We start from the raw sequence: 56,533 nt of genomic DNA, 5'->3' as shown, positions 1-56,533 counted from the left end.
AGAATCCTTCAAATAGAAAAGATACACTTACTGTAGCAGTTTAGCACAGATCCATACAGCTTTAGGTAACACCATCTGTGAAACTATACTTTCGCTACACTTCCAGGTTACGCTTACACACTAGATAGCAAATTAGCACAGGTGGACGACTGTCTTCCGTCTGTTTTCAGTAAAAAAGCGCTGTAACATGGAGATATGGCTGTGTAGGAACACTAACCCTATAAAGGTGTGTATTAATTTAACCTTTTGTTTTTTGAAAATTATTTCTCGCTGACATGAAAGATGCGTTCCTTATGTTTCCAAAACCGTACCGCAAGCGATGCGTGTTAACGTTCAAAATTAGCATTGAGCTCTTAACAAAACTCCCCCGTCCAGAAGATACCTTCATTCATAGACGCTAAAGGTAGTTAGCTAGCCCCATCCCTCCGGTGTTTACCAAAAAAAGTGGTGGGGTGGCTTTTTTATTGTTGTTTGAATCCCAGATTGCCCCTTTGAATAAAGGTAAAAAATAAATATTCAATTTCTCACTAAATTCAATTCTGTTGTACCTATTATGGTAGAGGCATTGTTTATTAAAGTGTGAAATAAGTAACCCACTGGGCACACACTGGTTGAATCAATGTTGTTGCAATGTAATTTGTCAGCAACGTGGAATCAATGTGGAAAATACATGGGATTTGAAAAAAGTAATCAACCACCGTTGTGAACATTGAAATTAGGATAAAACTTCAAATTAAATTGATTGACTTAACCTTACTTAGCAGGTTGTTACATACATTTTTTATTTTATTTTTTATTTCACCTTTATTTAACTAGGCAAGTCAGTTAAGAACAAATTCTTATTTATAATGATGGCCTACCAAAAGGCAAAAGACCTCCTGTGGGGACAGAGGCTGGGATTAAAAAAATTAAAATAACATAAATATAGGACAAAACACACATCACGACAAGAGACAACACAACACCACATAAAGAGAGACCTAAGACAACAACATAGCAAGGCAGCAACACATAACACAGCATGGTAGCAACACAACATGGTAGCAGCACAAAACATGGTACAAACATTATTGGGCACAGACAACAGCACAAAGGGCAAGAAGGTAGAGACAACAATACATCACGCTAAACAGCCACAACTGTCAGTAAGAGTGTCCATGATTGAGTCTTTGAATGAAGAGATTGAGATAAAACTGTCCAGTTTGAGTGTTTGTTGCAGCTCGTTCCACTCGCTAGCTGTAGCGAACTGAAAAGAGGAGCGACCCAGGGATGTGTGTGCTTTGGGGACCTTTAACCTCTCTTGGGTAGGGGGCAGTATTTTCACGGCCGGATAAAAAACGTACCCGATTTAATCTGGTTATTACTCCTGCCCAGAAACTAGAATATGCATATAATTGTTTGTTAACAGAACTCATATGGCAGGCCAAAACCTGAGAAGATTCTATACAGGAAGTGCCCTCTCTGACCATTTCTTGGCCTTCTATAGCCTCTTTATCGAAAACAGAGGATCTCTGCTGTAACGTGACATTTTCTAAGGCTCCCATAGGCTCTCAGAAGGCGCCAGAACGGGGAATGATGACTCTGCAGTCCCTGGGCGGAAAACAGTAGGGGTTTTGGATAGTGGTCGATCTGAGAACAATGACACGTGCTCGCACGTGAAGACACCATTTTCTTCTTTCAGTCTTTGAAAGAAAACAACTTCTCCCGGTCGGAATATTATCGCTATTTTACGAGAAAAATCGCATAAAAAATGATTTTAAACAGCGTTTGACATGCTTCGAAGTACGGTAATGGAATATTTTGAAATTTTATGTCACGACATGCGTCCGCGCGTTGCCGTTCGGATAGGGACCTGAACGCACGGACAAAACAGAGGATATTTGAACATAACTATGGATTATTTTGAACCAAAACAACATTTGTGGTTGAAGTAGAAGTCCTGGGAGTGCATTCTGACGAAGAACAGCAAAGGTAATCCAATTTTTCTTATAGTAATTCTGAGTTTAGTGAACGGCAAACTTGGTGGGTGTCAAATTAGCTGGCCCGTGATGGCGAGCTATCTACTCAGAATATTGCAAAATGTGCTTTTGCCGAAAAGCTATTTTAAAATCTGACACCGCGATTGCATAAAGGAGTTCTGTATCTATAATTCTTAAAATAATTGTTATGTTTTTTGTGAACGTTTATCGTGAGTAATTTAGTAAATTCACCGGAAGTTTTCGGTATGTTTGCTAGTTCTGAACGTCACATGCTAATGTAAAAAGCTGGTTTTTGATATAAATATGAACTTGATTGAACAAAACATGCATGTAATCCAGGCACTTGTCATCTCCCGTCTGGATTACTGCAACTCGCTGTTGGTTGGGCTCCCTGCCTGTGCCATTAAACCCCTACAACTCATCCAGAACACCGCAGCCCGTCTGGTGTTCAACCTTCCCAAGTTCTCTCACGTCACCCCGCTCCTCCGCTCTCTCCACTGGCTTCCAGTTGAAGCTCGCATCCGCTACAAGACCATGGTGCTTGCCTACGGAGCTGTGAGGGGAACGGCACCTCCGTACCTTCATGCTCTGATCAGGCCCTACACCCAAACAAGGGCACTGCATTCATCCACCTCTGACCTGCTCGCCTCCCTACCTCTGAGGAAGCACAGTTCCCGCTCAGCCCAGTCAAAACTGTTCGCTGCTCTGGCACCCCAATGGTGGAACAAGCTCCCTCACGACGCCAGGACAGCGGAGTCGATCACCACCTTCCGGAGACACCTGAAACCCCACCTCTTTAAGGAATACCTGGGATAGGATAAAGTAATCCTTCTAACCCCCCCTTAAAAGATTTAGATGCACTATTGTAAAGTGGTTGTTCCACTGGATATTATAAGGTGAATGCACCAATTTGTAAGTCGCTCTGGATAAGAGCGTCTGCTAAATGACTTAAATGTAAATGTAATGTATTGTATAACATAATGTCCTAGGAGTGTCATCTGATGAAGATCATCAAAGGTTAGTGCTGCATTTAGCTGTGGTTTTGGTTTTTGTGACATTATATGCTAGCTTGAAAAATGGGTGTGTGATTATTTCTGGCTGGGTACTCTCCTGACATAATCTAATGTTTTGCTTTCGTTGTAAAGCCTTTTTGAAATCGGACAATGTGGTTAGATTAACGAGAGTCTTGTCTTTAAAATGGTGTAAAATAGTCATATGTTTGAGAAATTGAAGTTATAGCATTTTTAAGGTTTTTGAATTTCGCGCCACTCGATTCCACTGGCTGTTGACTAGGTGGGACGATTTCGTCCCACATACCCGAGAGAGGTTAACAGAATGTGACTGGCAGAACGGGTGTTATGTGGTGGATGAGGGCTGCAGTAGATATCTCAGATAGGGTGGAGTGAGGCCTAAGAGGGTTTTATAAATAAGCATCAACCAGTGGGTCTTGCGACAGGTATACAGAGATGACCAGTTTACAGAGGAGTATAGAGTGCAGTGTTGTGTCCTATAAGGAGCATTGGTGGCAAATCTGATGGCCGAATGGTAAAGAACCTCCAGCAGGTGAGGGTGCTCTCGAGCGGCTAATCTATAAATGCTGTCTCTGTAATCTAGAATAGGTAGGATGGTCATCTGAATCAGGGTTAGTTTGGCAGCTGCGGTGAAAGAGGAGCGATTAGGATAGAGGAAACCAAGTCTAGATTTAACTTTAGCCTGCAGATTTGATATGTGCTGAGAGAAGGACAGTGTACTGTCTAGCCATACTCCCAAGTACTTGTATGAGGGGACTACCTCAAGCTCTAAACCCTCAGAGGTAGTAATCACACCTGTGGGGAGAGGGGCATTCTTCTTACCAAACCACATTACCTTTGTTTTGGAGGTGTTCAGAACAAGGTTAAGGGTAGAGAAAGCTTGTTGGACACTAAGAAAGCTTTGTTGTAGAGCGTTTAACAGAAAATCTGTGGAGGGGCCAGCTGAGTATAAGACTGTATCATCTGCATATAAATGGATGAGAGAGCTTCCTACTGCTTGAGCTATGTTGTTGATGTAAATTGAGAAGAGTGTGGGGCCTTGGATTGAGCCTTGGGGTACTCCCTTGGTGACAGGCAGTGGCTGAGATAGCAGATTTTCTGACTTTATACACTGCACTCTTTGAGAGAGGTAGTTAGCAAACCAGGCCAAAGACCTCTCAGAGACACCAATATTCCTTAGCCGGCCCACAAGAATGGAATGGTCTACCGTATCAAAAGCTTTGGCCAAGTCTATAAAGATAGCACCACTACATTGCTTAGAATCAAGGATTACCTTTAGTGACACATCCATAACCTGAACGAAAACCAGATTGCATACCAGAGAGAATACTATAGACATCAAGAAAGCTAGTCAGTTGATTATTGACAAATTCTTCCAATGCTTTTGATGAACAGGGCAAAATAGAAATAGGCCTATAACAGTTAGGATCAGCTTGATCTCCCCCTTTAAATAAAGGATGAACCGTGGCTGCCTTCCAAGCAATAGGAACCTCCCCAGAAAGGAGAGACAGGCTTGGCGATGATAGGGGCAGCAACCTTAAAGAAGGGTCTAAACCATCTGACCCAGATGTTTTTTTGGGGTCAAGTTGCAGGAGCTCCTCAAGCACCTCAGACTCGGTGACTGCTTGCAGGGAGAAACTTTGTAGCGGGGCAGGGGAAAAAGAGGGAGAAGCATTGGGGATAGTCGCATTAGAAGGGGTGGGAGATGAGGAAATGTTGGACGTGCAAGGAGGCATGGCTGAGTCAAATAGGAATCCTGACTTAACCTGTTGGGGATAGGGGCAGTATTTGCACAGCCAGATAAAAAATGTACCCGATTTAATCTGGTTACAACTCCTGTCCAGTAACTAGAATATGCATATAATTAGAAGATTTGGATAGAAAACACCCTAAAGTTTCTTAAACTGTTTGAATGGTGTCTGTGAGTATAACAGAACTCATATGGCAGGCCAAAACCTGAAGATTCCATGCAGGAAGTGGAAATCTGATTTGTGGAATCACCTTCAACACTTTGCCTATGAAACACACCGTGAGTTAGGATTCATTTAGCACTTCCTAAGGCTTCCACTAGATGTCAACAGTCTTTACAAAGTGGTTTGAGTCTTCTCCGGTAGAAACTGACCGAAAGAGTGGCTTAGAAAGTTGGTCACAGGGGGAGGGCCATTACTACTATGACGCGGGCGCCCATGGGTACCCTCTCATTCCGAAACGTTTAGTAAGACAATGCAATCGTCCGCCTTGAATATTATTGAAGCTCTGTTTGAAAAAGGCCCTAAAGATTTATGTTATACAACGTTTGAACAAACGTAAATATATATTTTTTGCACATTCGTGACGACAAGTCCAGCGCGCCTCGTACATTATGAGTAGCCTTCGGAACGCGCTAACAAGAAGGAGCTATTGGGACATAAATTATTAACTTTTTCGAACAAAACTACATTTGTTGTGGACCTGGGATTCCTGGAAGTGCCTTCTGATGAAGATAATCAGAAGGCACTTATGGATGAGCGATGGCCGAACGGATGAGCGATGGCCGAACGACATAGGCAAGATGCAGTAGATGGTATAGAGTACAGTATATACATATGAGATGAGTAGTGTATGTAAGCATTATATAAAGTGGTATAGTTTAAAGTGACTAGTGATACATTTATTACATCCAATCTTTAATTATTAAAGTGGCTAGAGTGAGTCTGTAACGCCTGTCGCTGGAAGGAGAAGTGGACCAAGGTGCAGCGTGGTAAGTGTTCATGATGCTTTATTTCACAACACACTCAAACAAAATAACAAACGGAGAAAACACGAAAAGCGCACAGTTCTGTCAGGCTCAGGTGCTAAACAGAAAACAACCTCCCACAAACAGGTGGAAAACAGGCTGCCTAAGTATGATTCCCAATCAGAGACAACAATAGACAGCTGCCTCTGATTGGGAACCACACTCAAAAACAAAGAAACAAAAAACATAGACTTCCCCACCCAAGTCACACCCTGACCTAACCAAACATAGAGAATAATAAGGATCTCTACGGTCAGGGCGTGACAGAGTCAGTATGTTGGCAGCAACCACTCAATGTTAGTGATGGCTGTTTAACAGTCTGATGGCCTTGAGATAGAAGCTGTTTTTCAGTCTCTCGGTCCCAGATTTGATGCACCTGTACTGACCTCGCCTTCTGGATGATAGCGGGGTGAACAGGCAGTGGCTCGGGTGGTTGTTGTCCTTGATCTTTTTAGCCTTCCTGTGACATCGGGTGGTGTAGGTGTCCTGGAGAGCAGGTAGTTTGCCCCCGATGATGCGTTGTGCAGATCTCACTAACCTCTGGAGAGCCTTACGGTTGTGGGCCATACCATACGGTGATACAACCCGACAGGATGCTCTCGATTGTGCATCTGTAAAAGTTTGTGAGTGATTTTGGTGACAAGCCGAATTTCTTGAGCCTCCTGAGGTTGAAGAGGCGCTGTTGCGCCTTCTTCACCACACTGTCTGTGTGGGGGGACCATTTCAGTTTGTCCATGATGTGTAAGCCGAGGAACTTAAAACTTTCCACCTTCTCCACTACTGTCCCGTCGATGTGGATAGGGGGGTGCTCCCTCTGCTGTTTCCTGAAGTCCACGATCATCTCCTTTGTTTTGTTGACGTTGAGTGTGAGGTTATTTTCCTGACACCACACTCCGAGGGCCCTCACCTCCTCTCTGTAGGTCGTCTCGTCGTTGTTGGTAATCAAGCCTACCACTGTAGTGTCGTCTGCAAACTTGATGATTGAGTTGGAGGCGTGCATGGCCACGCAGTCATGGGTGAACAGGGAGTACAGGAGATGTTGTTTCCTACCCTCACCACCTGGGGGCGGCCCGTCAGGAAGTCCAGGACCCAGTTACACAGGGCGGGGTCGAGACCCAGGGTCTCGAGCTTAATGACGAGTTTGGAGGGTACTATGGTGTTAAATGCTGAGCTGTAGTCGATGAACAGCATTCTTACATAGGCATTCCTCTTGTCCAGATGGGTTAGGGCAGTGTGCAGTGTGATTGCTTCGTCTGTGGACCTATTGGGGCGGTAAGCAAATTGGAGGGGGTCTAAGGTGTCAGGTAGGGTGGAGGTGATATGATCCTTGACTAGTCTCTCAAAGCACTTCATGATGACGGAGGTGAGTGCTACGGGGCGATAGTCATTTAGCTCAGTTACCTTAGCTTTCTTGGGAACTGGAACAATGGTGGCCCCCTGAAGCATGTGGGAACAGCAGACTGGGATAAGGATAGATTGAATATGTCCGTAAACACATCAGCCAGCTGGTCTGCACATGCTCTGAATTTCGCATGCTCTGAATTTCGTTTGATCAGGTAGGCTATAAGATATAATGTACGAATAGGGACAAGAATGACATTCTTACCCTGTCTCCAACTCATTGTCGACACTTGGCGTGTCACTGTAGTAGCTCATCGTGAAAACGATGGCAATTAAATCACCTGTGCGATTCTCCACCTGTCAGGCTACGGAGTCGACTCAACATTCTAAAAGCACCAACCGAAATCCTACACACACGCGGAAATGAGGAAGTTCTAAGCAGACACACCACAACAAAAATGTAAAACTGTAGGCCTACTGTAGTAATGTCTGTGCCATAGTCATGTGCCTACTGTGATCTCAACGGGTCCACAGTTTGTAGGATTAAACTGTTCTTTATCCACATTTTAAAAATAAGATGGAGGGAGGTAGAGGGGATGGAGCTAGCAGGGTTGACTCAGGCCCCATTTACCCTTGTTTAGAATATTAGGCTAATGAAGTAGTTTCTGTCTTATAATAACCCTAATTATTGTACACAAATTAACATCAGACGTTTAACGACACTAAACTCAAATAATTAACATGACACAGAACACATGAGTTGCTAATGTATTTATACCAATATCTGATACAGTACACACATTTGGAATTAAGTTGATATAAAATAATGATTTCTAATCATTGCTCTGAAACTTTTCCAATTGGACTATATTCAAATCAGCTGTTGTACAGGATTTGATATGCAGGATTGTACTGTAAAAATCTATATATATTTTTTTTTACATCAGTCTAATGTTACCACATAAAATACTGAGGATGATCTGTCTAAAAAAGACCTAACCAGGTCAGAATTGCATGTGGTAGAGAAAAACGTCACTTCTCAGAAGTAGATATGAATGCCAATGCCTTATCCAGGCAAACTCAAGAGAACATTTGTAAAGCCTACTTCCAGTGGTGGAAAAAGTACCCAATTGTCATACTTAATGATACCTTGATAGAAAATGACTCAAGTAAAAGTGAAAGTCACCTAGTAAAATTCTACTTGAGTAAAAGTCTAAAAGTATTTGGTTTTAAGTATACTTAAGTATTAAAAGTAAATGTAATTGCTAAAATATACTTAAGTATCAAAAGTATAAATCATTTCAAATTCCTTATATTAAGCAAACCACAATGTGTTTTTTAATTTACAGATACCCAGGGGCACACTCAAACACTCAGACATAATTTACAAACAAAGCATTTGTGTTTAGTGAGTCCACCAGATCAAATGCAGTAGGGATGACCAGGAATGTTCTCTTGATAAGTGTGTGAATTGGACAATTTTCCTGTCCTGCTAAGCATTCAAAATGTAATGATTATTTTGGGTGTCAGGGAAAAGGTATGGAGTAAAAAGTACATTGTTTTATTTAGGAATGTAGTAAAGTAAAAGTTGTCAAAAATATAAATAGTAAAAATATCCCCAAAAAACAACTTAAGTAGTACTTTAAAGTATTTTTACTGAAGTACTTTACACCACTGCCTACTTCACATATAGAGGGCCATACCTGAATCCTCCTCCTGCACTTAGGCCTACTAAGTTGCACTTTTGGTTGTCTTGCTTTAGAAGCCCCATGCCCTCAATCAATTCCCACATTTCATTTTCATTTTGTCAGTGTGTAACTGTACATAGCATTTTGGTTCTTGTCTTGTAACTAAACATGTGCTGCCACTTTGGTCAGGACTTTCTCAAAAAGAGATTGCATCTCAACAAGGAAATACATGTTAAATAAATATATCCCATGTTTTAGTGGACTGCTTTACTCAACTACAGGTCAGAGGGAAACAGTGGTGAGAAAGGTCAGGTCCATGCCAAATCCATTTCAACTCCAGTCAAATGAATTCAAGTGTGATTCAGGAGGAAAAGGCCACTTTACAGCATTTTGATTTGGTCTAGCTCTTCAAATGCATAATTTACAATGTTATTTTGAAGTGTTTGTTGAAGAAACGCCAACGTCGAAGAGTTGTGCCTAAACAAAAAAAGGAGTCATAGCTTGATGTGAACTTTAAAAATAAGTGTAGGCAGCTCAAGGATTGTAAACACATTCCAAACATGAACCACTCCTGCATACAATTCCACCCTTCTCAACAAAGCAGCGCTTTGATAACTAATAATGATAACTAATAGCATTCTGTTCTCTACATGCTCAGTGCACACTGAAGAGGGCCAGAGTGGACCACACCTAGCAGTGTTCGGGTGTAGTGCACTATGAAGGGGCCTCTTCACCATGGACACTGGATTGTGTCAAAGTTCTACCGTACAGCAGACACGTTTATGAATATCTAGGTGTCCACATCACCAATCTTTTCTCAAGGGACCATGACTCCATGTTAATGCCACTCTAGGCACATGAGAAACATCCATCTCTTTGCCCTGGATAGCCAGCTAGCTTTGAAGGGTGTTAGGGTTGAACCCTGTAGCCACCATGTAAATAATGAATAGCACAGACTTGGAACCTCTAACCCTTGCAATTTGACTGGTAAACTCATGGGTACTCTAGCAATGCCTGCCTGGTATTGTGATGAAAGAATTTCCATGTTAATGTATAATGTTCATTCAAATGATGTTAACTGATGTGGCTCATGCAATGGAATGTATTTTTTGTAATGTCAGTTGAGTTAATTCAACAAATCACAGCACAGATTGATGGGTACATTTCCAGCTTCTACTTCCTGCTTTTACTTCCTTCTTTGCTCCTATGAGTACACTCACAATGGCCACATGTCCACCAATTATGCCATCAATGACTTGAATGGGAACTATTCTTTTCTTTCTATTTCTATGGTAGCCATCTCCTGTAGCCTCTGAGGTCAGGAGAACACAGAGCCAGTGGCAGCTCTGCATTCCTTCAGCTCTTTAGGGAGTATAAAGTCAGGGATCTTGATGTCCAAGTCTTCCACGTTGATGACGAGGCCCCTGGCTTTACTCTGGGCCTGGGTCTGGTTCCAGCGCTGCATCCTCCTACAGTAGTTGTCTGGGTTGAGCTGGTCCATCAGAGCAGCCTTCAGTGTGTCAGTGGGGGAGATGCTGTTGCACAATGCATGGAACAGGAATCTGAAAGAGTGACAGTGAGTGAAGGTAGAAAAGGTTTAAAAAACGATTTACAAAAAATATGTTTTTTTATGACGTGGGTCTCAAATCGAGCAGTGATTCTGTCTGAAAAATGTTGGCACTACTGTTGGTATGTATACCTTGGTAGCAGTGCCAGCACGGTGGTGAGGCCACACACTCCATAGAAGAGTGGTTGGGACATCTGGAGCTTGTCCACACCAAGGGGATTGGTGGGGGGACTACATGTCACACACACCACACTGAAGACCAGGGTGAAAGAGAAGTAGAAGAGAGCACTACCCACCAGAACTAACACATGTAGCCATGTCTGTAACACAGGAACATAGCACAGATCAACATAGGAATATAAATAGAGTACATAACATGGAACAGGAATATTCAGACACGATCCCAGGTGCACTTATTCACAACTTGAACCCATGAGTTGCCCCTTCAAAATGTGAAGGCATTGAGACCTAGTCAAAAGTGATAAATACAGTGCATTCGGAAAATGTATTCAGACTCCTTTGACTTTTTCCACATGTTACGTTACTGCCTTATTCTAAAAATTATTAAATCTTTTTTCCCCCTCCTCAATCTACACACATTACTCCATAATCACAAAGTGAAAACAGGTTTTAGGAAATGTTTGCAAATGTATAAAAACAAACAATTACAGCCTCAAGTCTTTTTGGGTATGACGCTACAAGCTTGGCATACCTGTATTCGGGGAGTTTCTCCTATTCTTCTCTGCAGATCCTCTCAAGCTCTGTCGGGTTGGAAGGGGAGCGTCGCTGCACAGCTATTTTCAGGTCTCTCCAGAGATGTTCGATCAGGTTCAAGTCCGGGCTCTGGCTGGGCCACTCAAGGACATTTAGAGACTTGTCCCGAAGCCACTCCTGCGTTGTCTTGGCTGTGTGTTTAGGGTCATTGTCCTGTTGGAAGATGAGGTCCTGAGCGCTCTGGAGTAGATTTTCATCAAGGATCTCTCTGTACTTTCCTTCGTTCATCTTTCCCTCAATCCTGACTAGGCTCCAAGTCCCTGTCGCTGAAAAACATCCCCATAGCATGCTGCCACCACCATGCTTCACGGTAGGGTTGGTACCAGGTTTCCTCCAGACGTGACTCTTGGCATTCAGGCCAAAGAGTTCAATCTTGGTTTCATCAGACCAGAGAATCTTGTTTCTCATGGTCTGAGACTCCAAGCAGGCTGTCATGTGCCTTTTACTAGGAGTGGCTTCCGTCTGACCACTCTACCATAAAGGCCTGATTGGTGGAGTACTGCAAAGATCGTTGTCCTTCTGGAAGGTTCTACCATCTCCACAGAGGAACTCTGAAGCTCTGTCAGAGTGACCATCAGGTTCTTGGTCACCTCCCTGACCAAGGCCCTTCTCCCCCAATTGCGCAGTTTGGCCGGGCAGCCAGCTCAAGGAAGAGTCTTGGTGGTTCCAAACTTCTTCCATTTAAGAATGACAGAGGCCATGGTGTTCTTGGGGACCTTCAATGCTGCAGAACTGTTTTGGTACCCTTCCTCAGATCTGTGTCTCGACACAATCCTGTCTCAGAGCTCTACGGACAATTCCTTCGACCTCATGGCTTGGTTTTTGCTCTGACATGCACTGTTGACTATGGGACCTTATATAGACAGGTTTGTGCCTTTCCAAATCGTTTCCAATCAATTGAATTCACCACAGGTGGACTCCAATCAAGTTGTAGAAACATCTCAAGGATGATCAATGGGAACAGGATGCACCTGAGCTCGAGTCTTATAGCAAAGGGTCTGAATACTTATGTAAATAAGGTAATTTAAACATTTTTTGCAAAAAATTCTAAAAACCTGTTTTTGCTTTGTCATTATGTGGTGTTGTGTGTAGATTGATGAGGGAAATTTAAAAAGTAATTTTTTTTTTTTTTTAGAATAAGGCTGTAACGTAACAAAATGTGGTAAAAGTCAAGAGGTCTGTATACTTTCTGAATGCACTTTACGTAGCATACTGTAGGCTCCACTACATTTGTTCAGAACAATTAACTTGAAAGCTAAAGAATGTTGCTCTCAAAAAGTATCAAAAGAAAGGTGAAAATCGAAGTTTCAGGGAAGAATGGACAAAGAGATGTGTTGATCTTACAATATTTTCCCAATGCCAAGCCAGTGTGTCTTATTTGCAATGAAAATGAATTATTTGTAAACAGTGACAATCTCAGACTTCATTATGAATTTAAGCATGGAACTTTCAAAGTGGCATTCCCACCCCCCAAAATAATTGTATCCATATTAGAATAAGGCTGTAACGTAATAAAATGTGTAAAAAAATCAACCTATGGGTGTGTCAGGTAAGGTGTGATTCTCACCAGTGTGCGGCTCTCGATGACCTGGTGTAGTAGGATGATGAGGAGGGCCGAGGCGTTGATGGGAGACCCAAAGGAGAGCATGTCTGCATCTGACCCTGCATATGCCTGACCAAAAATAAGGAAATCCTGTCATGCCTTCAAAGGCGGGGTATGGCATGATGCCCCATTCAACTGAAACTACTCCCAGACTAGAGAGAACAACACCACCTCACTGACCCCTTCTCAGGGTATATGTATCAAAACACAATAGATCAATGGCAATAACACGATTTGTGGAAATCTACTCACAAAGTAAGGAATGAAGAAACAGACAAGGCTTTGGTAAAGAGCGTCCAGCATCGTCAGCCAGAAGGTAGAAGGGAGGTAGGCCTGGAAAGATACACACATTGATATGTTTTATTTATGTATGTGTTAGTGCTGGGCTACAACAAAAATATACCCAAGGACCAGAGTTGGAAATAACTGTCCTAATACAACCAGATTCCTCCTTAACACACCTTGGAATTCTGTCCGGATTTGTAGAGCTCCGGAAACTTAATGAGGGTTTCTGCAGACACGTCTTTGTCCAGGATCCCGTAGAGAAGGGGAGGGGCGGAGGTGAAGAGGAGGTTGAAGAAGATGAGCACCCAGGAGTTGGTCATGACGCTCCCCGAGAAACCACAGAAGAACTGGTACCAGAACAGCAGATTCACATACATCTACACACACAGGAAGAGAGAGGGACGAAGGGAGGGAGGAAGAGAAAATAAAGACAGAGATAGTGAGTGTGTGTGTGCCTGGGGTGAGTGAGAGATGTTCTTACCACATTCTTGTAGAAGAAGTAGAGAATCATGTTGGCCAGGCGTGTGTAGCACCAGTGGCCATGGACCAACAGCAGCTTGCGGAGGTGTTTAAACCTGGAGATGGCAAAGTCACTGGACATCACAGCCTGCATGCCCTCCTGGCCAGATATCCCAATGCCAACATCTGCTACCTGGATCATACTGACATCGTTGGCTCCATCACCTGGACAAAAAGGACGCCCCAGACTTAAGAAATCTAGATTGGAAGCACTAAGACAGGGCTATTCCTACTGCCTTATAAATGTGCATAAATGTTTATATATCCTGGACTTCTCATTTATTTAATTGTTACCGACTTCCACTGACCTATGGCGAGGGTCATGACTCGGAGCTGGTCCCGTACTAGTTGTACCACATGGCTCTTCTGAAGTGGGGTGGAGCGGCAGCAGACCACGGCCCTGCAGCGCCGGCTCAGCTCCAGGAAGTCCCCTTTCAGGTCCTCCTGCAGGGCGAAGTCCAGCGTGCGCCCATCCACCACCAGGGTGAAGCCTGACATGCCCTCAGCTGCCTCGCCACACTCCACCTCCGCCCGCAGCTCCAGCAACAAGGCCTTGCAGGCCTCCTGAAGAGAGAGACAAGACAGGATGAGGAAGATTGACAGCAGGATGACAGGAACGCATTTTGAAGGACAAATAATTTAGAATAACAGGATAACATTCACCTTGCTACCACAGTTAGCAGTCAGCAGTTGGTCTGTGGACCTGAGCAGTTTGCAGGCACAGGCGATATTTATGGCAGTCTCTTGTTTGTCCCCTGTGAGGACCCATACTTTGACCCCTGCTCTCTGTAGTGCCTCAATGGTCTCTGGCACCTCTTCCTGCAATCTATCCACAATCCCTGTTGCCCCTGGCGACAGAAACAGTAACACTACATTCAGCCATTGCAATTGGTTGTTGCTAGCCCCTAACCAAGTTTAGGGGTGACCCCATTTAGTCAACTGGTCGATTGTTTGGTCGATAGGCTGTTAGTCGAGCGGTAGCAAACAATATCTATATACAGTACCAGTCAAAAGTTTGTACACACCTACTCATTCCAGGGTTTTTCTTTATTTGTACTATTTTCTACATTGTAGAATAATAGTGAAGACATCAAAACATTCCATCACCCTCCTCCTTGGCCATATAGCCCTTACACAGCCTGGAGGTGTGTTTTGGGTCATTGTCCTGTTGAAAAACAAATTATAGTCCCACTAAGCGCAAACCAGATGGGATGGCATATTGCTGCAGAATGCTGTGGTAGCCATGCTGGTTAAGTGTGCCTTGAATTCTAAAGAAATCACTGACAGTGTCACCAGCAAGACACCCCCACACCTCCTCCATGTTTCACGGTGGGAACCACACATGTGGAGATCATCCATTCACCTACTCTGCGTCTCACAAAGACACGGCGGATGGAACCAAAAATCTCAAATTTGTATTCATCAGACCAAAGGATAGATTTCCACCAGTCTAATGTCCATTGGCTCATGTTTCTTGCCCCAAGCAAGTCTCTTATTATTGGTGTCCTTTAGTAGTGGTTTCTTTGCAGCAATTCGACCATGAAGGCCTGATTCACGCAGTCTCCTCTGAACAGTTGAAGCTGCTTGAGAGAATGCCAAGAGTGTGCAAAGCTGTCATCAAGGCAAAGGGTGGCTACTTTGAAGAATCTCAAATATAAAATATATTTTGATTTGTTTAACACTTTTTTGGTTCCTACATGATTCCATGTGTTATTTCATAGTTTATGTCTTCACTATTATTCTACAATTTAGAAAATAGTCAAAATAAAGACAAACCCTTGAATGAGTAGGTGTGTCCAAATTTTTGACTAATAAATAAAGGCATTAAACTGTTTTTCGTTAGAACAGCCTCTCTGGTATTATTCAGAATTTACTTAGTGCTGTTTACGCTGTTCCAAATTGTCCAAAAAATGATTTGTAAAATAACAATAACTTTCCTTTTTCTTGATCTCCTTCTTATTGTAATTATTACTATTATGATCATAAGTAATGTCATTATCATTAGTAGGCTTAGTATAGCAGCCTCGTATAACCACCATTGAGCTGTAGGCCTAAGAGCGCATCCGGTTAAGCATTAACACCATAACTTACTTAGACCTATATTTCAATACTTATATAGGCTACTGCATCAATCAATCATTCATTAGTTTGTGTATGTCATCACACAGCATACCAGTCATTCATGATTTGAAATGGAATCAAGCATTTTTGTTTTAAAATAAAATAAAGCGAGCCTTGAAGAATTAGCTTAAACAATAAATAAACCGTTCCATATCGGAAATTGCATTCATAAATAAATGCAACTGTTTTTAGGGGAAAAAAACTATTTCATCAATTTTAGAATAAGGCTGTAACTTAACAAAATGTGGAAAAAGTCAAGGGGTCTGAATACTTTCCGAATGCACTGTAACCAAGTTGCTCCTTCAATTCACCACCACAGTTTATAAACAAGTGTAGGAGCAACACTTTTGACTATGAAAGTTACAGGCTGTGCCTTTAATTGATTTGTACCCTATGACTAATACTTTAGCAAGAAATAAAATAAATCATCCTTATTCTCCTAATGGTGTAAGAAAACATGTCTGTGGAGTTTTACCCAGTAGGGTGAGGTTGGTTTCCAGTCTCTGTGCAGACTCCAGTAGAAGCTCCTCTCTGTTCTCTATACTGGTCTCAGCAAATGCATGACGCTTCAACCAAATTTCATACTCCTCCTCCTCCAACACCTGTTAGCACAATGCACCAGTAAGTCACCAGTCTGAAAAATAATTTATTCTACTGAGGACAATCAACTATTCTAAGTTATCAAGTCTTTTCTCCATAGACACAAATGTGAACTAATGTGGTATTTAAGGTCAAAGCTAAAAAGTTTAACCACTGTAGATGTCTGTACCTTCTTAGCGATGCAGAGGGTGCGAAGGCCTTCCCTGGCGTAGTTGTCTAGGTGTTTCTGGGTTTGTTCTCTGATGTGACCCTGTCTCCCGTCTGACTGCTCAGCACCTTTAGGTGACTCTGCCAGGTCCATGATGACCGAGTCGGCTCCCTTGGTGTAGACCACCACCTGGTTGGTGAGCGGGTGGCGGACCACCACAGACATCCTCTTGCGGGTGGAGTCGAAGGGCAGGATGTGGAGCAGGCGCACAGCCAGGCTGCCCATCCCTGGCAGCTCCACCAGAAGGCGCTCGAGTGAGCGTCCCTGCAGGGTGCAGCGGTAGGCCCTGGCCGCGTGGACCAGAGCCGCCTCGTCAGGGCTCTCCGCCTCATAGATCAGTTCATCTGCCCCAGGTTCACAGGGAGGGCCTTCGGCTCCGTTTGAGTTCTCCAGCCCACTCCAGGCCCCTGGGTTGAGGTGTAACATCTTGTCCTCTTCATCTTTCCAAGAGCCATGCTCTCCCTCCTCCTCCTCATACCCTTGGTCCCCATCCCCTCCAGGGACCCCATCCAGCCCTGGTTTGATACTTAGGATGGAGGCCTCAAGGTTAGGCTCCCCGTCTGGCTCTGTACCCAGCTTGGTGGGGGTAGGGGAGGGGCTGGGGGTGAAGGAGGCTGCTTTGCCTCTGGAAAAGAGCCTGCGTGTGAAGCTGCGAGGGCTCTCTGTAGTGTGGGGAGGAGAGAGTGTGGAGAAGCGGGGGAGGCCAAAACGCTGGAATAGCATCTTGATGTCCTCCAGGGATTTAAGGGGGGTACGGGAGACCTCAGGCACCTGGACCTGGGAATGTAATTGACAACATCAGTTGAAATGGAATTGGCACTAACCCTGGTCAAACATATATACACTGCTCAAAAAAAGAAAGGGAACACTAAAATAACACATCCTAGATCTGAATGAATGAAATAATCTTATTAAATACTTTTTTCTTTACATAGTTGAATGTGCTGACAACAAAATCACACAAAAATAATCAATGGAAATCCAATTTATCAACCCATGGAGGTCTGGATTTGGAGTCACACTCAAAATTAAAGTGGAAAACCACACTACAGGCTGATCCAACTTTGATGTAATGTCATTAAAACAAGTCAAAATGAGGCTCCGTAGTGTGTGTGGCCTCCACGTGCCTGTATGACCTCCCTACAACGCCTGGGCATGCTCCTGATGAGGTGGCGGATGGTCTCCTGAGGGATCTCCTCCCAGACCTGGACTAAAGCATCCGCCAACTCCTGGACAGTCTGTGGTGCAACGTGGCGTTGGTGGATGGAGCGAGACATGATGTCCCAGATGTGCTCAATTGGATTCAGGTCTGGGGAACGGGCGGGCCAGTCCATAGCATCAATGCCTTCCTCTTGCAGGAACTGCTGACACACTACAGCCACATGAGGTCTAGCATTGTCTTGCATTAGGAGGAACCCAGGGCCAACCACACCAGCATATGGGCTCACAAGGGGTCTGAGGATCTCATCTCGGTACCTAATGGCAGTCAGGCTACCTCTGGCGAGCACATGGAGGGCTGTGCGGCCCTCCAAAGAAATGCCACCCCACACCATGACTGACCCACCGCCAAACCGGTCATGCTGGAGGATGTTGCAGGCAGCAGAACGTTCTCCACGGCGTCTCCAGACTCTGTCACGTCTGTCACATGTGCTCAGTGTGAACCTGCTTTCATCTGTGAAGAGCACAGGGCGCCAGTGGCGAATTTGCCAATCTTGGTGTTCTCTGGCAAATGCCAAACGTCCTGCGCGGTGTTGGGCCGTAAGCACAACCCCCACCTGTGGACGTCGGGCCCTCATACCACCCTCATGGAGTCTGTTTCTGACCGTTTGAGCAGACACATGCACATTTGTGGCCTGCTGGAGGTCATTTTGCAGGGCTCTGGCAGTGCTCCTCCTGCTCCTCCTTGCACAAAGGCGGAGGTAGCGGTCCTGCTGCTGGGTTGTTGCCCTCCTACGGCCTCCTCCACGTCTCCTGATGTACTGGCCTGTCTCCTGGTAGCGCCTCCATGCTCTGGACACTACGCTAACAGACACAGCAAACCTTCTGGCCACAGCTCGCATTGATGTGCCATCCTGGATGAGCTGCACTACCTGAGCCACTTGTGTGGGTTGTAGACTCCGTCTCATGCTACCACTAGAGTGAAAGCACTGCCAGCATTCAAAAGTGACCAAAACATCAGCCAGGAAGCATAGGAACTGAGAAGTGGTCTGTGGTCACCACCTGCAGAACCACCACTCCTTTATTGGGGGTGTCTTGCTAATTGCCTATATTTTCCACCTGTTGTCTATTCCATTTGCACAACAGCATGTGAAATGTATTTATTGTCAATCAGTGTTGCTTCCTAAGTGGACAGTTTGATTTCACAGAAGTGTGATTGACTTGGAGTTACATTGTGTTGTTTAAGTGTTCCCTTTATTTTTTTGAGCAGTGTATTTTTGTTACATTTAGCATGTGCTTTCCCCCTTTGAGGACTACACATGGATAGATGTTTGGAATTAAAACATCGCGAACACAGGGTTTGTACAGAAAGTGGCATGTCAAATTCAAGGACTTTTGTCACGGATCCCCCCGGTACTGATGCTCATTCTGTTCACCAGTTCCAGAGGTCTACGTCACTGGCTTTCTAGGCTTCACTGAACGGGATTCATTATCATCAACGGTTTACAAGCCTCTTGGACCTAGACTTGGCGCTCCGGTACTGCTTGCCATGCGGTAGCAGAGAGAACAGTCTATGACTAGGGTGGCTGGAGTCTTTGACAATTTTTAGGGCCTTCCTCTGACACCGCCTGGTAGAGGTCCTGGATGGCAGGAAGCTTGGCCCCAGTGATGTACTGGGCCGTTCGCACTACAATCTGTAGTGCCTTGTGGTCGAAGGCCAAGCAGTTGCCATACCAGGCAGTGATGCAACCAGTCAGGATGCTCTCGATGGTGCAGCTGTAGAATTTTGAGGATCTGAGGACCCATGTCAAATCCTATTCCTATTATGCAATTGTTTCTAGTCACCACTAGATGGCAGTATATCACCACAACCTCAAAAATAAATAAACAAACTTAGTATATTTATCACTACCTTACAAGTTCTACTCAATAATAAGTGTTTTACTACTTACATGAGTGTAAGTCAGTAGTGATGACGTTGTAATTTGAGTAGAGATGAGCAGAGCTTTGGGACATGCCTACTGGTGAACACACATTTCCTATTGCAGCTTAATGACTGTATTGTATTTTTATTGGGCATTTGGGAATCTACTACTTAATAGTTTGAGGACAGACGCTGGGAGATGAGAAGTAAGTACAGGGAGTGAATATTTAATAAATAACGGACATGAAACAAAACAAGGACAGCGTCTGGACAAAACAACATTAATGCAGACACGGGAAAGAAACTGAGGAAGTGACAGATATAGGGGAGGCAATAAATTAGGTAGAGTCCAGGTGAGTCCCATGAAGCGCGTAACGATGGTGACAGGTGTGCATAATAATGGGCCGCCGAGAGGGAAAGCGAGAGCAGGCGTGACATAGTTACAAAAAAGCGTCTTGCTTCTGACAGGCAGCTTTAACGTCACCGGTCGCGAGAAGGGCGGGTGGGCTGTGTGAAGAAAGTGGCATGTGAACAGCCACCAGAACGGCAAAAGTACAGCTGCCACTTGATGAAGCGTAATATCGCGAGCGCTCCTTGAACAAGGCTAAAAAGCTCTGGAGAGAAAAAGTCAATGTAGAACTGGCGCCAGAGCAGGATGCAGCTTTGTGTCTTTCCCCCTTCAGGGCCGATTCACCCATGCTAGCAATGTCAAAGTCTGACACATTTTTTGCACATTACACGTGGGTTGGTTGGGTCCAGTGATGTAGTGATAAAAAAAAAAGAGAAAAAAAAGGGGAAAACTATACTGAACAAAAATATAAAACGCAACATGTGAAGTGTTGGTCCCATGTTTAATGAGCTGAAATTCAAGATCTCAGACATTTTCCATACACACATTGAATCTACATTTGCCCGGCATTTTAACTATCTATGTGACGTTTGGCGTGCCTAATCAGTCAGTTCTGTACCTGCCTGGCTGAGTGGCAGTGTGGGTGGAATGAGCGATCTCACCTGGAAACCAGAGTGCGAAACATGTGAGGAAATAAAACTCGGCAGTCTGCCTGGAAATGAATTCGTAAGACCAATACATTTTTCAAATATTTTTCATATTATCATTTTCTCTTTTCATTTGAATTCAAGTACCAGCTGAGAACATGTCTGATTTGCAGTATTGCAGTACTTGAATTTCAGAGTGCCAAATTCAAGTACTTTAATTAAGCACCGTGTGCGAACCCTGCAAACATCTACCTCCTTCTTTTATTAAGTTGAGGCTGTTACGTACCACATGGCGGGGCTGGTTGGGAGAAGACACCACTACCGTGTTGCAGATGGCCAGAGCCATGAAGAAGTCAACGATGTAGGTGAGCTCCATACTGGCGTCCCTCAGAAGGAAGAGCGGAGAGGACAGACAGTTCAGCTTCTGAACCAGGAAAGGGTCTGGGACTATATCCTTCTCCTTGAGGGAAGACCGGAAAATTGGAATTAGACATTTCATATCATGCCGTCAGTTGTGTGTGATTCAATGAATCAACTAATCACCAAGTCTTGATTAGAAGTGTCTTAGTGCTTGGCTAGAACAAAAACGTGCATCTCCTGAGGGGTCTTATTGCGAATGGATTAAGAAACACTGGGTGTATGAGTTTCACCATGGGGCTACTGAAGGCGCTGTGTCGGGGCAGGGTGGGGCTGGGTGACTCCTCCCCCTCAGAGTGGCCTGTCAGTGTGTGCAGGGACACAGAGCTGCGGTTGCAGCTGAGTGACTTGCAGCTCAGGGACTTGGCGCTGGCACGTGACTTGAGCGTGTGGGAGCAACCCATCGCCTCATCCTCCTCGTACACTTCAAGCCTCCGCGCTGCCAGAAAGGCAGACAGGGAGGGACAAAAGAAATAGTTAAATACATTGTACAAAATCCTTAGTGTCATGGTATCATGGGAGGCAGGTAGCCTTGCGGTTAGAGCCACTCCCGAGGGTGTTTCAGGTCAAACATAAGCACCCACAAAAAATATTATTATTTTCAAACATTCACAATGCTATATCACTGATGAGTAGGGTTGCAAAGTTACCGTTAATTTACCGAAGTTACCGGAATCTTCAGTAATTTTGGTAATTGACAGAAAATCTATGGCAATTTATCGTAACTTTGGTCATTTATACTTGAATAACAATTTTGTTTTATTATAAAAATAGAGTATTCATTTATTATATCTGTGTCCATATTGTCCATGAGTTTAGTAGATATGGTTCAAGAGAAAATAGCCTATGGTCTAATTAATGAAATAATTATCTAATCAATGAAGTTTGTAAAATAAATATAAAGGATATTTCATGCTGAAACCCTCATATTAAAACACCAATGGTATTCACTAAGTTGATGGTTTACATTTAGCATAATGTTTTACAGCTTTCTCATATTTTATTTCAAAATGTACAGTACCAGTCAAAAGTTTGGACACACCTACTCATTCCAGGGATTTTCTTTATTTTTACTATTTAGCATCACAGGGCTATGTACTGAGAATATTGCAAAATGTGCTTTCACCGAAAAGCCATTTTAAAATCGGACATAGCGAGTGCATAGAGGAGTTCTGTATCTATAATTCTTAAAATAATTGTTATGTTTTTTGTGAACGTTTATCGTGAGTAATTTAGTAAATTCACCGGCAGTGTTCGGTGGGAATGCTAGTCACATGCTAATGTAAAAAGCTGGTTTTTGATATAAATATGAACTTGATTGAACAAAACATGCATGTATTGTATAACATAATGTCCTAGGGTTGTCATCTGATGAAGATCATCAAAGGTTAGTGCTGCATTTAGCTGTGGTTTGGGTTTATGTGACATTATATGCTAGCTTGAAAAATGGGTGTCTGATTATTTCTGGCTGGGTACTCTGCTGACATAATCTAATGTTTTGCTTTCGTTGTAAAGCCTTTTTGAAATCGGACAGTGTGGTTAGATTAACGAGAGTCTTGTCTTTAAAATGGTGTAAAATAGTCATATGTTTGAAAAATTGAAGTTTTTGGATTTTTGAGGCATTTGAATATCGCGCCACGGGATTACACTGGCTGTTGAGTAGGTGGGACGCTTGCGGTTAAACAAATCAAAATATATTTTATATTTGAGATTCTTCAAAGTAGCCACCCTTTGCCTTGATAACAGCTTTGCATACTCTTGGCATTCTCTCAACCAGCTTCATGAGGTAGTCACCTGGAATGCATTTCAATTAACAGGTGTGCCTTGTTAACAGGTAATTTGTGGAATTTCTTTCCTTCTTAATGCGTTTGAGCCAATCAGTTGTGTTGTGACAAGGTAGGGGTGGTATACAGAAGATAGTCCTATTTGGTAAAAGTCCACATCCATATTATGGCAAGAACAGCTCAAATAAGCAGAGCGAAACGACAGTCCATCATTACTTTAAGACATGAAGGTCAGTCAATACGGAAAATTTCAAGAACTTTTAAAGTTTGTTCAAGTGTAGTCGCAAAAACCATCAAGCGCTATAATGAAACTGGCTCTCATAAAGGACCACCACAGGAAAGGAAGAACCAGAGTTACCTCTGCTGCAGAGGATACGTTCATTAGAGTTACCAGCCTCAGAAATTGCAGCCCAAATAAATGCTTCACAGAGTTCAAGTAATATACACATTTCAACATCAACTGTTCAGAGGAGACTGCGTGAATCAGGCCTTCATGGTCGAACTGCTGCAAAGAAACCACTACTGAAGGACACCAATAAGAGATTTGCTTGGGCCAAGAAACACGAGCAATGGACATTAGACCGGTGGAAATCTGTCCTTTGGTCTGAGGAGTCCAAATATGACATTTTTGGTTCCAACTGCCGTGTCTTTGTGAGACGCAGAGTAGGTGAGCGGATGATCTCCATACGTGTGGTTCCCACCGTGAAGCACGGAGGAGGAGGTATGATGGTGCTTTGCTGGGGACACTATCAGTGATTTATTTAGAATTCAAGCCACACTTAATCAGTATGGCTACCGAAGCATTCTGCAGCGATACGCCATCCCATCTGGTTTGCGCTTAGTGGGACTATCATTTGTTTTTCAACAAGACAATGACGCAAAACATTAGGATGTGTGAGGGCTATTTGACCAAGAAGGTGTGATGGAGTGCTGCATCAGATGACCTGACCTCCACAATCACCCTACCTCAACCCAATTTAGATGGTTTAGGATGCGTTGGATGGCAGAGTGAAGGAAAAGCAGCTAACAAGTGCTCAGCATATGTGGGAACTGACTGTTGGAAAAGCATTCCAGGTGAAGCTGGTTGAGAGAATGCCAAGAGTGTCTAAAGCTGTCATCATGGCAAAGGGTGGCTACTTTGAAGAATATAAAATATATTTTGATTTGTTTAACACTTTTTTGGTTACTACGTGAATCCATGTGTTATTTCATAGTTGTGATGTCTTCGCTATTATTCTACAATGTAGAAAATAGTCAAAATAAAGACAAACCCTTGAATGAGTAGGTGTGTCCAAACTTTTGACTGGTACTGTATATAAAGAAAATCATATTTTAGAGGGCCAGAGATGATTACATACACCTGTGATAATCTGAATTACCCAAAGGGGCCACTAGATGTCTAAAATCCCTGAAAGATACAAAAATTTGGATATTTTACTGGTAAACTTTGAACGTTTCCAGTAATATACCCTCCCCTTGCAACCCTAATCATGAGTACCCCTGATGGAAAATGTTGTGTTGTGTAGAAAAATGTACTTTGACTTCTCACCATTTTCCTCGTGGGGGTACTCCACCCCAGCAATGGTGCAGCGCCGGAACACCATCTTGTTCTCTGTCAGCGTGCCAGTCTTGTCTGAGAACACATACTGAATCTGACCCAGGTCCTCTGTGATGTTCAGGGCCCGACACTGGATCCTGGAGTCCATATACTCATTATAGAAGTCCACGTCGTTCTGGATGAAGAAGATTTGACACAGTTTGACGATCTCGATGGACACATACAGGGAGATGGGGATGAGCACCTGCCGAGGAGAGAATGGAAGATAATTTAGCATCATGAATTTAGCATATTAAGACAAAGTTAAGACATTTAGTGTGCTATCTACCTGTAAAACTATGATCATGGTCCAGAACAGGTAGAAGCCAGACAGGGCAGGAGACGTGGTGTCAGGGATCAGAAAGGAAGCGTCCTTCAGGTTCCTGAGCCAGAGACCATGGCCTGGGGGACACAAAGAATGATACGGATGTGGTCAAAAGACTTGTTTACAGCAGCGCTATACAGTTGAAGTCGGAAGTTTACGTACACCTTAGCCAAATACATTTAAACTCAGTTTCACAATTCCTGACATTTAATCCTAGTAAAAATTCCCTGTCTTAGGTCAGACAGGATCACCACTTTTTTTTAAGAATGTGAAATGTCAGAATAATAGTAGAGAATGATTTATTTCAGCTTCTATTTCTTTCATCACATTCCCTGTGGGACAGAAGTTCACATACACTCAATTAGTATTTGGTAGCATTGCCTTTAAATTGTTTAACTTGGGTCAAACGTTTTGGGTAGCCTTCCACAAGCTTCCCACAATAAGTTGGATTAATTTTGGCCCATTCCTCCTGACAGAGCTGGTGTAACTGGGTCAGGTTTGTAGGCCTCCTTGCTCGCACACGCTTTTTCAGTTCTGCCCACAAATTTTCTACGGGATTGAGGTCAGGGCTTTGTGATGACCACTCCAATACCTTGACTGTTATCCTTAAGCCATTTTGCCACAACTTTGGAAGTATGCTTGGGGTCATTGTCCGTTTGGAAGACCCATTTGCAACCAAGCTTTAACTTCCTGACTGATGTCTTGAGATGTTGTTTCAATATATCCACAGAATTTTCCATCCTCATGATGCCATCTATTTTGTGAAGTGCACCAGTCCCTCCTGCAGCAAAGCACCCCACAACATGATGCTGCCACCCCCATGCTCTACGGTTGGGATGGTGTTCTTCGGCTTGCCAGCCTCCCCCTTTTTCCTGCAAACATAACAATGGTCATTATGGCCAAACAGTTCTATTTTTGTTTCATCAGACCAGAGGACATTTCTCCAAAAAGTACGATCTTTGTCCCTATGTGCAGTTGCAAACCATAGTCTGGCTTTTTTATGGTGGTTTTGGAGCAGTGGCTTCTTCCTTGCTGAGCGGCCTTTCAGGTTATGTCGATATAGGACTCGTTTACTGTGGATATAGATACTTTGTACCTGTTTCCTCCAGCATCTTCACAAGGTCCTTTGCTGTTGTTCTGGGATTGATTTGCACTTTTTGCACCAAAGTACGTTCATCTCTAAGAGACAGAACGCGTCTCCTTCCTGAGCGGTATGACGGCTGCGTGGTCCCATGGTTTTTATACTTGCATACTATTGTTTGTACAGATGAACGTGGTACCTTCAGGCATTTGGAAATTGCTCCCAAGGATGAACCAGACTTGTGGAGGTCTACAATTTTTTTCTGAGGTCTTGGCTGATTTCTTTTGATTGTCCCATGATGTCAAGCAAAGAGGCGCTGAGTTTGAAGGTAGGCCTCCAATTGACTCAAATTATGTCAATTAGCCTATCAGAAGCTTCTAAAGCCATGACATCATTTTCTGGAATTTTCCAAGCTGCTGAAAGGCACAGTCAACTTAGTGTATGTAAACTTCTGACCCACTGGAATTGTAATACAGTGAATTACAAGTGAAATAATCTGTCTGTAAACAATTGTTGGAAAAATGACTTGTGTCATGCAAAGTAGATGTCCTAACCGACTTGCCAAAACTATAGTTTGTTAACAAGAAATTTGTGGCGTGGTTGAAAAACAAGTTTTATTGACTCCAACCTAAGTGTATGTAAACTTCTGACTTCAACTGTAGCTGTGGTAAAACAGCAAAGACCAAGAACTGTGTGGATAAGTAGTGTGTTTATATAGCAAACACATACAGCTGTGGTCAGTTAAATTGAGAGCAATACAAACCTACTGTATAGCTGTGGTCGGACACATGTTTTCATATAGATGTGGTCAGTTATATTGATCAGTACGGACCTATAGCTGCAGTCAGACACATGATGACCAGCAGGACAACGCTCCACAGCACGTCCACGTTCAGCCTGCGCTCCAATTTACTGCGTTTATACCTCGGTCCATTGTTGTTCTTCATGGCTTTGGTCTCGTGACCTGCGTTCAAGATCACACAACACAACCATGGCTATATACATGTATAAATGGCCTTGTATGTGTGCTTTTACAGTAGACCAGTAGTGCAAAGTACTTAAGTAAATATACTTTAAAGTAGTACTTAAGTAGTATTTTGGGGTAGCTGTACTTTACTATTTATATTTTTGACAAGTTTTACTTCACAACATTCCTAAAGAAAATATTGTACTTTTTACTCCATACATTTTCACTGACAACCAAAAGTACTCATTACATTTTGAATGCTTAGCAGGAAAGGAAAATAGTCAAATTCACACACTTATCAAGAGAACACGTGGTCATCCCTACTGCCTGTGACCCTGGCTATCCGTTAATTTAAAAACAAGAAAATGGTGCCATCTGCTTTGCTTATATTTGGAATTAAGTGATTTATACTTTTAATTTTGATAGTTAAGTATATTTTTGCAATTACGTTTACTTTTGATACTTAAGTATATTTAAAACCAAATACTTTTAGACTTTTACTGAAGTAGTATTTTACTGGCTGAATTTCACTTTTTCCCGAGTAACTTTCTATTAAGGCATTTATACTTTTACTCAAGTATGACAGTTGGGTACTTTTTCCACCACTGCAGCAGACCTGGGTCAAAATACCGTATTTGTTTGTGGGTGACGAATAAAACATGCAGAGGTGATAGTACCCTTACGGCATAACTCTATATATAATTCTACAACAGAGAAATTCTTTACAATAAAATTGCATAGGCATTGAAATGCAGTGCACAAGACGTCAAAAGCCTTCATTTTTGCTGCTGAAAAATGAAAGAAAACGAGATGAATGTCATATATAGAAAGCCATTGATGGTACCAGAGCTGATGTAACTGTATATATTTTGTAGTAAAATAATGGGAGCAGACACCTTATGTGCCTGAGCAGACAGACTGGTTTAGCCTGCCGTGTTGTAGTCAGCCCTGCCTGACTATGTCTAGTGGGGACAAGGCATAAAAGAGCTAGGGGCAGGCTACATTCCTAGCAGCCAACTGATATAGACTATGAAGGCAGGACAATGTGGTAGTTCACTCAACAGCCATTTTTCCATAAGGACAGTATTATATAGGCTTTATGACAGAAGAGTCAGGTTCAGTGTTATTGAGTACACGAGAGGCAGATTAATCTCTCACCAGCATAGTCTGTTACCAGAGGTCGCACCAGAGGTCCCAGAGTGGTGTGGTGTAAAAACAATTCTGGGGCCCGTAGTTTTTCCTGATCTGGTAACCTAACCAGATAAAACTCCAGACCTTATACGCTATGACTTGATTAATCTGTTGTAAAAAGATTTAATATGGGCTATGATGGGACCAGAGTTTTTCTAATCACGTCACATGTTTTTTTTTTTTACTCCTGGAAAAACAAATGGCCTTGGGGTGGATGAAACCCTGTAAAACTGCAGAAACCTTGTACTTTATCATATGAATTATATTTTAAAGAAGGACTAGGAATTTTCCTCTACACAGACACACAGAAAGCAACATGATTTAGCAATAAAACTCACAGGGCTGAGCATGCTTTATACAGGTTTGCATTGTGTAGTCCTGCCGTATGCAACTGTAGGCCTAACTTAAAATTAACTCACAGTCTATGTCAGCTATTGTGTTTATTGATTCATTCCAGTTAATCCTTTTCGATTAGCTAGGTAGCCTAGTCAGCAAAAGTTTGAATATAAACCACATTTGATCCCATTCACATTTTCTGACAAAGAAATGGGCTATAAATAGACAATGTTACCGCTCTGTTTACCCTGGCTAGAGGGACAGGGTGCATAGTAGGCTAGACTATGCAGCTGTTGTTGTTAGTAGCCTACAGTTGATCAGACGGAAAAATGGTCTAGTTTCCATGCAATACTGCATGTCAGATCGCTAATGTTTAGGTGTATAGGCTGCTAAATTTATGTAAGAGTTTTTGCTTGTGTCTGTCTGGAGTGATGTGTTATCACGCTTGCTAAATAAATACCGGAGGATAGTTGTGAGCGCACTTTGTGCATTGTACCCGGCCCACGTGACCTGTGATTTCCGTGAATCCGATTGGTCAAGACACGCAAAGAGCCTGAAGCAGCACTACGATGTGAAGGACAAAAATTGTGCAAGAGTTGACAAATCATGAGGCAAATCGGTCAAAAAAAAACAGCACTTTGCCCATCTTTTAACGCTTTTCAAAGGTGCTAAATTGCCACAGTCCTGCTGGTTGTCCAGGTATAACTTGAAATATGATGAAAACCAGCTGTGGACACCCGGGTTGGATAATGGGATACTCCAAACCCTAGAAGATCTAGACCTGAGGAAAGAGGATTGTTTCACCCTCTTACCTGCATAGACCACAATGCCTATGACGGTCTCCGTGTTGCGGATGGTGCAGCTTCGCAGAAGGAGGTTGTTGTTGTGTAAGCCCACACGAGCCTTATTGGGGTACTCCCTGTAGGAAACAAATAAGAAGAAATAATGAAGTTACCTTTCCTTTCAAAAGTTTATAAAATGACATCTGTCTTCATACAGTGTCTGTAGTCAATAAAACCAGACTCACATGAAACCTCGGAACCGGCTGAGGTCGTTGTTGGGGTTCTCACATTCAATGCGGCTGTGGAAGTTCTCTGGAGTCAACTCAGAACCCTGAAACACATTTTCCCATTAGACCCAAGGACAATATTTGACCTAATCCCTATTGACGTTCTTCTTCCTTACACCATACCTTTACGGGATGCGTACAGCTTTTTACACAGATATACAGTGCAGTTGCGTAATGCAGGTAAATTACAGCTTCTTGTGTCATGTTTTATCAAGCTTTTTATTGATTATTGTACCACTCCACCTTTAGCTGTACAATAAACGGCAGTGTTTTGTTTAGGCAGGGCGAGCCACCCCATCTCTTGCACGCTTGCTTTAAGACTTAAGCCTCAAGTACTTCAAACACTGAAGTGCCATCATGATGATTTAATGATAACAGCATGTTCAAACCAATGAGAGCCACATACCTGTCGTGGCAGATCTCTGACCAGTTGTCTCTGTTTGAGGTTGGTCTCCCCGTCCAGGTTGGCCGTCTCGATGTAGCAGACGCCGTGGGGGTCAGAGGAGTACAGCAGCAGCATGTCTGCAGGGATGATCTCATTACAGGACAGACGGACAAAGTCCCCCACATGGACATCCTGCCAACGCTGGTCCACATACGTCTGCTGTTTCCTATGGTAAAAAAGACCACAAGATAACCTGTTAACTGCTTGAGGGCAATGAGAGTGGGACCATGTGCGTACTATCAAATATGACGAAGGCCTGAAGTCCCCCACTGTTGTTAAAACGTTGCTAACAATTAGAGGTCGACCGATTATGATTTTTCAACGCCGATACCGATTATTGGAGGACCAAAAAAGCCGATACCGATTAATCAGCCGGTTTTTATTTATTTATTTGTAATAATGACAATTACAACAATACTGAATGAACACTTATTTTAACTTAATATAATACATCAATAAAATCAATTTAGCCTCAAATAAATAATGGAACATGTTCAATTTGATTTAAATAATGCAAAAACAAAGTGTTGGAGAAGAAAGTAAAAGTGCAATATGTGCCATGTAAAAAGCTAACGTTTAAGTTCCTTGCTCAGAACATGAGAACATATGAAAGCTGGTGGTTCCTTTTAACATGAGTCTTCAATATTCCCAGGTAAGAAGTTTTAGGTTGTAGTTATTATAGGAATTATAGGACTATTTCTCTCTATACCATTTGTATTTCATATACCTTTGACTATTGGATGTTCTTATAGGCACTTTAGTATTGCCAGTGTAACAGTATAGCTTCCGTCCCCCTCCTCACCCCTACCTGGGCTTGAACCAGGAACACGAAAACAGCCACCCTCGAAGCATCGCTATCCATTGCGCCACAAATGCCGCGGCCCTTGCAGAGCAAGGGGAATAACTACTTCAAGGTCTCAGAGCAAGTGCCGTCACCGATTGAAACGCTATTAGCTCGCACCCCGCTAACTAGCTAGCCATTTCACATCGGTTACACCAGCCTAATCTCGGGAGTTAGGCTTGAAGTCATAAACAGCTCAATGCTTTAAGCACAATGAAGAGCTGCTGGCAAACGCACGAAAGTGCTGTTTGAATGAATGCTTACGAGCCTGCTGCTGCCTACCACCACTCAGTCAGACTACTCTATCAAATCATAGACTTAATTATAACATAATAACACACAGAAATACGAGCCTTAGGTCATTAATATGGTCAAATCCAGAAACTATCATTTCGAAAACAAAACGTTTATTCTTTCAGTGAAATACGGAACCATTCAGGATTTTGTCTAACGGGTGGCAACCCTAAGTCTAAATATTGCTGTTACATTGTACAACCTTAAATGTTATGTCATAATTATGTACAATTCTGCCAAATTAATTACGGTCTTTGTTAGGAATAAATGGTCTTCACACAGTTCGCAACGAGCCAGGCGGCCCAAACTGCTGCAGATACCCTGACTGCTTGCACGGAACGCAAGAGAAGTGACACAATTTCCCTAGTTAAAAGAAAGTCATGTTAGCATCCAATATTAACTAAATATGCAGGTTTAAAAATATATACTTTGTATTGATTTTAAAGAAAGGCATTGATGTTTATGGTTAGGTACACATTGGTGCAACGACAGTGCTTTTTTCGCGACTGCGCTTGTTAAATCATCACCCATTTGGAGAAGTAGGCTGTGATTCGATGAGAAATTAACAGGCACCGCATCGATTATATGCAACGCAGGACACGCTAGATAAACTAGTAATATCAACCATGTGTAGTTAACTAGTGATTATGTTAAGGTTGATTGTTTTTTATAAGATAAGTTTAATGCTAGCTAGCAACTTACCTTGACTTCTTGCTGAACTCGCGTAACAGGTAGTCAGCCTGCCACGCAGGCTCCTCGTGGAGTGCAATGTAAGGCAGGTGGTTAGAGTGTTGGACTAGTAACCGGAAGGGTGCAAGATCGAATCCCCGAGCTGACAAGGTAAAAATCTGTCGTTCTGCCCCTGAACAAGGCAGTTAACCCACCGTTCCTAGGCCGTCATTGAAAATAAGAATGTGTTCTTAACTGACTTGCCTAGTTAAAAAGGTTAAAAAAAAGAAAAATGAAAAAAAAAAAAGACAAATTTGGCCACAATCGGTGTCCAAAAATACCGATTACCGATTGTTATGAAAACTTGAAATCGGCCCTAATTAAATTGTCCATTCTGATTAATCGGTCGACCTCTACTAACAATACCACAAAAGACAACAAAATAACAGTTTCACACATATGAGCAGTATTCACACAAGCAAAGGAACAGGTCTCTCTAAACAACCATAAAACGTCCCTAAACACAGACATGGTTACGTATTTTACACATTGTAAAAACTCCAGGAAACACCATTAACCCTGCACTTTTTTTGTCTACATTTTGGTCAGTGACCTGTGTTTGGGTACACAGCAACATGCACAAGATGGAACCATGCCAACTGTAAGGTAGGGTGGGTGTTAAGAAACAAGTCTTCAAGTCAGAGGGAGTGAGTGTAAGGCTTCTCAAACACACAATGTTCAACCAAGGCAGCTATGAGCCAGTGTGTGAACACACCTCAAGGTTAATCATTTATTTTACTGTCCACCACCACCACCACCCTTTCCTGGCAGGAAAGAGACTGAGAAACAAATTACTGAGAAACAAATGACTGTAATACTGTGGTTTGTTATTCACCCAATATAAAAGATGTTAAAGATAGTTGGTATGGATAGGCCCTAGGAAAGGGGTCGGCAACAGGCTGCCCAAAATCAGCCCACGAGTGATTTTTGTTGGCCCCCTAAAGTTTAGTTTTTGGTTAAAAAAAAAGACTCAAATCACCAGGAATTCAGCTAAAAATGAGTTTAATTTAGAAAATCTATTCCCACAAATAAAAAAAGAGACGTGATTGAGACTCAATGTAATCAAGGTACGAAATTATTATTTTCAAATACAACCTCTTTTTGGGCTTAGTTGTGGTCAATTTGCAGTGTACAAATGATTATACAACACAAAATGGTCCTGCGGCAGAATCTACTCCTGCCCTAAGGATTGTCTGGCCTCAGTAAGCCTGAGGCGATGAATGATTGCATGGTGGGACATGTAGACCTGGGAGGAAGAACCAATAGGCTACCTCGACCACTCACTCCTAGACTCCGGAAAAGGGGATAGATTTGACATGGGGTTAGCAACCCCATCCTGAGCAAAATAGATTATGATAAAGATACCTCAACAAGTGAGGACACAGCCATTGAACAATTAATTTCTCTTGTCAAGGCCTTATGTGCAGAGAGACATGAAAGGAATTGAGTGAGAGGTGTGTCCATCTCTCACATGGCACAACAATTATTGTTTTACAACCACAGATGGTATAATTTAACCCCTTGTAATTAGAGATTGTCAACTTGTCCTACTTTCAGTTCAGCATATACCGTGCATTTAAAAAGTATTCAGACCCCTTCACTTTTTTCAAATTTTGTTACCTTATAGCCTTATTCTAAAATGGATAAAATTGTATTCATCAATCTACACACAATACCCCATCTAAAAACAGGTTTTTAGAAATGTTTACACATTTATAAAAAAAAAAAAGTAAAAAAAATAAATAATTAAATATCAGATTAACATAAGTATTCAGAACCTTTACTCAGTACTTTGTTGAAGCACCTTTGGCAGTGATTACAGCCCAGAGTCTTCTTGGGTATGACGCTACAAGCTTAGCACACGTGTATTTGGGGAGTTTCTCCCATTCTTCTCTGTAGATCCTCTCAAGTTCTGTCAGGTTGGATGGGGAGCGTTGCTGCAGAGCTATTTTCAGGTCACTCCAGAGATTTTCGATCAGGTTGAAGTCCGGGCTCTGGCTGGGCCACTCAAGGACATTCAGAGACCTGTCCCGAAGCCACTCCTGCGTTGTCTTGGCTGTGTGCTTAGGGTTGTTGTCCTATTGGAAAGTGAACCTTCGCCCCAGTCTGAGGTCCTGAGCAGGTTTTGATCAGGGATCTCTGTACTTTGCGCTGTTCATCCCCACAACGTGATGTTGCCACCACCGTGCTTCACCGTTGGGATGGTGCCAGGTTTACTCCAGACGTGACGCTTGGTATTTAGGCCAAATAGTTCAATCTTGGTTTCATCAGACCAGAGAATCTTGAGTCTTTAGGTGCCTTTTGGCAAACTCCAAGCGGGCTGCCATGTGCCTTTTACAGAGGAGTGGCTTCTGTGTTACCACTCTACCATAAATGCCAGATTGGTGGAGTGCTGCAGAGATGGGAGAGCCTTCCAGAAGGAAAACCATCTCCACAGAGGAACTCTGGAGCTCTTTCAGAGTGACCATCGGGTTCTTGGTCACCTACCTGACCAAGGCCCTTCTCCCCCTATTTGCTCAGTTTGGCTGGGCGGCCAGCTCTAGGAAGAGTTTTGGTGGTTCCAAACTTTGTCTATTTAAGAATGATAGAAGCAGGGAACGTTCAATGCTGCAGACATTTTTTGGTACCCTTCCCCAGATCTGTGCCTCGACTTAATCCTGTCTTGGAGGTCTACGGACAATTCCTTCGACCTCATGGCTTGGTTTTTGCTCTGACATGCACTGTAGGACCTTATTTAGACAGGTGTGTGCCTTTCTAAATCATGTCCAATCAATTGAATTTACCCCAGGTGTACTCTAATCAAGTTGTAGAAACATCAAGGATGATCAAAGGAAACAGGATGCACCTGAGCTCAACTTCCGAGTCTCATAGCAAAAGGTCTGAATTGTTATGTAAATAAGGTATTCTGTTTTTATTTTTAATACCTTAGCAATTTTTTTTCTCGAAAAACCTGTTTTCGCTTTGTCATTATGGGGTATTGTGTTGAAATTGATGAGTAAAAAAATGTATTTAATCCATTTTAGAATAAGGCTATAACGTAACAAAATGTGGATAAAGTGAAGGGTTCTGAATACTTTCCGAAGGCACTGTACCTGATCTAGTTAGCATGCTAGTCAGTTTGATGGCACCATATACAACCCTAGTAAGTATAAAGAAGAAGCTGCAGAACTACAGGTCTGTACGTTTTGTTTACCTGTAAAAGTAGCTGTCACATATAATTACCGGTCAGTTTGCTATATAGCTATCAGAATGTTAACCTGTAAACGGATCTCGTGCACAAGCCAGGACATTTCAAACCATTTTCCAGTCAGTTTACCCCATATATGCAGTACTAATTCCATTTGAATTCCATTTGCTCCCATTCAGAGATAACAAACAACCCTATGCTCTACTAAAATTTACGCAGAGTGTATTTACCTGCTGTAAATCTCACAGACCAGTCCGTTGATGAACTTGTCCGACTTGTGTTTCCTGTAGTCTTCCCAAAGATCCTTTACTGCCGTCACTGTCAGCACCAGGAGAATGGGAATAATGCTGATTTCCGGCTGGAAGGCATTGACCACTGGAACAAAGTTCAGAGCTGCCAGGAATATGAAATAGATATTGGCAAAGCGGTGGAGTTGTTCGAACAGGTTCTTGGGGATAAATGAGAGGAAGGAGTACTTGGTGGTTGTCACCTTGTTACTGCTGTATGATTTGAGGATTTCCGTCAGCTCTTCATCCTCTGTGAGGGAGGATACCACCGTCCTCCTCTTCCTCCCTAGTCGGTCCTTCGGACTGGAACTTTGTCCTCGGACCGGCCGCTCCAAGCTGTACATGACTCCTAAGCCCAGTGAAAGACTCCACCAGTTCAAATCCAGAGGGTTTACTTATTGGTGACCTTGATTAAAATCCAGAGGGTTTACTTATTGGTGACCTTGATTAAAATCCAAGCCGACCCTTGAATCTCTCTCCGGCATTTCCAGCCACTCGTGACCGACCGAGCTCTGGATCTAGATTCAAATGCCCACTCTGTTTTACTGTCATTGTCTATCATGATCCAGGATGTTGAGTCGCCAGGGTGAAGTTTAGATAGAAATATAGCGAATTTGCCGGGGAGAGCTTAGTTTCTGTCATGGTGGAGAGTATCTCTCCGGCACTTCACTAACACTACACCTCGCTGCCTTAGAGATCAATAGAGCCACTCCTCCACACTCCATGTCATAAACAAACTCAAAGTTTAACTTTTATGACTTTCTATGAATAGGGATTGAGAAACCCTTGACATCACAAAGGAATGGGTAAATGAGCAAGCCCATAGATTATCTGTGCTGTATATATGGTGCTCTTTATACCACATACAGTCACACAGACAACTGAATCTACAATAACCAACATATAATCCAGTGTAAGGATCACCTGTCCTCAGCTTCAGGCTCTCTCTAGAAAATGTGTTCATGTTTGGTATGCTAATGGTAATACAGAACTTTAGACTGTATCATGTACATTTCTACTTCACCTTTGATCCTACTGTTACAGGAAGTCCCAGTATGCAATTCATGGGTCTTTTCTCATTTGGGCAAAAGTCCATCCTCCACCTTCTCCTTCCTCTCTCCTCCGTCCTCTCTCCTCCGTTACTCGGAAACCAATAAGTGGTTGAGGAGATGTCAATTTGTTAGTAGGCGAACGAAAGAGTGTCCTCCCCTCCTTGATAGCCACCTTTCATTGAGGATAGACATGTGTTTCCTACCTGAGTCCTACTAAATCTGTCACACACCCCCTGAATCATATTTTGTTTTGTCAGTGGAGAAAAGCATGCACACATGTTTTATCTATAAAATGTCTTGCACAACTAACTTCCATTTGTTTTGATCACTTTACACATTTATTTTGGGATCCACCCCTGTAAACATCATTTGCCTGATGACACGCAAGATGAGAAGGAGAGTCTAATTTCATACAAGCACATTTTCGTTAACGTTTCCTCTTCTCACCGCCTCTCCTCGATTACCCTTGACCTTTTTCAAATGGAGGCGAGACAGAGAGAGGATGCAGGAGTTGAGCAAATTCAATTGCGAAAAGGCCATGGTGCTGATTAACACAGAGGACTGTGGGATATGAAGTTTGTGTTGAAGATGTTTTAAGACCTTCAGTTTGAATACTAGCCATCATAAAATCAATATACCTATGTCGTAATGCTGTAATGTATCTGGTAACTAAGGATATTTTATTAGAACAATGTTACACAATAGTATAATTACCATAACTTATTCCGCATGTGTATTGTGTAATAACAAAAAAAACACTCAACTCCATAACTATGTATGAAGTAGTATGTAACAACACGGTGACTGTTGTTGATCTAGTCCCCTTATAAAGGATAAACCCTGGCCATTATGGCCATTGTTGTCCAGCCTGCCCACTCACCCGCTGTACACTGTAACGATGTTGTTGTTGACCTTCTGGTCAAAGCGGTAGCGGCGGTAGTCCTCCAGGGCATCCTTGATGGCGATGACGATGAGCACCACTACCAGGGGAATCATAGTGATCTCCTTCTGAAAAGCCTCCACCACTGGGATCCAGTTCAGCATCACCAGGAACAGGAAGTACAGGTTGGCCACCCTGAGGAGGAGGGGCTTGATAAATCCCACATTGACCCCCAGCCCCTAAGGCTACCTGTACACTTATGGGCGCACTGCAGTCTCCATTTGGCATCTGCTCATTTTGAGTTAATTCACAACAAACCTAATTGCATGATTATAATCAAGTGACTCCTATGCACTCCTGCTCAAGTTGAAGTTATTTCCCAACATCAACAAACATGCTTGCCTGATTGTAATCAGGTATGGTTTACCCCATCCCCTGTGTAAATCAGCATGAGGTTAGGTATTCCTCTCACCTGTGGAATTGCTGGAACAGGTTCATGGGAATGAAGCTCAGAAGGCTGTACTTGGTGGTGCGGATGCCGTTGCCCTGGCACCCCTTGGAGATGCTGTGGTACTCATGCTGGTGGCGTCCGTGCCGGGCGATGACCGTCCTCCGTTTGCCGGTGAGCAGCTGTGTGTTGTGGAGCACTGGGGAACTCTTGGTGGGTAGGGCGGCAGGGGCCGAGTACTGGCCTCGACCTGAATCTGCGGCCACCAGCTGCTGCCAGCGGCGTCTCACCCAGTGGATCTGCTCCATAGGCCCAGTGGTCAGGGCACCCTACACCCAGAACCCTGCACCCTCCCTGGGCCTGGGTGGCCAGACCTGGTCTTCTGTTGCCTTAGGGCCGCTTACAGTGCTGTTTTTCTGAAACAAATACAAAACAGTAATCAGAAAGGTTTCAAAAGTAGTGACCTTGTGGAGAAAGGGAGAAAGAAGTAGGCCAGATAGTAGGCAAGAGTCCATGAGATAAGCATTGATTAAGTGACATAGCTATGACTAATTGTTTTAGGCAATACTCAAAACCCCTTTTTCAGGCCTGTATTTAAAGAGCAATAACTTCTAGTTCAAAATAGACCCTCACCTTGTACTTCTGACACCAATATATCTGTCACGTATACTCCCTCGCCAGCCTCTAGGTCATCAGGCTGCTGATTATCCTGCACATCCGTCACCATCGTCTCGCGCACCTGCGCCTCATGACACTCACCTGGACTCCATCACCTCCTTGATCATCTTCCCTATATCTGTCACTCCCCTTGGTTCTTTCCTCAGGTGTTATTGACTCTGTTTTCATGTCAGTGCGTTGTTTGTGTTTCGTGTTCATTGTTTATTAAAACACTCACTCCCTGAACTTGCTTCCCCACTCTCAGCGCACTCGTTACAATATCATTACTTCCACTACTGATGGGAAGGGTCTGAGTATGGAGATGGAAACACCTGCCACGTGCCCTCCTTATCACTAACATATATCACAAGTCAAAGTAGGGCCAAAGTGAGTTTGTTGTAAAAATGTTTACTACCGGGCCTCCCGAGTGGCGCAGTAGTCTAAGGCACTGCATCCCAGTGCTAGCTGTGCCACTGGAGAACCTGCTTCGAGTCCAGGCTCTGTAGCAGCCGGCTGCGACCGGGAGACCCATGGGGCGGTGCACAATTGGCCCAGCGTCGTCCGGGTTAGGGGAGGGTTTGGCTGGCAGGGATGTTCCTGTCCCATCGCGCACTAGCGACTCCTGTGGCAGGCTGGGCGCAATGCACGCTGACACGGTAGCCAGGTGTATGGTGTTTCCTCCGATACATTGGTGCGGCTGGGTTAAGCGGGCGTTGTGTCAAGAAGCAGTGCGGCTTGACTGGGTCGTGCTTCGGAGGACGCACGGCTCTTGACCTTCACCTCTCCTGAGTCCGTACGGGAGTTGCAGCGATGGGACAGGACTGTAACTACCAATTGGATACCATGAAATTGGGGATAAAAAGGGGTCATATAAAGAAATAATAATACTTTTTTTACTACTATGTAGGTTATTTCTGTTACGTTGAAACTTTCTCCGGATCTGTTATCAGCCGCCTCTTAACCATCTCAAACTTATGTAATTCATTATCTAAACAGCAGGAGGTTGGAAAAACTCCTAAATTACACATGAGGAAATATACGACTTATGAAGGGGCGCCCCTCACTGGGGAGATTTTTTTAGCTAAATATTTTCTATATTGTGTAGAAAGAAACTGTGCATAAATGACAACTATGTACTGTTGACAATGATGTTAAAGAAGTCAGGCCGCTCAGCATGTGTGGAACAACCCTACGCAATCAATTAGGGCCCCCTTCAAAGAAGTGTGCAATCATCACCGACATTGATGTATCAGGTTAATAATATAGACTGTTTGTGTTGATTAGAGTACACTTGACTGGCTCCACCACCTAACCTATTCACCATAATACAATTGTATTTACTTTTTCAAGTTTTTCACTTGAAGTCTCTTCTACGCCGAGACTGCCAGAGTGTCTCAATGCTTTGAAAGACTTGCTTTCCTTTGTCATAATCATGTTCCTGTCTTCTAAATAAGAGAAGGTAATGCAGTGAAGCTTTATTGTGGCTCTATTGTAAGGCAAGGTAGACTGTAACACTAGCCTAGATATCTCTAAACCCAAGGCTTTCCTATCAGTGAGAACTTGGGAGTAGGAAATCAGGAGGCTTCTAAAATGAGATACCCATAACCCAATGTGACAGAAGTTGTCCCTTCTCCCCATTGTAAATGTCTGATTTTATCAGGCTTGGTGTGCACGAGTCATGAGCCCATCTCGAATATGGTGGGTTAGGCTGAACTGGTGTAGATACAGTATGCTTACTCATTCTCAGGAATGTGGATTTGCCACACACGAGACCTAGGCTCCTGAAGCTATAACTGAACAAAAATATGAATGCATGTTTCATGAGCTGAAATAAGAATCTATCCACCTGACAGGTGTAGCATATGAAGAAGTGAATTAAACAGCATGTTCATTACACAGGTGTACCTTGTGCGGGGGACAATAAAAGGCCACTCTAAAATGTGCAGTTTTTTCACACTACACAATGCCACAGAAGTGTCAGACCCTGATCTGTTTCACCTGTCTTTGTACTTGTCTCCACCCCCCTCCAGGTGTCACCCATCTTCCCATTATCCCCTCTTGTATTTATACCCGTGTTCTCTGTTTGTCTGTTGCCAGTTCTTACCAGTGGTCTCTCCTGCCTTCCTGTCTAGTTCTGTTTCCCGGTTCTGACCATTCTGCCTGCCGTCCTGTACCTGTCTGACTCTGACCTGATCACGAACCTCTGCCTGGCCTCGACCTGCCCTTTGCCTGCCCCATGTTTCTAATAAATAATCTGAGAACTGTACTATCCGCCTCCCGTGTCTGCATCTTTGTCAAATCCTGAGTCGTGATGAGATGCCTAAAAGTTTGAGGGAGCATGCAATTGGCATGTTGACTGCAGGAATGTCCACCAGAGCTGTTGCCAGAGAATTGAATGTTAATTTCTCTACCATAAGTCACCTCCAACGTCATTTTAGAGAATATGGCAGTACGTTCAATCGGCCTCACAACCGCACACTATGTGGGCGAGCGGTTTGCTGATGTCAACATTGTGACATCAGCGGTGGGGTGGGGTTATAGTATGGGCAGGCATAAACTATGGACAATGAACACAATTGCATTTTATCGATGGCAATTTGAATGCACAGAGATTCCGTGACGAGATCCTGAGGCCCATTGTCATGCCATTCATCCGCCGCCATGACCTCATGTTTCAGCATGATAATGCATGGCCCCATGTCACAAGGATCTGTACACAATTCCTGGAAGCTGAAAATGTCCCAGTTCTTCCATGGCCTGTATACTCACCAGACATATCATCCATTGAGCATGTTTGGGATCCTCTGGATCAACATGTACGACAGCGTGTTCCTGTTCCCGCCAATATCCAGCAACTTCGCACAGCTATTGAAGAGCAGTGGGACAACATTCCACAGGCCACAATCAACAGCTTGATCAACTCAATGCAAAGGAGATGTGTCACGCTGCATGAGGCAAATGGTGGTCACACCAGATACGGACTGGTTTTCTAATCCACGCCCCAACTGTTTTTTTTAAGGTATCTGTGACCAACAGATGCATATCTGTATTCCCAGTCATGTGAAATCCATAGATTAGGGCCTAATGAATTTATTTCAATTGACTGATTTCCTTAATTGACTGATTTATTAGAGATCCCCATTAGCTGCTGCCTCCTGGGGTCCAAACACATTAAGGCACTTACATCACACATAAAACAAAAGTTAAAACAGTACAACATATAACATTATTACACCACTACATATCTACAATACAAAAAAAGTATAATACCACCATACAACAATATTGCAATGTGCATGTGTGTAGAGTGTGTGCGCGCTAGTGTTTGTGTGTGTATGAACTGTTAGTCAGTAAAATCTTTGACATTGTTGCATTTATATTTTTGTTCAGTCGCTAACAATACTGTATAACTTAAGAGCACATGATAAAAACTGGTCATTTTAGCAACATTCATTCTGTGAGTTTAGGTTTATTTGTGCAACAACATAACGGTCTCACATAACAGTGAGAACCAGCCGTAGCATAGGCCTACAACAGGGAAAGCTGTTGAAATGCAAAAGCTGTCAATGCTGACTAACAAAGTCTAGAGCAGGGTTGGACTGAAAACCTACAGGGCGGTAGCTCTCCAGGAACAGGGTTGAAAAGCCCTGGTCTAGACGAACTGAGAGGAATGGATCCATATAGAGCTACCAGGCATAGACTACTAAGGCCTATAGCTTTATACAATGTTGAGTGACATCTCAAACAATAAGGCTACTGGAGGATGTCACCATTACACTGAGGAGCTACTTAGCATAATATAGTGAACAAAAATATAATAACAACATGTAAAGTGTTGGTACCATGTTTCCTGAGCTAAAATAAAAGATCCTAGAAATGTTCCAAACACACAAAAGCTTATTTCTCTCAAATTTGGTGTACAGATGTGTCTACATTCCTGTTAGTGAGCATTTCTCACTTGCCCTAGATAATCCATCCACCTGACAGATTTGGCATATCAAGAAGCTGATTAAACAGCATGAACATTACACAGGTGCACCTTGTGCTGGGGTCAATAAAATGCCACTCTTAAATGTGCAGTTTTGTCACCCAACACAATGCCACAGATGGCTCAATTTTGAAGGAGCAATTGGCATGCTGACTGCAGGAATGTCCACCAGAGCTGATGCCAGAGAATGTAATGTTCATTTCTCTACCATAAGCTGCTTCCAACGTCATTTTAGAGAATTTGGCAGTACATTCAATGGCCTCACAAGCGCAGACCACGTGTAACCACGCCAGCCCAGGACCTCCACATCCAGCTTCTTCACCTATGGTATCATCTGAGACCCGCCACCCAGACAGCTGATGAAACTGAGGACTATTTCTGTCTGTAATAAAGCCCTTTTGTGGGGAAAACTCATTCTGATTGGCTGGGCGTCCCTGCCCAGTCATGTGGAATCCATAGATTAGGGCATAATTAATGTATTTTAATTTACTTATTTCCTTGTATGAACTGTAACTCAGTAAAATCTTTGAAATTGTTGCATGTTCCGTTTATATTTTTGTTCAGTATACTTACAGTAACCAGTAAATCAACTCTAGACCTTTTACTTTGTTGACTAAATTAATACTATACTACCAACAAGACATTGTTTGACAGGCTGCTAACCCACAGGTCAGAAAAAAGCACAAGTGAAACCATCAAGATACTACAGCATTGTATGCTAGATCTTATCAACACAGAATAATAGAAATGTTCTATTTGAATCTTGTTCTGCTATGTGTACACAAAACCTTCATGATCCTCGAGAAAAGAATTGTCACTAAGAGGAACCGAATGTAGTTCCAGAGAAAAGAAGAACTATGTTTATGGGCAAGTCCATGATAACACAGTGACACTGACTCAGATTTTTCACTTTAAAATGCCTGTCAAACAAAAACCAATGATTGCAAAGTTAAACAAACCATACAAATTGTTAAACGTAGTCCTTGTGCATAGTTTTACGGTTTGTTTAACTTTGCAATCATTGGTTTTTGTTTAACATACATTTTAAAGTGAAAAATCCTTTTTCCCGTGGCATTTCCCTTATGCGCCACTCAACTCAGATATTACAACTACTCTGTGGTTACTCACTCACACGCCCTTGTGAGATGCCAAAACAGCTAGCAAGACAGGCCAGCATATACCCTCGGCTGAGTGTGTGCTGTATTAAAGCTCAACAATAGAGTATCCTTCATGCTTTCCCAGTTAATGTTTTTTTTTTGGTAGGCTACTTCAGTTCATTCTATAGTGTGAACTGTGTAGCCTAGGCCTAGTGCTGGGAGAGGCCTATCATTTATATATTATTGGGCTAAAAGGTTGACTTATAAAGTAGTTCATAACTACTATACGTTTACATATAGTTTATACATCTGTAAAACAACATAGCCTGGACTAGAAGATACAAGTACATTTATTTTCTATTGATATAATGACATATTTTCAAAGACTGGCTAATGTGCCTGTCATTTTCTTTACTTTATAAAAAATGTTTATTGTACCCCCCTTATTCAACTGGCAAATCAAGAACCAGGTGTTTTACAACAGCCTGCATACCCTGGCCTACAGCTCTCCAGGAACAGGATTTACTCAAACTGCTGTGTACAGTGAAAGAGAAAACAAACAGTTTCAAAAAACTCCACACAATTTATTCTGCTGTGTAGAATTGTCATATCCTTCACCACAGCGTGCACAATGACAATGTCCCCATTTAGGAGATACTTTATCATTCATGCATGAATGTATTGTTGTATTGTTGAGATAAAGCCAAGGGGGCCAAAAAAGCTAAAATGACAAACGTAGCCAACTAGGCTTAGCTACTAGGGCATAATACTTTTACCGGAAATAAAGTAGTTTACAACGATAGACCACACATTTTAGCTAATTCAGTTTGGGTTTGGTATTTTTGTACCATTTTTTCCTTTATTGCAGCAGAATTGATTTGAACGAAACGTAGCCTAACGAATCTAGTAACGTTATCTTTTGTTACCATGGCTGCCTATAAAGTAAAAAAAAATAAAAAAATACATGCATAAATGTGTCAAGAACTTACCCTGTAATATTCATTGTTCGCTGTGCTGAGAGCAGAGAGCTGTGTCGTAAAACAAAACAAATACAATCTGTAGCGGTCACATCACATTACCTGTTTTGATCATTTACATTAGATAAAGCAGGCCTACTCATACTTGCGCGAATATATTTAAAAAAATAACATCACTTGCGCAGCATCATGAATCACGAGATAAGAGTGCTGTTCCGGGGTATAAAAAAGACGAGCTGAACGCCACTACCCACAAGAGATGGGTGGTTCATTCAGTAACATTTTTTTATTATTTATTTCAAGCCTGCCAAACGATGTCACTGTAACGAAATAGACTGTGTGTGAATCACTTCTTCGATGAGGTTTATTAACGGGAGTTGGCATCCAATAAATATTGCATTACCGCCACCTACTAGACTGGAGTATAACTCGCTTATACCTTGCTTGAAAAAATAAACACAGTAAAATAATACAACTGTATACCATCTAACCCTACACTCACTAAAAATCCACCACCCTACTCCACTATTTAAATCTATCTAGTCCTACCTCAGGCCAACAGCCTGAAAGGAGGGGACACCACCACTCAACACACCCTGTAACTTTTCTGACTTCAAGTCTTGTACACCCAAATACCTCTCTGCAGCTGTCACCACAACCTTAATTTTCTGCGACTTATGTTCCATCCCTGCAGTGCAGTTGATAACCATTGGTATAAATGCTAAAAATCCAATCTTACTGAAGCATATATCACTTGTTGGCCTATCCCTCTGTACTGGTAAAGATCTACTACTCACACCACTCCTAACAGGATCCCTCCCCCTTGGCCCATCTTCCTCTACTTCAAATCAAATCAAATCAAATTTTATTGGTCACATACACATGGTTAGCAGATGTTAATGCGAGTGTAGCAAAATGCTTGTGCTTCTAGTTCCGACCATGCAGTAATTACTAACAAGCAATCTAACCATTTCCCAACACATAAGTGTAAAGGAATGAATAAGAATATGTACATATAAATATATGGATGAGCGATGGCCGAACGGCATAGGCAAGATGCAGTAGACGGTATAGAGTACAGTATATACATATGAGATGAGTAATGTAGGGTGTAAACATTATATAAAGTGGCATTGTTTAAAGTGACTAGTGATACATTTATTACATCCAATTTTTAATTATTAAGTGGCTAGAGATTTGAGTCAGTATGTTGGCAGCAGCCACTCAATGTTAGTGATAGCTGTTTAACAGTCTGATGGCCTTGAGATAGAAGCTGTTTTTCAGTCTCTCGGTTCCAGATTTGATGCACCTGTACTGACCTCGCCTTCTGGATGATAGCGGGGCGAACAGGCAGTGGCTCGGGTGGTTGTTGTCCTTGATGATCTTTTTGGCCTTCCTGTGACATCGGGTGGTGTAGGTGTCCTGGAGGTCAGGTAGTTTTCCCCCGGTGACGCGTTGTGCAGACCTCACTACCCTCTGGAGAGCCTTACGGTTGTTTTCGGAGCAGTTGCCGTACCAGGCAGTGATACAGCCCGACAGGATGCTCTCGATTGTGCATCTGTAAAAGTTGAGTGTTTTTGGTGACAAGCCAAATTTCTACAGCCTCCTGAGGTTGAAGAGGCGCTGTTGCGCCTTCTTCACCACGCTGTCTGTGTGGGTGGACCATTTCAGTTTGTCCATGATGTGTACGCCGAGGAACTTAAAACTTTCCACCTTCTCCAATACTGTCCCGTCAATGTGGATAGGGGGGTGCTCCCTCTGCTGTTTCCTGAAGTCCACGATCATCTCCTTTGTTTTGTTGACGTTGAGTGTGAGGTTATTTTCCTGACACCACACTCCGAGGGCCCTCACCTCCTCCCTGTAGGCCGTCTCGTCGTTGTTGGTAATCAAGCCTACCACTGTAGTGTCGTCTGCAAATTTGATGATTGAGTTCGAGGTGTGCATGGCCACGCAGTCATGGGTAAACAGGGAGTACAGGAGAGGGCTGAGAACGCACACTTGTGGGGCCCAGTGTTGAGGATCAGCGAGGTGGAGATGTTTCCTACCCTCACCACCTCGGGACGTCCCGTCAGAAAGTCCAGGACCCAGTTTCACAGGGCAGGGTCGAGACCCAGGGTCTCGAGCTTAATGACGAGTTTGGAGTGTACTTTGGTGTTAAATGCTGAGCTGTAGTCGATGAACAGCATTCTTACATAGGTATTCCTCTTGTCCAGATTGGTTAGGGCAATGTGCAGTGTGATTGCGATTGCGTCGTCTGTGGACCTATTGGGGCGGTAAGCAAATTGGAGTTGGTCTAGGGTGTCAGGTAGTGTGGAGGTGATATGATCCTTGACTAGTCTCTCAAAGCACTTCATGATGACGGAAGTGAGTGCTACGAGGCGATAGTCGTTTAGCTCAGTTACCTTAGCTTTCTTGGGAACTGGAACAATGGTGGCCCTCTTGAAGCATGTGGGAACAGCAGACTGGGATATGGATTGATTGAATATGTCCGTAAACACACCAGCCAGCTGGTCTGCGCATGCTCTGAGGACATGGCTAGGGATGCCGTCTGGGCCGGCAGCCTTGCGAGGGTTAACACGTTTAAATGCTTTACTTACGTTGGCTGCGGTGAAGGAGAGCCAGCAGGTTTTGGTAGCGGGCCGTGTCGGTGGCACTGCATTGTCCTCAAAGCGAGCAAAGAAGCTGTTTAGTTTGTCTGGGAGCAAGACATCGGGGTCCGCAACGGGGCTGGTATTCTTTTTGTAGTCCGTGATTGACTGTAGACCCTGCCACATACCTCTCGTGTCTGAGCCGTTGAATTGCGACTCTACTTTGTCTCTATACTGACGCTTAGCTTGTTTGATTGCCTTGCGGAGGGAATAGCTATACTGTTTGTATTCGGTCATGTTTCCGGTCACCTTACCCTGATTAAAAGCAGTGGTTCGCGCTTTCAGTTTTGCGCGAATGCTGCCATCAATCCATGGTTTCTGGTTGGGGAAGGTTTTAATAGTCGCCGTGAGTACAACATCACCGATACACTTGCTAATAAACTCGCTCACCGAATCAGCGTATACATCAATGTTGCTGTTCGACGCTATCCGGAACATATCCCAGTCCACGTGATCGAAGCAATCTTGAAGCGTGGAATCAGATTGGTCGGACCAGTGTTGAACAGACCTGAGCATGGGCGTTTCCTGTTTTAGTTTCTGTCTATAAGCTGGGAGCAACAAAATGGTGGTCAGATTTGCCGAAAGGAGGGACGGCTTTGTATGCGTCGTGGAAGTTAGAGTAACAATAATCCAGGTTTTGCCAGCCCGGGTCGTGCATTCGATATGCTGATAAAATTTAGGGAGCCTTGTTTTCAGATTAGCCTTGTTAAAATCCCCAGCTACAATAAATGCAGCCTCTTTCCAGTTTACATAGAGTCCAATGAAGTTCTTTCAGGGCCGTCAAGGTGTCTGCTTGGGGGATCTGGTTAATATAGCACTGTGCCATGCCAGGGGATGGTCTGGTTAATATAGCACTGTGCCATGCCAGGGGATGGTCTGGTTAATATAGCACTGTGCCAGGGGATGGTCTGGTTAATATAGCACCATGCCAGGGGATGGTCTGGTTAATATAGCACCATGCCAGGGGATGGTCTGGTTAATATAGCACCATGCCAGGGGATGGTCTGGTTAATATAGCACCATGCCAGGGGATGGTCTGGTTAATATAGCACTGTACCAGGGGATGGTCTGGTTAATATAGCACCATGCCAGGGGATGGTCTGGTTAATATAGCACCATGCCAGGGGATGGTCTGGTTAATATAGCACCATGCCAGGGGATGGTCTGGTTAATATAGCACCATGCCAGGGGATGGTCTGGTTAATATAGCATCATGCCAGGGGATGGTCTGGTTAATATAGCACTGTGCCAGGAGATGGTCTGGTTAATATAGCACCGTGCCAGGGGATGGTCTGGTTAATATAGCACCATGCCAGGGGATGGTCTGGTTAATATAGCACTGTGCCATGCCAGGGGATGGTCTGGTTAATGTAACACTGTGCCATGCCAGGGGATGGTCTGGTTAATATAGCACTGTACCAGGGGATGGCACGACTGTGATTATAATGAAAGAGAATTCTCTTGAAGAGAGAATTTCTTCACTGCCTCAGCATATGACAACTTCTGCACTACTCTAACCCTGGAACCCTCAACCACCCCCACTCAGACCGGACATTTCTGATCCCCAGCCCCATGGGCACCCCTATAATTAACACATACCACTACTTTCCCCAATGCTACACACTCTTTGATCTTATGCCCTTCTGCACACTTCTCACACCTAGGAACCTCCCTCCTACACACTGCTGCCACATGCCCATAAGCTTGACACCTGTTACTACGTAATGTACTCGGCACAAAAGCGTGTACAGGATAACTTATACATCCTAACATCACTTTGTTGGGAAAAGACTCAACATCAAAACTCAAAAGAACAGACGACTCTTCTATTTCACCACTCACGCCACCTTATCTGCATCGTACCAAACGAGCATCACAAACACCAGAAATCTTCCCCTTCAGTTGGTCATCTTTCACATTACCACGACCCCAGTAATCACTCCTTTCAATTGCGCCAATTCACAATTCCCATCTCTTGTCCCCATTAATTTAACACAGAATGCCTGCTCCCTCTAACCAGCAGAATCATAAAAAATTATCACCAGACCACTTCTAGTTACTTTCACAGATTCCGCATCACCCAACTGTTTCCACCCACCCTGAAACCACAAATGGATCAGCCAAAATGCAAGGGTCCACTTTTTTCAAAATGTTCACTCCTACCATCACAGACTCATCTTTATCCTGACCCTTGGTGCAAGCCTCGGGCTCAGAGAGCTTTTTTTACAGATTCAAGCTCACCCTCTTCCTCTCTCTCTTCGACCTTCTCTGCCTCCTTTTCCCTCCATTCCTCCTCTGTATTCCAAGTATACTCTCCTGACATACAGCTTGTTCTTGCACTCTAAAGGGATGCCATTTTCCTTACGGTGGGCACTCATGCGGTCCTCCTGTGTGTAAATCACTTTCATTACAGTACTTATTTTGAAGCATACCTCTGTGGGTGTGTTCAAGCAGTGATGGTGCTTTCAAAACAACTGGGAACTCGGAAATCTCCAACTTCCGACTTCATTGCATTCAAGACAACTGGGAACTTCGGGAAAAAACGAACTCCAACTGGGAAAAATTGTTTTGAACGGTCATCTAACTCGAAGTTCCAAGTCGGGAACTCGGGCATCTTTTGAGAGCTCCGACTTTCTGGCCTGAAGATCACCAACATCATTTTTTCCCCCAGAGTTCCCAGTTGTCTTGAAAGCAACATAATGCCCTGTTCACATTGTGACTTAATTTCATTACGCCGTATGTCATCTTCATGCAATCTCGTTCGGCTACTGAACGGAAGGCATAGGGAGGGTTTCACCAAAGATATTTATAACTAACCACAAGACAACATGGAGAAGAGCCTAGTCCATCATCAGGGATCGCATTTATTTTGGGAGATTGCAAAATATGACCTTTTCATTCAAGACAGGAGAAACATATTGTTTCAGTTTCGTTATTGTTTGTAGAACTTTTTAGCAAGTTAAGCTAGCTTACAAAACATCTAGGTAGCAAACGTTAGCTAGCTAAAAGCTAGACTGAACAAAAATATATACGCAACATGTAAAGTGTTGGTCCCATGCTTCATGAGCTGAAATAAAAATCTTATTCCTCTCAAATTTTGTGCACAAATTTGTTTACATCCCTATTAGTGAGCATTTCTCCTTTGCCAATATAATCCATTCACCTGACAGGTGTGGCATATCAAGAAGCTGATAAAACAGCATGATCATTACACAGGTGCACCTTGTGCTGGAGACAAAAGACCACTTTAAAATATGCAGTTTGTCACACAACACAAGAAGTATTTTGGTCTGTAATAAAGTATTTTTGTGAGGAAAAACTAATTCCGATTGGCTGGGCCTAACTGCTAAGTGGGTGGGCCGATGCCCTCCCAGGCCCACCGATGGCTGTACCCCTCCGCAATCATTTTCCTTATATGAACTGTAACTCAGTAAAATCTTTGAAATTGTTGCATGTTGCGTTTATATTTTTGTTCAGTGGTGTGGAGGCTGTGCTTTGGCAAAGTGGGTGGGGTTATATCCTACCTGTTTGGCCCTGTCCGGGGGTTTCATCGGATGGGGCCACAGTGTCTCCTGACCCCTCCTGTCTCAGCCTCCAGTATTTATGCTGCAGTAGTTTATGTGTCGGGGGGCTAGGGTCAGTCTGTCACATCTGGAGTATTTCTCTTGTCTTTTCCGGTGTCATGTGTGAATTTAAATATGCTCTCTCTAATTCTCTCTTTCTCTTTCTTCTTTCTCTCTCTCGGAGGACCTGAGCCCTAGGACCATGCCTCAGGACTACCTGGCTTGATGACTCCTTGCTGTCCCCAGTTCACCTGGCCGTGCTGCTGCTCCAGTTCCAACTGTTCTGCCTGCAGCTATGGAACCCTGACCTGTTCACCGGACGTGCTACCTGTCCCAGACCTGCTGGAACCCTGACCTGTTCACCGGACGTGCTACCTGTCCCAGACCTGCTGTTTTCAACTCTCTGGAGACAGCAGGAGCGGTAGAGATACTCTCAAAGATCGGCTATGAAAAAGCCAACTGACACTTACTCATGTGTTACTGACTTGTTGCACCCTCGACAACTACTATGATTATTATTATTTGACTGCTGGTCATTTATGAACATTTGAAGATCTAGGCCATGTGCTGTTATAATCTCCACCCGGCACAGCCAGAAGAGGACTGGCCACCCCTCATAGCCTGGTTCCTCTCTAGGTTTCTTCCTAGGTTTTGGCCTTTCTAGGGAGTTTTTCCTAGCCACCGTGCTTCTACACCTGCATTGCTTGCTGTTTGGGGTTTTAGGCTGGGTTTCTGTACAGCACTTTGTGATATCAGCTGATGTAAGAAGGGCTATATAAATAAATTTGATTTGATTTAGTATAGATAGATGATATTATTAGCCACATGCACAGGGTCTCAGATGTATTTGCAGGGTGCAGTGAAATTCTTAAGCGCAGAGCTCCAACAGTGCAGGTCAAAGAGAAGTGAATAAAACTATAATACAAATTATTATAATGTAACATATTTACAACTGTAACAATGATACATGTCCATTGCGGGGTGGGGGCAGGGTAAATGTCCATTGGGGGGGTAGAATGACTGGGGGCAGGAGGGGGAGCAGGTAGCTGCCTAATGGTGGCTATTCAGCAGCCTGGTGGTAGAAGCTATTGGCCAGTCTGTCAGTTTTTGCCATGATGCTTCTATACTGCCTCCGTCTGAGTGATGGAAGCAGGGAGAACAGGCCGTGGCTCGGATGGCTGAGGTTCTTGATGCTCTTCTTGGCCTTCCTGCGACACCTGATGTTGTAGGAGTCCTGGAGGGCAGGCAGTTTTACAGAGGGTGGTACACTCAGTCAAACGCACCATTGGGTGCACCACCCTCTGTAGAGCCTTGTGGTCAGCGGTGGTGGAGTTGCCGTACCAGGCTGTGATGCAGCCCGACAGTATGCTCTCGATGGTGCTCCTATAGAACCCTAAGGGCCCTCGGGGACAGGCAACATTTCTTCAACCTCCTGAGGGGAGAGTGCCCAGCCTGGTTCCTCCTAAAGTCCACAATCAGCTCCTTTGTTTTGGTTGACGTTGAGGGAGAGGTTATTTACCTGACATCAAAGCCATCAGAGTGCCTACCTCCTCCCTGTAGGTCCTTTCGTCATTGATCGTAATCAGGCCTACTACTGTCGTGTTGTCAGCAAACTTGATGATGTCGTTAGGCTATACTGTAGCTAGCAACCTACACATAATAATTATAATAAAAACAAATGTCATTCCCATCAGAATAAAGAAAAAAAGAAAAACGGGATGCAACGGTCATAAAGTATAAATGTGTATTATTTTTTAACATACTATTAAAATATTACTCACTTAAAGGAATGGGTAATTGTTTACAAATTGATAGCTATCCTATTAGCCCATCGTCGAAAACCACATTTTATCTTCTTCTGTGGTTTGGTAACTTCCTGTTCTTCGATGGACTCAGGCAGTTCTTATTATACCTTAGTGCTCTGGCCTGACTGAATAACACCTCGATCACACTGACAGCTACATTGCATTTTGGTACACCAGAAGAATATTCATTGCCAACGGAATGCTACGTTTGCCTGGCAGCATTGCGTTGCAGAGGCAGTGCGTTCTGTGTGGTGCATATGTTGGATTTATCGAACGAATGCGTCAAACTGTTGTTGCACACATATACAGATGACGCTGCCTAACATTTTGCGCAAAAACACTGTCGGTTTGATCAAGGCCTTATTGTGAATGGCACACGGAAGGAGAGGAGGCATCAGTTGTCACAAAAGATGAGAAGTACAGTATTTTCGGAAGGAAGAAAGAATGTACTGAGCAATTTTGGGGGGGAGAACTGCCGATTTGTAATGTCAGGTGAGGTGTTATTATTCTGAACATACTTTCAAACAGGGGGCCAGGGTACGTCTTGGAAGCACTCTTTCCACTGTGCTAAATAGGGATCAAATTTGTTGAGTAAAGGGGACTTCAGTGCTGAAAATCGAAACTTAAACGTAATTAACCAGGATATTTGAAAAACAAACATAATTGGATGGCAAGAATCATCACAGACACCCTTGTAAACTATTGTGTGATATGTTTGTTGAATATGTAATATAGTGAAACAAAATGGTAGATAGAGATATCTATATACAGTGCATTCGGAAAGTATTCAGACCCCTTAACTTTTTCCACATTTTGTTACGTTATAGCCTTATTCTAAAATGGATTAAATAAAAAAAATTACTCAATCTACACACAATACCCCATAATGACAAAGCAAAAACAGGTTTTTATCATTTTTAGCATATGTATTAAAAATACAAACAGAAATACCTTATTTACATAAGTATTCAGACCCTTTGCTATGAGACTCAAAATTGAGCTCAGGTGCATCCTGTTTCCATTGATCATCCTTGAGGTGTTTCTACAGCTTGATTGGAGTCCACCTGTGGTAAATTAAATTGATTGGACATGATTTGGAAAGGCTGTGTATATACTGTAAGGTCCCACAGTTGACAGTGGATGTCAGAGCAAAAACCAAGCCATGAGGTCGAAGGAATTGTCCATAGAGCTCCGAGACCGGATTGTGTCGAGGCACAGATCTGGGGAAAGGTACCAAAACATTTCTGCAGCATTTCTGCAGCATTCTTCCATAATTCTTAAATGGAAGAAGTTTGGAACTACCAAGACTCTTTCTAGAACTGGCCAAACTGAGCAATCGGGGGAGAAGGGCTTTGGTCAGGGAGGTGACCAAGACCCCGATGGTCACTCTAGAGCTCTGTCAAAGAGCTCTAGAGTGACCATGGGGATGGGAGAACCTTCCAGAAGGACAACCATCTTTGCAGCATTCCATCAATCAGGCCTTTATGGTAGAGTTGCCAGACGGAAGCCACTCCTCAGTAAAATGCATGACAGCCCCCTTGGAGTTTCCCGAAAGGCACCTAAAGTACTCTCAGACGAGTCAGGATCGAGTCAAAGATAAATGGAGCAAGTACAGAGAGATCCTTGATGAAGAGTGCTCTGGACCTGAGACTGGGAACAAAGGTTCACCTTCCAACAGAACAACGACCCTAAGCACATAGCCAAGACAACGCAGGATTGGCTTTGGGACAAGTCTCTGAATGTTCTTGAGTGGCCCAGCCAGAGCCCGGACTTGAACGTGAGCTAACATCTCTGGAGAGACCTGAAATTAGCTGTGCAGCGACGAGCCCCATCCAACCTGGCAGAGCTTGAGAGGATCTACAGAGGAGAATGGGAGAAACTCCCCAAATACAGGTATGCCAAACTTGTAGCGTCATACCAAAGAAGACTCGAGGCTGTAATCATTGCCAAAGGTGCTTGGGAGTATGGCTAGACAGTACACTGTCCTTCTCTCAGCACATATCAACGCTGCAGGCTAAAGTTAAATCTAGACTTGGTTTCCTGTATCGTAATCGCTCCTCTTTCACCCCAGCTGCCAAATTAACCTTGATTCAGATGACCATCCTACCCATGCTAGATTACGGAGACATAATTTATAGATCAGCAGGTAAGGGTGCTCTCGAGCGGCTAGATGTTCTTTACCATTCGGCCATCAGATTTGGCACCAATGCTCCTTATAGGACACATCACTGCACTCTATACTCCTCTGTAAACTGGTCATCTCTGTATACCTGTCACAAGATGCTTGATGCTTATTTATAAAACCCTCTTAGGCCTCACTCCCCCCTATCTGAGATCTACTGCAGCCCTCAAGCTCCACATACAACACCCGTTCTGCCAGTCACATTCTGTTAAATGTCCCCAAAGCACACACATCCCTGGGTCGCTCCTCTTTTCAGTTCGCTGCAGCTAGCGACTGGAACGAGCTGCAACAAACACTCAAACTGGACAGTTTTATCTCAATCTCATCATTCAAAGACTCAATCATGGACACTCTTACTGACAGTTGTGGCTGCTTTGCGTGATGTATTGTTGTCTCTACCTTCTTGCCCTTTGTGCTGTTGTCTGTGCCCAATGTTTGTACCATGTTTTGTGCTGCTACCATGTTGTGTTGCTACCATGTTGTTGTGTTGCTGCCTTGCTGCCTTGCTATGTTGTTGTCTTACGTCTCTCTTGTCGTGATGTGTGTTTTGTCCTGTTATTTATTTATTTTAATCCCAGCCCCGTCCCCACAGGTGGTCTTTTGCCTTTTGGTAGGCCGCCATTGTAAATAATAATTTGTTCTTAACTGACTTGCCTAGTTAAATACTTATGTAAATGTGATATTTATTTTTGCTTTATCATTATGGGGTAGTGTGTAGATTGAGGGATAAAAAAAATATATATATTTTAGAATAAAGCTGTAATGTAACAATGTGGAGAAAGTCAAGGGGTCTGAATACTTTCCGAATGCACTATATGTGTGTGTGTATACAGTGGTAAACACAATGGCATAAAAAGGCCAAAAGCTTTAAGAGAAAATACATTTACAATGGTGATCTTTGTATTATTATTACCCACATCAGCCCATTAAAACACCTTCATAGAGCAGAGACAACTTCTTATTTTACCTTTATTTAACTAGGCAAGTCAGTTAAGAACAAATTTGTATTTACAATGACGGCCTACCAAAAGGCAAAAGGACTCCTGCGGGGTAGGGGGCTGGGATTAAAAATAAAAAATTAAATATAGGTCAAAACACACATCACAACACTACATAAAGAGAGACCTAAGACAACAACATTGCATGGCATCAACACAGCAGAGTAGCAACACATGGTAGAAGCACAAAACAAGGTAGAAACATTATTGGGCAAAGACAACAGCACAAAGGGCAAGAAGGTAGAGAGAACAATACATCAGGCATCAATACATAGAGCATGTGGCTTTGTAACACGCAGATGTTTCATCTCCACACAGAAGCACAGTGACTACCTGGCTAAGCTTGATTAGCAGGGGTCCGGGAGGGACAAGGTAGCATGCACAGTGAAATCAGGCCATGGGTCCACAGCTGCACTCAGAACGACAGCATGACCAGGGGTTCAGGTCCTCTATCAGGGGATATACAGAAAGAAAGAATGGTGGGTGGGGGTATGCCTAAGATCACACATTACACCAGGGCCCATATTCACAAAGCATCCAAGAGTAGGAGTGCTGCTCTAGGGTCAGGTCCCACCAGTCCATGTAATTTGATACATTATGATCTAAAAAGCAACAATGATCCTAGATCTGCACTGGTTCCAGACAAGACAAGCTGATCCTTTTCCTTCACTCTGCGGTCCAACTCATCCCAAACCATCGCAATTGGGTTGAGGTCAGGTGATTGTGGAGGCCAGGTCATCTGATGCAGCACTCCATCACTCTCCTCCTTGGTCAAATAGCCCTTACACAGCCTGGAGGTGTGTTTTGGGTCATTGTCCTGTTGAAAAATAAATGATAGTCCCACTAAGAGGAAACCAGATGGGATGGTGTATTGCTGCAGAATGCTGTGGTAGCCATGCTGGTTAAGTGTCTTTTGCATTCTAAATAAATCAGTGTCTGCGACCCCACACCTCCTCCATGCTTCACAGTGGGAACCACACGTGCAGAGATCATCAATTCACCTACTCTGCATCTCACAAAGACACAGTGGTTGGAACCAAAAATCTCCAATTTGGACTCATCAGATCAAAAGGACAGATTTCCACCGGTCTAATGTCCATTGCTCGTGTTTCTTGACC

The 56,533-nt window shown here is 43.3% G+C and overlaps 1 protein-coding gene across 3 annotated transcripts; it reads right to left on the bottom strand.

Moving 5' to 3' along the window:
- Window positions 1-7,883: 7,883 nt before the first annotated feature.
- Window positions 7,884-44,549, bottom strand: LOC106611137 (phospholipid-transporting ATPase VD). Of its 3 annotated transcripts, XM_014211030.2 has the most exons (21): window positions 44,232-44,549; window positions 37,525-37,916; window positions 37,053-37,247; window positions 29,744-29,948; window positions 29,296-29,381; window positions 29,081-29,187; window positions 26,607-26,738; window positions 24,658-24,770; window positions 24,321-24,573; window positions 21,221-21,426; window positions 20,857-21,030; window positions 16,454-17,269; window positions 16,160-16,286; window positions 14,227-14,411; window positions 13,872-14,127; window positions 13,526-13,728; window positions 13,221-13,421; window positions 13,012-13,092; window positions 12,724-12,828; window positions 10,515-10,702; window positions 7,884-10,377 (listed from the first exon to the last, which is right to left on the bottom strand). In XM_014211030.2, the coding sequence occupies exons 2-21, from the start codon at window positions 37,806-37,808 to the stop codon at window positions 10,134-10,136; spliced, it is 4,161 nt and encodes a 1,386-aa protein (XP_014066505.2). In that variant the 5' UTR covers window positions 37,809-37,916; window positions 44,232-44,549; the 3' UTR covers window positions 7,884-10,133. The 3 variants fall into 3 exon arrangements, with proteins under 3 accessions (XP_014066505.2, XP_014066508.2, XP_014066507.2); XM_014211033.2 differs by lacking the exon at window positions 37,053-37,247; XM_014211032.2 differs by lacking the exons at window positions 37,053-37,247; window positions 37,525-37,916; window positions 44,232-44,549 and adding an exon at window positions 35,064-35,857.
- Between the last annotated feature and the right edge of the window lie 11,984 nt (window positions 44,550-56,533).

The sequence above is a fragment of the Salmo salar genome, chromosome ssa09 (genome assembly GCF_905237065.1).
Source record: "Salmo salar chromosome ssa09, Ssal_v3.1, whole genome shotgun sequence".
Taxonomy (NCBI): Eukaryota; Metazoa; Chordata; class Actinopteri; order Salmoniformes; family Salmonidae; genus Salmo; species Salmo salar.
Note: the sequence above shows the minus strand (reverse complement) of the source record. Positions and strands in the feature narration are given on the sequence as shown.

Coding starts and splice junctions, on each gene's coding strand:
- LOC106611137 (XM_014211030.2), bottom strand. CDS start 37,808: ATGGAGCAGATCCACTGGGTGAGACGCCGCTGGCAGCAGCTGGTGGCC. Junction 26,739..29,080: donor AGGCATTGTGGTCTATGCAG/GTAAGAGGGTGA, acceptor TCTTGAACGCAG/GTCACGAGACCAAAGCCATG. Junction 12,829..13,011: donor GTTTCTTCATTCCTTACTTT/GTGAGTAGATTT, acceptor ATTTTTGGTCAG/GCATATGCAGGGTCAGATGC.